At 33.1% G+C, this 72,089-nt stretch overlaps 4 protein-coding genes, 1 long non-coding RNA gene, 1 other non-coding gene and 1 pseudogene across 9 annotated transcripts; 2 read left to right on the forward strand and 5 right to left on the reverse strand.

Moving 5' to 3' along the window:
* The first annotated feature begins 17,740 nt into the window (after nucleotides 1–17,740).
* On the forward strand, nucleotides 17,741–18,507 carry LOC108460003 (uncharacterized). The gene has a single exon (XM_017759388.2). The coding sequence runs from the start codon at nucleotides 17,933–17,935 to the stop codon at nucleotides 18,269–18,271; it is 339 nt and encodes a 112-aa protein (XP_017614877.1). The 5' UTR covers nucleotides 17,741–17,932; the 3' UTR covers nucleotides 18,272–18,507.
* Nucleotides 18,508–21,608: 3,101 nt separating this feature from the next.
* On the reverse strand, nucleotides 21,609–22,082 carry LOC108459259 (uncharacterized). Its single transcript, XM_017758606.1, has 2 exons — nucleotides 21,897–22,082; nucleotides 21,609–21,803 (listed from the first exon to the last, which is right to left on the reverse strand). Exons 1-2 carry the CDS (start codon nucleotides 22,080–22,082, stop codon nucleotides 21,609–21,611), a joined length of 381 nt encoding a protein of 126 aa, XP_017614095.1.
* Nucleotides 22,083–29,648: 7,566 nt separating this feature from the next.
* Nucleotides 29,649–30,237, reverse strand: LOC108460336 (uncharacterized; annotated as a pseudogene).
* Nucleotides 30,238–33,964: 3,727 nt separating this feature from the next.
* Nucleotides 33,965–35,723, reverse strand: LOC108460340 (uncharacterized). Of its 4 annotated transcripts, none has more exons than XR_001867514.2 (4): nucleotides 35,411–35,723; nucleotides 35,165–35,248; nucleotides 34,265–34,412; nucleotides 33,965–34,182 (listed from the first exon to the last, which is right to left on the reverse strand). It is a non-coding gene; the product is annotated as an uncharacterized LOC108460340 (long non-coding RNA). The 4 variants fall into 4 exon arrangements; XR_008281636.1 differs by having other exon boundaries at nucleotides 34,265–34,383; nucleotides 35,411–35,722; XR_008281635.1 differs by having other exon boundaries at nucleotides 34,265–34,387; nucleotides 35,385–35,720.
* A 651-nt stretch (nucleotides 35,724–36,374) lies between these two features.
* LOC108460339 (uncharacterized) lies at nucleotides 36,375–36,989 on the forward strand. The gene has a single exon (XM_017759794.2). It carries the CDS (start codon nucleotides 36,606–36,608, stop codon nucleotides 36,810–36,812), a length of 207 nt encoding a protein of 68 aa, XP_017615283.1. The 5' UTR covers nucleotides 36,375–36,605; the 3' UTR covers nucleotides 36,813–36,989.
* Nucleotides 36,990–37,496: 507 nt separating this feature from the next.
* LOC108460337 (uncharacterized) lies at nucleotides 37,497–38,207 on the reverse strand. The gene has a single exon (XM_017759792.2). The coding sequence runs from the start codon at nucleotides 37,904–37,906 to the stop codon at nucleotides 37,694–37,696; it is 213 nt and encodes a 70-aa protein (XP_017615281.1). The 5' UTR covers nucleotides 37,907–38,207; the 3' UTR covers nucleotides 37,497–37,693.
* Nucleotides 38,208–38,983: 776 nt separating this feature from the next.
* Nucleotides 38,984–39,065, reverse strand: TRNAS-UGA (transfer RNA serine (anticodon UGA)). The gene has a single exon. It is a non-coding gene; the product is annotated as a tRNA-Ser (tRNA).
* Between the last annotated feature and the right edge of the window lie 33,024 nt (nucleotides 39,066–72,089).

Raw genomic sequence — 72,089 nt, forward strand, 5'->3', positions numbered from 1 at the left:
TTGAATTGGAATTCACGAGTCTAAACATCAAAAAGCCATAATTTTTGTGAAATTTTTGAACCTTTTGGGCATCTATTAATCCTTTCATGCTCACTTTTATTATTGCTTTGAGTGCGTCAGTATTGAACTGTTTTTTTAGAACTTGCTTGATTATGCATGTCGAGACCACACCATTTGATTTGGTATATCAAAATGATTAAGGCACTTAGGATTAACCCACTCATGCCATTAAAAGCCTACCTCCACGATTAACCCTTAGTAAACCCATTTGAGCCTAACAAGCTATTCCTTGTATTAACCTCAATATTAACCCTTAACCCATTATTGTTGAAATCCCCTAAATTAATTTGGTTCTTATTTTTGTCGAGATTTGAGTTGAATGGATTGCTTAGCTATATCTTGTTTGTAATAAGTTAGTCTATGATTATTTAACCTGTTCTTAAAAAAAAACTATGTATACATATCTATAATTTCATCTTCTGAGAAGAAGCTCTGTTGTACGCAAGTGAAGATTAACTCTTTTTCTAGTTAGGCAATTTTTTTTCAATTCAATCTTGATTCTAACCCTTTTTTAGCTTGTGACCACACCCCCTAACCAAGCCTCACTACAACCCTCTAAAGACCTTTTGATTGGTGTATCATCTTAAATTATAGTGGTGAAGATTTGATTTTCATGCAAGCCTATGGTAATGACTTTTCATTATTGACTATTGAGTGCTTCATTTATTGTCCTTAAACACCTCGAGTGATTTGAGTGAATCTTTAGTGAGGATGTGAAACTCTGTGATATTCTGAATCAAAAGTAATTACTTAGATGCGGAGAGACACCTATGCTTGCATGATTAAATACTCAACTTGGAATGTTTGAAACTTTTATGGTCTTTTAGTTGAATTCTCAATGTATGATTACCTATGGATTATTCTGAGATATTATCGATAGAAATTATAAGTTGAGAAGAATTTATTTTGATTATGAGTTGAGAATTTTGCTTGAGGACAAGCAAATTCTTAAGTGTGGGGGTATTTGATAAACCGTAAATTATACATATTTTTACCCCATGTTTAATGCATTTTATGGATGATTTCTCATTAGAATTGGTGAATTCGATGCTCCTAATGCTTTAATTTTATGTTTTATACTTAGGAGAGCATAGGAGAGTGAAAGGAACGAGAAACGGGCCAAAAACGGAGAAAATGGGCCAAAGTTCAAAATCAACACAGCCTGGACCTCCTCACACGGGCAAACCATACGGCCGTGTCAATTTGGAAGGCTCGAACACGGCCTGAAGTAATCGAACACGGGCGTGTGCCACAGGCGTGTCCCTGCCAAGCCCAAGTTGAGTCCAATTCGGAAAAGACTAATTTTGAGGGCTCTTAGGCATTCCAAAGCCTATAAATACACCCTAGAGGAGGAAGAAAAGGGAGGCGGAGAAGAGGGGGTAAGGAATTACTCCAAGGAAGCCAATTGATCCATCTCAGAAGCCGGATTCATCATTAAGACTAAAGATCTCTCCTCAATTCCCCTTCAGGAGTTTTGGGTTTTCTTTATGTTTTGTATTCTTTATTATTTTGAGATGTTTTCTTATTTAGTTATGAACTAAAACCCCTAAATACCTAAGGGGAATGAAACCTAAGACGAATCTTGTTATTATTTTCTGAATCGTATGATAAATATTTAACTTGTTCTTAATTTTGTGTTCTTAATTCTTGTTTTAATATCCTAGGATATTGATTCAAGACAAACTCTTATTCAGAGGAGGAATAGACCCTGTCTAAGAGTACATTTGTCATAATTAAGTGGAGCTGATTGCGCGCCTAGACATAGGGTGACAAGATTTTGCCGAATTAGGGTGAAACCTAATAAGAGGATCCATAGATCGAGTTAATGCAACCCTAGAGTGTTAATTTGATAAAAGTCTCAGTTATTCAATCTAGGGATTAGACGTTATTAGTCTTGAATAGGGATAATAACATAACTTATGGATCTCTACGGAACAAGTTGAATGAATAAATCGTCCGGTTCGGAGCCAGAATAACAAGTAAAGTCTAGGTGGATTTTTCCTTAGGTATTGTCTTAAGTCAATCGATTTTTCCCAAAAGTAATTCCCCAATTCTTTTCTCTGTGCGTTCTTAGTTTTGACAATTAGTTAATTAAAACAAAACCTCTTTATTCTTAGGCTAGATAATAAAAAGACAGTCATTACTAGTACTTTTACTTCCTTTGGGTTCGACAATCCAGTCTTGCTAAAACTATACTACTGTTCGATAGGTACACTTGCCTACATCGCGATAATAATTAGTTCAAGAACGAGTAATTATAAATATTTAAAATCTATCACGAAACCACGCGATCACTCCTCTCCTTAACAATTCATCCTTTTCTAGGGCAATTCCTCGCAATAATCTAATGTCTGCCATGCCCCCACTTTACACGCCAAGAGCATCGAGTGTTACAAATATCCAATCATATAGCCATTTTCCTAATCATTCTATAGTGTGTACATATTCATATTTTATCATATATTTTACTTTCTTTTGATGTAATCCATTTGATGTCAACAACAATGTATATACTTAGCAATTCAAGATAGAAAATAATACAAAATAAAAAAATTATATTATGAATTAAAAAAAATAAGTCTCATATGAACTTACTTGGGAAAAACAACAACAAGGAGTTAGGGATTAATCTGTAATTTCTCATTTTCCTCGATTATCTTTTGATTGACTTAACCCTCGATCTATAATAATTCGTCGCAATTTTTCAATTTCAATTCCCTTATACCATCCTAATATAAGCATAAATTAGTTCAATTTCACTTTTAGTTTTTTATTTTATTCAATTTAGTTCCTAAAATCGAAATAGCTATATCTTTCAAATTTGAGCTTTGATTTACAATCGATTTCAATTAACTTCTTCTATAGTCCTCTATTATTCCTATTTATATAAATTTATCCTCAATTTTAAAATATTTATTCAAAATTAACAATTAAACTCTACAAGCTAGTCCTTTTCATATCTAAGCTTAAAATCTAACCAAATAACACTAATAAATTCAAGCATTCATCAATAGAAACATTTTGAAACTTTTACAGTTTCAAAAAATAAAACACAGGTTAGCCAAATTAAGTTACCACGGTCTCAAAAATAGAAAAATCACAAAAAAAAAAAAGACTTGTATACTTACCTATTTTGAAGGACTGAAGTTCAAACTTGAAACCCCAATTTTTCCTTCTTCCTTTCATTGAGAAGAAGAGTGAAAAAGGAAGAAATAATTTGTTTCTTTTCAATTTTTACTTATATACCTATTTTTATACTTAATTAATCTAATTTAATTTAATAAATCTTACTTAGTTAATTATAAACTTAATTAATCAATTAAGTGGGTGACAAACAACATCCACTATTGTTTGACATTATTGGAAGGGTCCAATTGCTCAATTGGTCATTCAATTAATTATAATTTCATAGAGATTAACTTCTACCTCTTTTAAATTTAGTCCTTATACCTTAATTAGTCACTAATTCAATAAAATTACTTATACAAAATTTAATTCACCTATAAAATAACTCCGTAAATATTTAATAAAGATATTTAGGGATCGATTTATGGAAACGATGTCTTGATACCTCAATTTCTGACACCATTGACTTTAGGGTCATTACACTTGCTCCTTAATTAATTATCAATTCAATAAAAATTCTAAACCAAAATTCAATATAATTCAAAATAAACTTGTAAATATTGAATAATGATATTTATGGGCCCACTTGTCGAAAATTGGGTTTCAAAACCATCGTTTTTCAATACCATTGAAAATCAGGTTGTTACATTCTGGATCATGAATGTAGCTTGGACTTTGAATGACTATATGTCATATACATATTTGTGTTTGTTGGAAATTTTGCAAGCGGTGAAAGAAGCATTAACAAGATTGACATTGTTACTCTTGAATACTTGGCAAATGTATTTAGGTCTTATTAGGTATATGTGATCACCTATTCACCTATGACAATATACGAGCTGTGTTTATATGTGAGCCGTGTTTATAAGCAAGTTTTGTTTAGATGTGAGCTATATTTATATGCGGGTGGTTTTATTACGCGAGGTATATTTATATGCGAGTGGTGTTTATATGCAAGCTGTGTTTATATACGAGATTTGTTTATATGCGAGCACTATATATATGCGAGTTTTTTTTATATACTAGTTGTGTTTATAAAAGATCTATGTTTATATGTGAATTGTGTTTATATACGAGTTGTGTCAATGTGTGGACCATGTAAATGTGTGAACTGTCATTGTAACATATGTGTGAACTGATTCTGTAAGTATTCATGTGCTAATTGACTTTGTAATGTATATGCGAGCCAGTTTTGTCAAGTGTGTACGAACTGATTCATTAAAGTTTTTATGTGTGAACTGACTTTGCATAGTGTGTATGTGTATGCTCTCTGTAAAGTAACTAAGTACGAGCTGGTCTCTAAAGTAAGAATATGCATGCTATGGAAATCTGTGATTTGTATTGATGTGTGAACTATTTCAATACACGAGCTGCGTCAACATGTGTGTTGTAACAAAAGTGCAAGTGGTACTGTTGTAGTATCCTATAGCTAAGGTCTGGCGACTAGACCGGGTGAGGGGTTATCCTTATAACAACCTATTTTCAGTGTGTTGGAAACAGTGGTTTCGGGACCACAAGTCCGACTTGTGAGTTAGAAAATATTATTTATTTAATATTTACAAGGTTAGTAGAGTGTTGTATTAAAATTTGCTTTAGTATTTGTAACAGTATGGTTTTAGCTAAATCAAAATAGTGGTTTCGGGACCACAAATTTGAGATCAAAAAATTATTTTAATATTATTTGTGTTCACAGTATGTGAATATGTCTGTGTGGAAATTTCGTGAGCTAATTTTATCGTTTAATATTTGAGAAAAAGGACTTAATTGCATAAAATGAAAAAGTAGCATGCTATAAAGTTAAAAGTACCAAATTACCATGGATTATTAAATGGGAAGTCCTTATGTTGTAATTAGACCATTAATAGCTTGAGTGGACCATTATGGACATGTATTATTTAGTTTTCATGTTATATAACTAAGGTTAAATGTGTAATTTAGTAAATTAACATATAATAAGTAAAAGCAAAAATCAAAATCATGTTTTAATCATCATCTTTGTCAAATAAAAATTAGAAAGGAAGATAAGTTTTGAATCTTTTGAATTTTGGCACTTCTCTAGCTTGATTGAGCAATGGTTTTAGCTCGATTTTTGATGATTTCTATGTTTTTGCGATCGTTGCTTTGAGTACTAGCTAGCCCATGCCTCAATTTTTTAAAATGTTGATGATTTTGAAAGTTTCTATTGATAAATTCATGTGTTTTTGGATGTTTGATGATGAAATATGAAAGTTTGGTGTTCAATATACATGTTTTGTAAAGTGATTTTGAGTAAAAATGCATATTAGGGATTTAATTGTGAAAAGTGTAAATTGAAGGGTTAGATGTGTGAAATGTTGATAAATATGGAATGTTATGAAGTTATATGAAATTTGGCACACATGGATTTGTAATGAATTGGTGTAATTTTGTGTTTATTGAAATAATGACTAAATTGAATAAATGTGTAACTTTAGGGGCTAAAGTGCAAAAATGCTCAAATAGTTATTTTTGGATGAAATTGAATGAATAAGTGATTAAATGAGTTAATTTTTAATTCATATAGATCCTGAAAGAAAGAAATCAGATTTAGATCAAGGGAAATAGAAAGTTATCGAGTAATCAATCCGATTCGTCTATTCCGACTACGAGGTAAGTTCATATGCAAATAAATATTTTTAAATTGAATTATATGTGTTTATTTGTCATTGAAATGTTATGAATGTTGAATGAGAAATTACAAGAAAGAATTGACAAAGTTACGACATCCGAAAGTCCCGTATGAACCTTAGGAATAGAATAGGATACGAATGTCATGACATTAGATTATCGAGATGTGATTACATGTAAGACCATGTCTGGGACATTGGTATTGCATTGTGAATAGGTGTAAGACCATGTCTGGGACATTGGCATCGTTATTCAATTTCGTGTAAGATCTTTTTTGGGACAATGGCATCGATATGTGATAACATGTAAGACCATATCTGGGATATGCCTTTGTACGAGCTTATGTGATTTTTTTAGTATCCTTAACGATTCCGAAAAGTTCAACGGGAAAACTCAAGTCGAGAATAAATATGTGAATGAATTAATTAACTCAGGACGAGTTTTGTACAAGTATTGAAAAGGAAAGTATTTGATAAATCCAAGTATGATATTGAATATGTGTATAATGAGAAATGTTTGTGAACTTGAATGTGTATTTAAATGAACTTATTCATATCCTTCTAAATTGATGGAAATGATATTGATTCATGAGATGATTTATTTGTGTATGGCTTACTAAGCTTTTAAAGCTTATTGTGTTTATTTTTCACTATTTTATAGATAATCGAAGCTAACTCGGACTCGGGGATCGTCGGGAAACATCATCACACTATTGATCATCTCGTTGGTACTTTTGAGAGCTTCGTATATATGGTATATGGCATGTATAGGCTAGTGTCATCTTGGTATGTTTATGATGTTAGCCATGAGATTTGGCTTGTAAGTGTTGGTGTGTATAGCCATTTAAGTTGGCTTGAATTATATGTTTGATAAGTGATATATGTGATGTATATAATGCCTTATATGTTGGCTTGTTTTGGTATGTTTGCCATAGTTGTTGATATAGCTAAATGGTTGTTCATTTGGTTAATTATTAGATGATGTATTAATGCTTGGAAGATTGGAATATTGTGGTTTGATTTTTGAGATGATAAGATGGTGAAATTTGTGTCATGATATAGATAATAATTTGATGAGGAAATGCATTTAGAACTTAAGTAAGTCTTGATGATTTTGGCATATTAATTTGGTATGTTTTTTAATATGGAATTGAGTAGTTGAAATGGTTGTGGATAGATGGCATGCTATGTGAATAGAATAGCATGTTTTGGTTGCTAAAATATGTATTGAAATGGTACCATATAGGTTGCTTTGAGGGTGGCAAATTGGCTTTACAAATGGCCCATTTTTGTCCACACGGGTAGAGACACAGTCGTGTGTCTCAGTCCTGTGTGACAAACGGTCATGCTACATGACCGTGTGTCCCCTGGGTAACAATTCGAATTAAAGTCAGTATATCCTACAGGTTTGGCACGGCCTAGACACACGAGCATGTCTATTGGTCGTGTGTGGCACACAGGCTGGCACATGGGCTGCGGTCAGCCGTATGACCCAAGTCAGTAACCTCTCCAATTTTCCCATGGCCATGGCACATGGGCGTATCATCGGCTGTGTGGTACAAGTCAGTATGTATGCCCTGTTTTCACACGGCCTGTGACACGGGCATGTTTTGTGACTGTGTGAGGCACACAGCCTGTTCAAACGGGCGTGTGACCTTTATATGTTTGAAAAATTTTTAAGTTTTTCAAAGTTTGCAAATGTCATCGGTTTAGTCCTGAACCACTTCTAAGCATGTTTTAAGGTCTCGTAAAGCCTTACAAGGGACATTGTGAATGTTTTGAATGGATTTTGAGTAGGAATGTATAAATGTATGTGAATGAGGTGTGTTATCCGGTAATGCCTCGTAACCCTATTCTGGTGACAGAAATGAATTAGGGGTGTTACAATAGTTTTATCGTTTGGATTATTAATTAAGGAAACATACTAAATCGTAAAAATTAAAAAAGTTAATCATTATTAGTTTATATGTATTAAATGGATATAACAACATGAATTGAGGGTTTTAAAATGTAATTAAACCCTAAATTTTATAATGGGCGGTTTAGTATAGTCTTTTAAGATTTTTATGTTAATCTTTAAAGGGTAAAAATGTAATTAGATAATTATTAATCATAAATAAAAGATTAATCAAGTTGTTTTCTTCATCTTTTTCTCTTGGAAAAACCTGATTCTCCATAAGGCAGCTAGGTGAAAGTATGTTTCTTTGGCAACTGAGGTTATCAAGAAATGACCCATCCCCTTCAATACGGAATTCATGAATTTGGCTAAGGCTTTTGTCATGTTTTGGGGAAATCATAGTAGGAGCTTTGTAACAAACCAGTGAACTAACCACACAACTGCGTCGTAGGACCTTCTGCTTCAACTTCGGTTCCAACATTAGCCATAACAATGGTTGAAGATAGACCAACTCCATCAGCCTCGGCAACTCGACATAAAACTCCATTACAGCATTTCGGCTTAAGCAGTGGATGATATGATCGCCTCCAGCCCGAGCTCACCTTTCACATCAAATAACTCATACTTAAAGGGTCAAGCGATGCCAGATATCTAAATTGCAAGCTCAAAATTTTTCCTTGGCTTGAACCCCTAAGTTTTCTTCTGATTCTAGCCTGTAGCTTATGCAATTAAACGGTACGATTGAAAACCAATCCCACGGGCTGGGCTATTGCAAATATGACCCTGACTTTCGTATTACAAAGTTGACGATCATAGTAAATGACGGATTTCACTCGTTGACACATTTCAATTTAAAACAAATTGGATATTTAGAACAAAAAAATTTCTTCGAACGATTAGCCAAAGAAATGCAAATGATTCTCGCAACTCAACTCTTTGATGTTTGATATGAATTTGTTATGTGCTTAAGTTTTGAATATTTTGGTACTTTGATAGAAAAAAAAAATAAGGAGAGAGGGAATGCATGCTTCAAAATCCATTTTTGATTACGCGTTTTCATCAAATAATGATAATGAAACTCTCTTCGATGCTCGAAAATGCATTTTACAGATCAAATAATTTCATCATATACATGATTCAGAAGGTATCCAGTGCCTCAAAACATGCTTCAAATTTTACTTGGGATTCCCGAGGTTACGTACTTTTTTACCAAACTTTATGAAAATGTTAGTAAAAACTCATCCAACTGAGCGAGCTTCCCTACTGACATGGTAGGAAAGCACGCCTAATTGGACACGCTTTCCACTGTATTACTAGAAAGTGTGTCTAGCTAGGTGTGATTTCCTACCATGTCAGTAGGGAAGCTCACCCAGCTGGACGAGTTTTCACTAGCATTTTCATAAAGTCTGCAAAAAAAAAAAAAAGAAGTATCTGATCTTGGGAATTTTTTTATAGATTTGACACACGTTTTGAAGATATTCGATGAAAACACTGGTCCTACAATGCGCTTTTGAACACAAAGATTATTTTCCTTTGCAATCTCAACTTTCCCCGCGCTTATAAAAAGGAAACACTAAACCCTTTCCATAATCCATTATCCTTAAAACATCATCTCTCTCGGCCTCCATCCCTCCATTTTACAATATTTCTCTCTCTGTTTTGCTCCCTACTTTAGTGTTAAAAATTTCTGAGTCAAGGTGTTGAGTCGTCGGTGATGCGATCTTGCTTCGAAACACACATATTTCATATATCTTGCCAAGATAGGACCATTACCTCCGAAACCTATCCTGTAGACGTCGAGTTTTAAGGTTATTTTGCTTTGTATGGTCATGCTTTGTATGGTCACTGGTGAAAGTCTATGTAGAGGTCTCAATTGATAACCATTATTCGGTCATGGATCAAAATATAATGGGGGAGCCAATTGATGGTCGTTACACAAGCACGAGCTCAAACTTTTTGGATACTCGAAAATGTTACCTTATAAATGCCATACAGAAGTTTGAGGGCATAATCATAGGGAAAAATTGTAGGGCTTCTCACTATAATTAGCATAAATTTTTTCTCTATATCCTCGCAGTTGATATCTTTAACCTTCCTTCTTATCCGAAGGTCGACAACACTATGTATGCAAAAAGGCTCTCAAGTAGGTAGCGACTATTTCGGCGGAGTAAAGGTGATGCTCCTTTTGGGTTGGCAATGATTTTTGTTATTAAATAACTCATTAATAAGTACAACCACTATCACGCAGATCGGAGATTGACCTCTATTTCTGCCAAAACATCCACTCTCCTCCTAAGAGCCCTTTTTTGTCCACTTCAGTGTCAGCCTTTAGATAAGAATAAAAGGTTAAAGATATTGGCTGCCTGGAAATAGAGAAAACAATTACGTTGATAACACCAGAAACCCTTTGTTTTGCCTTATGATTATGACCTCAATCTTATGTATGGTATATATAAGGAATCATTTACGGGAATCCAAAAAGCTTGAACTCGTGACCGTATTACAATTGCCAGCTAGCCCCTGGTTGTACTTGAACTCGTGACCGCATCACAGCCGCTAACTAGGACCTACACTTAAATTTGACTCATGACAGTATCAAGCACTATCACCCTAAAACCTAACTTCCATAGGATGGGTTTCTAAGGTAATGGTCCTATCCTGACATGACATATGAAATGTATGTGTCCTGAGGCGTATTAACGCATCATTGACCCCTCAAATCTACCTATAAACTTTTTTTGTTTCACCCTTAAAACCCTAAACCTAATTCCTAAAAAAACCTAACCCTAACCCTAACAAAATTTAAAAACCCTAACTCTAACCCTTAGAATATCTGAGGAGAGAGAGTCTGTGAAAGCACACCCAACTAGACGCACTTTCACACACTCTCTAAAAACGGCTTATTTCCCCTAATTTAAAAAAATAGGCTAATAAAAAATGCCATATAAGCCTTATTTAGCCATTTATATGGATTGGTAAAATAAAGGCTTTTTTTACGTATATAATATAAAAAATTAATAAATATCTAAAATGGTATACCATCTCAATTAAATACGAAAATGGTATAGTAGAAGTGGTGGAGGGTGTCAAAAAGACGGCACCACCCCTCTTTTCTGAGACATGTCATCCACCGTTAAACAAAAAAAATATATATTGGGTGAAGGTTTGTTGATTGGCAGCACCAAAATGGGTCTTTTATATGGGTTAAATATGGGTCTAGGTCAAATACGTAATATGTTTGGTGGTGCCAATATCGTAGGTGGCACCAGTAGTGCCCATGTCATAGGTGGCACTAGTGGTACCCATGTCATAAGCTGTACTAATTGCATGAAGCCCTTCTTAGAGATGGCACCAGTTAAGCCATACCAGAATTTAACCAGTGTTTTGTGCAAAACTTTTTTGAAAATTCAAGAATAGCAAAAAAAAAATTGTAGAAGAATAGTAAATAGACAGAGAAGAAGTCACAAGGTTAGTAGATATGAAATTCACTTTTTTTACAATAATTTTTTTGCTTGAAATTATATTGAGAATTTTTATTTCTTTTTTAACAGATTTAGTATTGAAGATGGATAATCAATTTTCTGTATGCGTTTATTTCGATAGACTAATTTTGGCAATAACAATTGGACATATATTTGAATGCCGCCAACAAATAGGAATAAGATTTAATAGAAATGTCTCAATTGATGATATGAAAGAAGTTATTAATGTAAAAATTGTTAGACGTTGTGGGAGAAAGATCTCAAAACTTTTTTACAAGTTTCCACTTTTGACAGATCCCATCAAATTCACCGAGATGGATATTGTAGACGACGAAGATGTGGAGACAATCATTGCTCTTTATTGTGGGAATCAAAGCCACTAAAATACACTGATTTAGTTATTTGTTGAGTTAGATGATGTGGAGCCAGCTGAAGATCCCACTCCATTAGGTGAAGAACATGGAGTCCAAGATCCGTGTATGGTGGTTTCGATATCGCACATTGATAGTCAATCGATTGTCCGCAGGGTTGACATCGATCTGAATGTTACACCTACAACTGAGAACCAGAACCTGGGCCCCCGTTTACAAATACATCCAGTGGTGTTTGAGACTGATGAGGATGGTGATGATGGATATGATAATAGTGATCCTTCTAATCACGAGGTCTATAATGATCCCGATCTGGATGAGGTCCCGGATGATATCGATGACAAAGACGCGAATGATGACAAAAATGTTAAAGCGTCTTTAGTCGAGAACCCGATTCGATGCATTGTGATACACAATGATCCTAGGGCACACATGTCGCTTATAGACCCTGATGCAACGCATGTAGCCGAGTTCCCGAACTACCCTAATATACTACCTTCTCATCGGCTGGTCGTAGATTCCGAACCTGAGGACTTGTTCGTGGGCCAAAAATTCACAACCAAGAAAGAGTGTGTATTTTCCATTAAGTGGCATAGCATAAATGTGTCAATGGACTACAAAGTCACCCAATCTAAACCAACATTACATATTGGGGAGTGTCAGAGGTCGACAGAAGGTTGCAATTGGCAGGTATGAGCCGCATTTATCCAAAAGTCGCAAATATGTGAGATACGAAAATTTGTTAGGCCTCACACATGCACTTCAATACATATGATAGAAGATCATCGGAAACTTAATTCCAAAACTATCTGCACATGCATCATGCTAATGGTCAAAGACATGCCAACAATTAAAGTTTCAGTACTAATTGCTGAAATGCAAGCATGATTCTAATACCAAGTATCATACTAGAAAGCATGGATAGCAAAATAGATGGTAATGGAGTAGTTGTATAAATATTTGGATGTGTCGTTCAATGAACTATATAGGTGGATGGCAGCTATGCGGGAGAACATGTTGGAGACTGTAATTGAGTTGAACACACTAATTTATTACGGCCCAGATGACCAACTACAACCAGGAAGAAGAATCTTTCATCGGGTGTTCTAGACGTTTGATCCATGCGTTCATGCATTTCCCCACTGCAAGCCGCTTGTGCAGGTAGATAGGACCTAGCTTGGACGAGGGCTCAGGCTCGAGTTTGGGTGTATGAGGTGGATGTAGGAAGGAATGGGAGGGTTGCCCAAGTCATGACATGTGCGAGGGGACTACCACCGATTGCCCATCAAATAAATACAGTTTTCCCATCTTGAAGTACTATTATATATACTCTAATGAGGACTCCAAATTGAAAGAAAGATTCATATGAGGTCTCCACCCCATTCAGTTGTTCCACACTACAATATATTGTTGATGTGCTATTGCCCAGTTCAATCCTTGTTTCCCCTCTTATTAACTTCGTAGATATTCCCCAATTCCACTAACGATTTTGGGATGTACTATATGTACCCAAATTTTCGCATTACTCGAACCCCAAAATACCACTCCACTATCTGAAAATTGATAATGAATGCATTAATCCACCACAGGTGTGAGTGGATGTGAGCAGACACGGGAATAACAGTCACAATGTCTGAGAAGGAATAGGGTATCCAAATGAATTGCACAATTAGTAACATGGTTATAGTAACATAAGTTAAATAAGATAAACAAAGTGCATGTCACAAATAACTTACCCCCTCCCCGGTGTGTGTCTTAATCATCTAATGGTATATCAGAACCGTGTATGACCTCTCAATACCCGGATTGGTACTCTATCTACGAAAGAAGAAAACTTGTTAGAACAAATTTACACAAAAAATGTCAAATTATTATTATAATGCTTAAATTTTATCACCTACTCACAAGTGGAAATACATATGTTTGGTGACTAACTGATGCCAAGAAAGACATCCGATAAAGCGCCCAAGACTATAACAATATGAGGTACTCGCCTATGTCCACAGCACAAGGCTTTGTCATCTGACAAAGCTAGCAATACAACATAGCTAGTACTACTAAACCCCAACTATGCGAACGGACGTTACGCAAACCAGTCAACAGGGAAAATACATCAAGTGGACCTTGTTGTTGTTTGCATCTGGCATGAGTACACCCCCTATAATGTGCATAATGTATGCTTGAGTGGCGCATATCATCTTCCACTCAGTGTTAGTACTCGGTAAATGCTCGAAATTAGCCTTCAGCCATGAAAACCTTAAACCTGTAAATTTTGACTCAACATCACCGGACGAGACTCCTAGTAAGTTATAGCAAAGGACGGCCGGATCAGAGATCGTACTTACTCCTGTAACCACACTTCCATCGATTGGGAGCCCAAGTTGCAGTGCAACATCCTCTAGTGTAATGGTGCACTCCCCACACAACAAATGAAATGTGTGGGTCTCTGAGTTCTATCGCTCGACAAAAGCAAATATTAAGTTGTACCACAAATCAAACGTCCGGATCAATGTCAGTGATCCAAATTCGGTTAACTCAAAGTATGGAATAAGGTGTTGAACTGATAGATAGCCTACACTATTCACACGACCCCTTAATGCGCGATACGGGCCCTAACAATATTAAATTACCGAAATAGGTAATATAACCTAATTTAATTCCGTAAATGACGTGGAACTTTTTATAAGGTACCCGTGAGTAACAAATAACAATTTTATTACCATCACATTAACAATTTTTTATAAGAGATTATCATCATTAATCAAAGACCCCATTTAGATATATGCAATTTTTTAAAAAAAAATTGAGTTCAATTAGTTTGTTGCAAATGACACAATTCAGTAGGTAAATAATTTCTATTTGGGCCTTTTTATCCCAATAATAGGATAAGCAATATTAAAATAAAGAAATGGAAGACCCTAACAATTTGTTCAGAATAACACATTTTGATAATTAATTTCTAAGTGGTCCATTTTAAATAATTATCAAAGCATATTAATATTATTTCAAAGATACAATAAATATAGTACACTAATAATATAATTACGTAACTACTAAACAGTTTGGTTCATTTACTATTTCAAGATATAATAAACTTATTTTTTAAAAAACCCTAAATGAATCCTCTTTTGATTTTTTAAGCCCCTTTTTTTTGTTTATAACCCTAAAGAAAAACCTTTTAATCCTTTTTTTTCAAACCCTAAACAAAACCATAAATCTTTTCTCTTTTTGTTAAAACCCTAAAATAAACATAGCCTAGATGTTTTTTTTTCCCTTTCTCCTTTCCTTCTCCTTTCTTTCTCTTCTATATTCTCTACTATTCTCTTTTTTTTTCCCCTTCTCCTTCTCCTTCTCTTCTCTTCTCTATTCTGCTAGTCTCTTTTTCTTTCTTTTTTACCTTCTTGTTCTCTTCTCTTCTCTTCCTCTATTTTTTTTTTCACATTAGGGGACAATTGTTATAAGGTCCCAAACAACTAAATTTCACGAGACCCTTAAGGGTCTCATCGCATCATTGAGCAGCAACAGTAGGAGTAGCCTTCCAGGAAGCTAGTGCTGCCTGTCAAGAAGGCTTAACAAATTCTGGTGCCGCATGTCAAGTAGGCTTCACCAGCTAGCCTTCCTTGGGTTTCATTTATATATCTATATTCGGGTCAGGGGTTTTGTTCGGTGCCGCCTACCAACTACCCTCCTTCAATAAAAAATCATTTTTTAACTTACTGCTGACATGTCGGAAAAAGGTGGTGGTGTTGCCTCTCTACCACCCTCCACCACCTTTAGTATATCATTTTAGTAATTAATTGAGATGGTATACTATTTTAGATATTTATTTTTTATATTAAATACTTAAAAGACCTAAAATAAAAGAAACTATATAATTCTTTTAAAATAGGATAAGTTATTTTAGATGATAAATATTGTATATGTTAGGTGAAAATTTAAATTTTAAAAGTGAAGATAAATTTAATGGATAATTCAAGTAAAAGTATGCTTAATTTTAATATTAATATATATACTGTGCTTATGTTTCAATTATAGTATGTTTCAATTATAAAGGATTTCCATACAAATTTTTACCTCAATATTTATATGTAAGTGAGTATTATGTTTTATGTTCTTTTTTGAAATTAAGGTGTCTATTATTGATAGTGGTGACTAATCTTTTAGTCATGGGTGCTTTTCAAATGGCTAAACGGTACATAAGATAAAATTGAAAAAGTTCAAGAATCTAAGCCACAATAACCACTTGTTGAGATGCCATGACCGAACAGTCAATAAGGTAAAAGAAGCCAGAATATTTATCTCTTATCCATGAACATCCAAAACATGGAAATTTTATCACTTTATTGTTCATCGAAGAGTAAAGCAGACAAGCCAAGTTGCAAAGGTCACTATTGTATACTCAAACCGTAACTTGCCCTACCGTGCAAAAAGCGGAGACGGATAGTACCGGAATATGTCTTTAACATAGAGGAAATAAGGTGGCATCAAAAGCTGATTGAGGCTGCAGCTTAGGGATAGATAAAGGGTTGTAGATGTTCGGGTTTAAATTTAGATATGTTGGAAGTAAAATTTTTAAGAGTGATCGCATGAAATGAACCGATTGGACTAATGTTTGAGTTTGCTTGTTGGTGTAAAGTTTCTTTAGTTTCAAGTTGAAAACCTCTACTATAATAATCAATCAATGACAATAAGAAATGTAATAATTGACAGGCAGAGATCGAAATTGCATTAATTACAGAAAAAAATTGCAGTAACATACAAGGGTCATCTTAAATGAAGATGCATTTTCGATCTTACAGATTAATAGATTAATGTTGTTAAATTCATAACTATTTTATAATTTACATACTTTGTGGTACCATCCATCATCCTATTATGGAGGTGTAATTTTTGAAAATTATTATCATCTTCGTGCAAGATATTGAATACAATCAGCCCCAATTTGATTTTTTTTATTTAAAAAATTATAGAATACTCAATTTTATTATACAACAAACTGTAATTTTATCCTTTTAAAAATTAGAAGAATTTAGAGTTTATTCTACTATACATTTTTATATTTTGTTTATCTTTTAATAGTTATAAGTAAGAGTGAAATAGTAATTTTATATACTTGGGTAGAATGATTCAAGCAATTACCAAAACTGTTATATCCTTGCAAAGAAAAATCTCACTTTTTTAAATTTTAAAAATAATAATATTGGTCGATTAAATATTAGTTGAATTGATATGGGTATTATTGCCAATGTAAGAGGATGTAGGTTCAAGTGCGTTGAAGCACGTTATCCTTCTATTTATGGGTTAGAAAAGACTATGGGTAGTTTTAAGTATTATGTCACATGCATAACGAACCCATCATTTGACATGATAGCATATATTTTAGAGAAAGAAAATTTATCATTTTTTTTAAATAATCTAAAATCGCTATATTTTTCTTAAAAAATAATAAAATATTTTATAATAAATTGAACATCCACGCTATTTTTATTTTGGGAACATAATTATGAGATGCAATGAATCAAAATGAAAAATATCTTGCAAACCATTATTGTCGAGCATATTAGGCATGTAGCAGCCTCAGCCGGGAAGTCTTGCCTCTGCCAAAATTGGGCAATGCTGGTGCCTTTCGAGCTGAGGCAAGAAGATTGGTAGCTAGCTGGATGCAAATGAGCTCTCTAAAAGTCGTAACAATTGCAAATCAGAGAGAAGAAACAGATTGTATTTGGTAGGATCTACTGCTTTGCCTAACTGATAAAGGCATTCTGTAGCCAATTTGGCACTGATTCCCCTAATAATAATAAAATATATCTGTAGGCTAGCGGTTTTCATAAAATATAGAAAGCATCCCTAATAACTTAATATCTTTGAAGGCATATAAATTTGTGTTGATTTGATAATTAGTGTTCACCACTTTAAATGTGGCCTGATTTTAATCGCGTTAATTGCGTTGTTGTTAAAATTTTTTCCTCCTCTTATAATTCATAAAAAAAAAACATCTATAAGGCATATATAATTATTTATAAATATATGCCCCGGAAAGAAAAAACATAATCTGCTTTACAAGTTTCCGTATCCAACAAAGTCTTTAGAACTGTTAAGAAATGATTGGAATATATAGGTAAAATTATGCAAAATTATTCTTCTAGATATATATATATATATATATATATACATTTAAGGGACCACATTGCATTAAAAATTTCCATGTTTATCTGAAACTGGTTTTTCAGGCAATGAAACAGTGCACAAGCAACTACTATATGAGGCCACCCTACCCGTGTCTTCCGATACTACTCAGTAATTATCATTTCATCAACTGATCTCAAGTCAAATAGCTAGACAGGTATTAACATGGAGTCCAACAGCAAGCGTCGAGGGTTCTTCAAGGGGAAACTGACGCCATTCTACCGAGCAGTTAAAGGGGTACCGACTAGGCAGTACAGCAGCAAGGTGAAGCCAAACCAAGGTTCTTCGACATCAGCTTCGATCAGCTTTCGAGTTCACCAGGATTACATGATTTCCCAACCAAAACAGATCTCATACATTGTACCAGGTGACAAGAACCGAGAAAATTTGAGCCAAATCGACAACTTCTTCGGCGTTACTGGTGATGAAAGTGTTGATATTAAGGCTGCTACTTACATCTCTTCTGTTCAAGAACGTTTCAAGCTTGAAACACAAAATTCTTAATTACTAGGTGCTGCATTAAGTAATAAAATTTCCTTTTGCCAGTTGCCGTATGCAAGAAGTTTTTCATTTTGTGCACACAATATGAAGACTTTACATATTGGTCTGTGATTGTCTTATTATGCATAATTAAGCATGGTTAGTCTTGTTTTTAGGTTGAGGCGCATTTGACTTTTTAGTTTGTACTGCAGTGCATGAGTTTGTAATAACAGTGAAAGTAAGTTAATTTGATGTAGAAACTGGCGTCACCCTTTTTCATCATATTTCGATTTCGACGCAATTTGGTCACAGGCATTTCAAACTACAGTTTATTTGATTAACCATTTGCCTTCTCCATACTTTTAAATCACTAGTATAAGTCTTCAATAAGGACCATTTTCGGTAGGCTAAAGATTTTTGTTGTCTATGTTACTCATGACTACGTCTAACTTTAGTCTGAAAAATCGCGTGACTTTAGGCAATTCTTTTACTTTAAATTTGTCTAAGTCAACCTATCACTCGAGAATGCAAGCATTTTCAAATAAATTCTTTAAGACACCGAACTAAAACGAAAATAAACTCTCAAACGAAGAAGTAAAAAGTGAACAGAAAAGCCACAAGAAAACTAAGAACACCAAGTGTTTTAGTAAACTCTCAAAAGTGTTATATTACTTTGAAGAAATACAATTAAGTAATTACAAATGAAGAATAAGGTCTCTATTTATGATTGAACTCCCCCAATCAAACAGTACAATTTAAATTACATCGATGGTCGAGATCAAAGTCTATCTACAATCAAGGTTAGATGGAGTAAGGATTGGAAGAGGGTGATTATGTTAGATACCGCAATACGGTGTTGTTGTGTGCACCTGTGATGTGCGAAGCTCAAGGCCTTGTAAAGGTGACACTGCGGTGTTCAAGCATCAAGGTTAGGATGATGAATGGAGGAATAGGAAAAAGGAAAATTGGAATTCCGTTAAGATTCCGCCATCCAAGATTGCTGGGAACAAACCGCGATGTGCGAAGCTTCGAGCCTTACAGGAGGGTCACTTTGGTGTTTGAGCACCAAGGTGAAATGTGAAACATGTCCTTCGGGATGACACCATGACGACAATATTTACGTTTCATAGAGTATCATCGTGACGTCGGTCAATAGGCTCTATGGGGTGATACCACAACAACGATAAGGGCTTTCAGGATGACACATCTAAGAGTTTAAAGGTGTAAGACCATAGTCGGGCTATGAAAACCAGTATAGTCCACTAGGACAATAAAAATAATGAAGCCCACCAGGATCGTAAACATAGGGATTATGAGGTGTAAGGTCATAGCTCAACTATGGCAACCAATGGAGTCTACAAGGACATTAAACATAGGGGTTGACAAGTAAAACCATAGCTCTACTACTAAAGCTTGTGGAGTTCGCCAGGACACTATACATGGGGTAGTTTGCCGAAACAATAAACAAGGGTAGTCAATCATGATGGTCATCGTGGGAAGCGTTGCAAACAAGGAAAAATAGGTAAAAGGAAAGTGGAAGTATAAGGCAAAATAATTCTCCAATGGGTTAAAGGAATCCCCAACGAATGGAAAATGCAATAAAAGTGGGAAAAGACTGTTAGAATAGCAATTGTGAAAGCTAGTAAGGCATATGTGTGGTAATCCAGCAAGAAATTATCAAGGGATTTTATACACCAGTGGTGCCTGGGGTATAGGTGAATGAAAGATAGCCTAACCGGGGATCGCAGTTAAAAATCCGCCATTAAGAACCACCAAAGGGTGCTTAAAGAAGCCTTGTAAACTAGAAATTCAACCTAAAGTACGCCGGTTAATCTACAATGAAAGAAGAGATAGTTAGAACTCGTCGTATATGAGGAATTAAAAATAATAGACCGAGTGATAGATATTTTTGTCAAGACTATTCCTTAGTAAAGGAAAACTAATGAGGAAGAATTAGCCAAATGGCTTGTTTGAGTAAGGAACCAGCATGTTAGAAAAATTGTGAACTCCAATGATAATATGTTGGGTACAATAGGTCAAAGTGACCCACGGCAGATGGATATGTTAGACTTATAAGCATGGTGTCTCGAATAAGAATGATTACAAGGAAATAATCCAACCACTAAGCATCCCAAATGGAACCTAGTCCGCCAGAGTGGCGGGGGACCTCAATAGCTATCTCAACAGTTGGGACATCAGCAAGTCCTTCTGGACTATGGTAAGATAAGGAATCCACCATAGACTAAACAAAGTCAAAATGTTCGCTAAAGGGAAACATATCCAAAGACTTTTAGGAGGGCAAACCTAAGAGATTACCTTATAAGAATATGTTGGAAAGAAAAATCCACACTAGGAATAAATAGAAGAATGAATACAAGTAAAGGAAATAATGGAGTCCACGGAAATGGTGAGACATCCGAGGAATGCGCCAAGACTAATTGTGGGTCGATAGGATTAATAAGGTAATTCGCTTAGTGATCTATCTGTAAATGGATGGGATTTGGAATAACTCAGAGCCTACAACCATGAGTTTAAGAGGCTTTACTCATATAAGTAGAGAGTTAGTTGTATTGTAGTTTCTTTCTATTTAACCCCTCGAAGATGGGTCTAATTTCAAGTAATTTAGAGACTCACTAAGTAATTCAGAGCCTACAACCATGTTTTGCAAGATTTGCGGAATAAGAGACTCGATGAAGGATCAAGCTAGGCAGTGTTGGATCAATGAGCTCTATCAGTGGAGTGTCATGCACATATGAAATGGGTACCTTTAGAGACTTCGACATGGTATTAAATATATATATATATATATATATATATTGTAAATATGTAATGCCCTTAGAGTTTGGGGTTCAGACAGTAAACCTTATTTAAAAATATTTGTCTCTAATGTAAGTTCTATAAATAGGTAAAACAGTTTGATTTTTAAATAATGAATTCTAATATTGTACGTGAACCCAATCTAGTTGTGACACCCCAAACATAGATTCGATGAACGATTCGGGTAAGGTTGTTATAGTTTTGGAACAAACTTGAATGTACGAAATCTTAATTATGTTTGAAAGTCATTTTGATCCATGGTAATGACCTTGATGTTGGAAAAATCCGATTTGAAAATGATTTTCTTGCACTCTTGACAGTTTGTCTTGAAGTACCCTTTCTTGCTGTAGAAGAAGTATTTAGGCTTAAATAAGTATTTAGGCTTTTCGGTTTTCTTCCTTTCCACTTTTGGTGGTAGAGAGATATTAGCATTACCTTTCTTAGCGTGCTTTCCCTTCCCTTTTGAGGAAGAAGCAACGACTATATTCACTTTTTCTATTCTAACCGACTGATTGTCGTTCAACATCAACTCATAGGATTGAAACTACTTCATAAGTTGTTTAAGCATCAGGTTTTTGTTTCCAAGATTATATGCAGCCCTAAAACTAGCAAAATCCTTTGACAAGCTTTTGAACACCATCTCAATTTGACTGTTCTGGTCCAAATTTTCCTCATTGTCCGCAGCTTCAGCAAAGTAGCCCATAAGAGTGGTCACATGGTCTTTAACCAAAGTAATGGGCTTTTTTTTGGCATTCATCAAGATAGTTATGGCAAACTATCGAGCCAAGGTAGCTTGGCCTCCCAACATGTATTCTAGCTTATCTACAATCACTTTAGTAGTCTTATAGCTCTCCAGTTGCTTATACAGAGTACTGGTCATGCTTGCCAGCATGTAGCAACGAGTTATCTCATCAGAAACTTCCCAGCGTTTTCTAGCCTCAGCTTGAATGGTCAGTGGGAACTTATTATCAATAACTATTTTAAGTTTCTCACAGATCAAGACAATTATCAAGTTCATTTTTCATTCCTTATAGTTATTTTCGTTCAAATTGTTTTTAGTGAGTATGTACAATAAGGGAGTTTGTGTCATTTTTGAACTGAAAATAAAACATTCATATGTTAATATCTTTTTATTAAGCAAATGTTTGAAAACGTTTTGCAACATTACGATATGCATTAAGATGATACATATATCTTACATTAAACCTTGAAAACATTTGTAAGTCGTTGCAACAATAATTCTTACACCTATTAAATCAAGTCACATTGGGATGAACAACTAGTAAGAACATGAATATTTCTATCCAATTAGTACATGAACCTAATTCCTTAGGATTCATACGTACTAATAATCATGTAACGCTAAGCATAGCTCCATGGGGAGTTACTTAATTAGAATATCTTGAGTGTATAACCATCAACTCAACACTTATCACATCATGCACCACAAATGAGTCATCATGGGACAATATCACCCAATATCATGCTTTAACTAATTGCCCTCTTTTGAAGATAGAAAATCTTGGCCTATCACATGATAATGCCTACCACAAGGATCAGTCCAATTATCATTCAATCATAAGATAATTCTTCTTACCTTCAAGAAATCTCCTCAGTGAAATCCACATAGAAATCCTATCGTGGGGTAGTGCACTTGTCATGTCATCACAAAAGAACATTGATGGAGGTCGTAGATCTTGTTTAAGAACCTTCTCCCACTCAATATGTTAAAAAACATGCAAGGCTTTCATAATTTCTAGTTTCAATCATGTATGATCAATATATACATGACAAGTACATGTGGCATTCTTGCCTAAACTATATGGCAAGCTTATCTCATGTATGCATGACATGCTATGGTAATTTTATAATATTCACATTCAATTATTCACAAGATTCAATCAAACAATTTTAATTCACCACAATTTTTCTTTTAAGGGAAAAACTGAAAAAGTGAATGTAAACTATGCACCAAGTAGGTTCCCAGGAAAGGGAGGTGAGTTGTATTTGACCACTTAAAAACCAAGTTTACCTTACCAGATCCAATCCTAGACATGCACCTTCTTATTATCACACTTCTCACAATAATTGAATAACCTAAAGAAGTGAATGGAACAATACAAGACATGTATTTTCTCATTACCACACTTCTTATCTTTGATAGATCACTGTGGATCATCTCATACATATATATCACAATTATATCATAAATAATTATTAAACAAATATAAAGAGATGGGTAATTAAATAAAATTGTCAACCAAGGTTTCCATGGTTCTATTTCTAGAAAAATAAATGAAAAACAAAAATTACATAGTTTTTCATCACAAGGCATTCATTGTGTCTTCAACTACCATCACTCCATCTTCTCCTCATCATAGACTCCTTTTTGGAAAAATTACATTTATGCCTTATCTTCATTTCCAACTCACAAGAATTCTATAAATAAAAATAATCCTATGTGGAGACTAGTCAATGGTCTATTAACTAAGAACCACAACCTTGGCAAAAAATAATAATTATATAACAAATATACAATATTGTATTCATTCACATACATTTCTCTAAACATGCGAATAATTACAATAATGTCATATCTTATCAAATATTAATAACACAAGATGAAGAGAGATTCAGTCTTGGCTTACACTAGAGGTGAGCAAAATTCAATTCAATTCGATTCGAAAAACTCAATAAAAAATTCAAATTTTGAATTAAATAGTTTGAGTTATTTGAGTAATCAAGTTATTTGGATCAACTCGAATAAAAAACAAAGTTTTTCTGTTCAACTCGAATATGAATTACACAATTCGAGTTATCCGAAAATCCAAATAAGAAAAGAAAAAACTACGTCGTTTTGATAAATATTTACCTTTTCTAAAGTTAAAATTCAAAATCATTAAGTTAAAAGACAAAATTTCGTCGTTTTGATAAATATTTACTCATTAAGTTAAAAGGTAAAACAATTATATTGTTTATGTAGTTAAATAATCTTATACTTCATCTACTAATTAAATAATCGGTCCATGTAAACACAACATTAAGTATAAATAATATGATCCGTTAACTCAACTCGAAATTTTTTTACTTGATTCGATTTGATTCAAAAAAAAATCAAATAGGGTTCGGTTGCTAAAATGGGATTTGTCAACTCGACTAACTTGAATTTTTTTTACTCGATTCAACTCGACTCAATCGAATACTCACCCTTAGCTTACACCATAAACATAGCACAACCTGGCTCTTGATTCCAATTGTTGGAAAATATCCGGTTTGAAAACAGTTTTCTTGCACAGCAAAAAATTAAAATTTTGAAAACTGATCTGATTTGTGATATTTATAGAAATAAACTTTAACCGAATATGTATATGTGTTTTTAGATAAACGGATCCTTGATGTTTTCCAACATTCAACCAAACGATCTTCTCTGCTACTCTCGTATCACGAATTGCTTTGAGTGTAGGCTCGAACCAATTGAATTGAAAAACAAAACTAGAAAAGGTTTTCTCTCTTTTTGGGGTGAAAACGAAAATTCCTTCTTTAATAGAAAACAGTAAAATTGTTATTCTAGAAAATATGTTTATAAGTTGAGAATAAATTCTCTCTATTTTTTGGCAGAATAATAATCTCTCAAAAGTTGTATTAATAGCTCTATTGGTCCATGTATTTATAGAAAGAGAAGGTATAACCCTTGTAGAGTTGTAGAGGTTTATTTTAAATGGAAAAACAACATCCTACTTAGAGTAGGAGAGGAGTGAATGAATCACCCTTGTATTTCTACTAGGGTTGCCTCCCCTACATGTCATATAAGGGGTTTTGGGTATCTCTCATATCGGGTCCAATTACGAGTACTTCTTAGGCCTTTTTGACCTAGTATTCTGTAATATGATCCAACCCAATTCAATTTTTTTTATTTTCCAAAATAAACTTTAATATCTACATATTAAATAATTTTCTCACCCCAATTTTACCTCTAGTAAAATTTTGACAATCTTACCCTTTATAAAATTTTGATGATTTTACCCCTAGTAAAATTTCGAGAAATTCATTCAATATATCACAACTCAACATGTTCACTATAACCGAATAATTTTTTTTCACTATAACCGAATAATTTTTTTTTCCATTTTCGAGCTTCAAAAGAGTCAAAAAATATAAACTTATTCTTCCATTATTTTTTAAGTAATCTTATATAGGATTGCAAATTTCAATTTCCATTTCCATTTTCATTTTCATTTCTAATTTTGCAAACCTACATTCATTTACAAATGATTTCATTTCTCCATTTCAAAGAAAACCATAATCATTCTTGAATGTTTCTCATTTCTCTTTTTCTATTCATTCCGTTCATTTCTATTCAAACACGCAATCCAATTCCGGTTTCAATGAACTAGTGAAAGGACAGATTGAACATACTTAATTGAGGCTCAAATGATTTATAATTACATTTTAGCTTTCTACCTATTAATTATAAATTCATTTAATCACAAATTCATTCCATTAGAGTATCGTGATTAAGCTTTGATCTATCGTAATTCGGTGTAGCGGATTAAACTAGTTTTCACACCTTAAGAGCTTGAACATGAGCATTTTAGTTAAGTTTTAATTAAATTTCTATAAGTTTAGTTAAGTTTAATAAAAATGTGTAATTTAAGTCTTTTATTAATCTTAGGGGGCCGAATGAGGCCTAAGGGTGAGCTAATATACTTTATAAGTGTGCAGAATACCATTAGAAGACGTACTAACTCAATACTGGTCGCTAAGTTGCAACATGGAGCATTAGATGTCGCAACATAAGGAGTAGAATAGAAGAATTCTAAGACTGCCTTCAATGTCGAGACATAGCCTGAGGATGTCGTGACATACCCCTGAAAACACCCTAAAGATGAGCATACTACCCTCGATGCCGTGACATAGAACCTGGTATGTCGCGACATCACCTCTGTACGAGAAATAATTATGAGCCATGGGCGTTTTGGTCCGCACAATCAAATGTTAAACACGAAGACGGCAACTGACCTAGGGTTAAGGACGACGACCACCCTAAAGTCTATAAATAGGCTCATTTAGCACATGTTATGGACACCTTTGATATTATATAAATTTTCCCTTGAGATTTAGTTTTTCTCTTTTATTAGGTTTTATATTTTATTTTTGTTCTTGTTATTTTCTTTTGTGGAGAAATCAATTTTGAGAAATACCATCAAACTCTGTAAGGATTCTGCACTTAATTTCAATGCAAACCAGGCTTCTTCTAATATTATAAAGTTTATTAGATCCATTAGAAACTAATCCACCTGTGGGGAATTAGCTAGTGGATATATGAATAATTAACTATTTTGTAGGGAATTATTAACGAATCAATTGTTTCGGAAAAAAAAAAATCTAAACCCTAGGCCTGACAACCCTAGGAAGTCATCAAGGTGAGAATTAACCCAAAATTGGTATGACCTATCTATGAACACCTTAACCCTGAACTAGTTTGGACTGTAAGGTCGAAAGATAAGTACTTCTTGCCGACTCAATATTTCAGTGGAAGATCAGAAGATCCTGTTAGGGTATTGACTAGTTGATTGAATAAGAAAACCCGAGACAACAATTGATTATGACTACCTATGCCCAGATTTGATACATATTTGATTATTTGATTTCTCGTGTTTCATTTATTTACTTTCTTTTATTTCTTTTATTATTATTTTCAGTAGTCTATCAAACATGTTCTATTAATTCTTCGTACTATAATTTAATTAAAGTACTAATTAAATCTATTTATGTTTAAAATAGAATTAATTTAGTGCTCGTCTCATTTAAGTACGATCATCGAAGTACTTACCTACTCTATTGTAACTATATTACAACCTGACCCGTATACTTGCGAATGTCGCTTTTCACATCTTTTGTGCAGGATTTCTGCTCTAGACGTTGGTACGTTTGGAGGCAGTCAAGCTCTCCCCAATGACATACCATTACAAAAGCAAGTACTCAATGCCCGTCCAATAATTTTGTCATAAGTGTGTTATCCTCATAGAATATCCTTGATCTCTTTGGGATAATACTTGGTTCTCCAAATATGATTCTATTTTATCTCATGGTAACCATTACATATTCCTTCATGAAAAGTCAATCACTATCAAATAGTGATCAAGTCATCCATCACAAAGACAGAAAACCCGTGGCCACATTTACTTTTCATCAACCATGTAATGCTAACAAGAGGATATAGTTTACCTATGTTTTGGGCTATGAATTCCACTATTTTGAATGACACTAAACAAAAGTCGTACACCCAACACACCAGCTTCTAGTTCCTTGTCTATTTGAACTTAGGTTTTTACTTACATCAAAGTGTACGTGTCACGCATACATAGTCGACCATCCACTTAGGATTTAGGTATGTCACACTATAAACATCACAAGTAAATAAATACATAAACGAATTCAAGATCTATTCTACTTAGGTCCTTCCGATGTACTGTTGGTCACATCTATGTCTCTATCTTTTGGGAGTCATCTGCTCCAATGCCCAAGACAAGGCATCTCTCCAATTGGACTTGATAGACGACATATTAGCCTTTCGATTAGACTAAGGACATGTTTAAGTTTGTCTACTAATACAAGTTGTCTTTTCCTATTACGATCCAACCACGTAATACCGCTTAGTATTAGTTAAACATTAGACGACCAATGAGCCACATTTGCTTCCATTTTTCTTTGTGTGCAAAAATCATTTGAGGATAATAATACAAAGTATATTACGATCTGACCATGTAATACCTCTTAGTATCAGTTAAACATTAGACAACCAATAAGCCACATTTGCTTCCATTTTGCTTTGTGTGCAAAAATCATTTGAGGACAATAATACAAAGTATATTAGTTATAATCAATAAATTTTTTTATTAACCAGTATATTCAAAAAATTACAAGTGTTTATTGACGAAAATACTACTCTTAGGACACCAGATCCAACACTTGATATGTATATATATGATCTAAATGTTGGTATTCATGTATGTCTTGAAAATGGTTTGTTTTGGCAAAATGTATTAAGTCATGTTTGACGATTTAAATTAGCATGTTTTGAGTCATGTCACGACATGGAAGTGATGGCGTTGCGACATCGGCCCTGAAGTTTTAAAACTTTGTAATCTCGTCCTATTTCGTGCTTAGGTAATCGAAAGAGCTTTCGTAAGCTCGAATGAGACTCGAATTAGGTTGTTTAACATAATTTAAAGGTAATTGACTCATATTAGAATATATAAATTACTTTTTTTACTTTGAATTTGACGGTAATTGCTTTCGCATTGAATGTGACATCTTATAACTTGGACACGACGGTTGAGTCGGACAAGGGATGTTACATTTTTTGCTTGCAATCCCTTTTCGCTTTTGCAGAATTGAGTATCATTGATCTATGCCTTAATACCATTTCCTTATCAAGCTCCTTTTCATCTTCAACTTCTTTCACCATCTTACTTGACACCTTCAAACCTTGGCTTGGACACCAACTGTCACGAGGTTAGAATTTTAGTTTGGCAAACTGCACGATCTTAGGCGATTCTTTTGCTTCAAATTCACCTAAGTCGGTATATCCCTCGAGAAGACAAGAATTCTTCAAGAAATTCTCTAAGACATTGAAATAAAGTGAAAGAAAACTATCGAGCGAAGAAGCATAAAGCAAATAGAAAAGCTACAAGAAAACTAAGCACACCTAGTGTTTGAGTAAATGCACTCAAAAGTGTTATATTACTTTGAAGAAATACAACTGAGTGATTACAATGAGGGGGAAAGGCCTCTATTTATAGTTGAGTTACCCCAAATCCAACCGTATAGTTTAAATTCTATTGACGGTCAATATCAAAGCCTATCTACAAGATGAGAATGTCTCACTAAGCCACCAAGGCTTCAAGTAGATGGGCTTTTTTATATGTTCACGAATCGGGTCAATTCAAGTGAGTCGAACAAGCCTCATTTAATCAGTTAACCTCCATAAGACATTCTATATGGATTTATCATGAACTTCGATTCGTGACCTGTGACACTTACAGCAAAGACAAACTTGAGCTAAGCTCTAAACCATATATCTTTAATTCACAACACTTGCTTATAAGTGTAGCAAGGACGTGGTTTAATGGTAAAATGAAAGCACTGGGTATATTGAGGGTCTCAAGTTTAATCTAATTGTATATAGATGTTTTTATTCAGAAACTAAGAAGACATACTGTTTTGGATCATATACACTGTTGTCATTCCTTTTTATAATGTTTTTGTTTTATGACTTTTTTTTTTTTTGGGGGGTGTAATGGAAATAAATAACCTATTTTGTAGCAGCTACCAGCCTCTCTGAAGCTAATACATATTATTGATATTATTAACATTAGATTATGTTATATTTACGATCTCAATGAATAATTATTTGTATAAAAAATATACATTGTTACTTGAATAAAAAATTTTCAACGTTGTCAACACAATCAAAAGATCATCAGGGAGCTGAAAGTTTATTGTAGCTCAAATTCTTTTCAAATTAGTACTAAGCTAAAGTTACAAGAAACTGGTGGATTTAAAATTTGGGGGCTCGAAATTTTCCACTAACAACCCGTTGCTTTCTTTTATTAAAGGTAATTGGCGTCAAACTATAAACTATGAACTTGTCTTAAGAACGAAGAAACTGGATTAATTAAAACAGTAATATATAATGCAAGCATTGCTTGATATCTCTTGAAAGAAAAATTATGTAGGCGGTTTCGAAGACTAATAAGAATCCCTCTATGAAAGTGTTAAAATGGAACAAGCAGCATGGAAATGGAAGAAGAGGGGATAGTTTATTATTCGACCCTGAATAAATGTGAATGCCAATAGCAATCACAAAGATAGTGACTAGCCCAAGGAATATGATGGTATGAACAAAAATGGAGATTGGACTCGTCTAGAAGTTAGCAAATTCCACTGCTCTTTTGTTTCCAGGCAGCTGAAACAGCAACCCTGGTGAACACAACACAAACAGCACCACTGCCACCACTACAGGCCCCCAATCTCCCGACATCCCTCTTCCTTTGTTTCCTGCACAATATTTCTTCTAGGACATATATGGGATGGGGTTGAGTGAACCTCTCAATAAAATAGTAGCCATTTAAAGACAAAGGGAGAAGAAAGAGAGAACCAAAAGACAAAGGAAAAGGTTCAAAACCGGAAGAGGAACCTTGGGTACCACGTTATCTTGACAGTAACAAGCCTCAGGACGGCCTAATATGGCAATGGAATGGCCATGTGTGGACGGCTGTTGCTTGATTTAGCACACACTCCAAATAAATAAAAATCAATGTGTTGTTTTTACTTGTTTGATTTGTTTATTCAAGTATGTTCATGTTCATTAGTTCAAAACTAGGAGAAATTTATTTTAAATTTGTTCAAAACTAAGACAAGCGACTACAAAGATTAACCTAGTAAAATAACCCAATAGAGGTCTTGAAAAGAGAGACAAATACCAAGACTCTCACCGGCGGGGGAGTAGCATCAGGGTCAGATTCAGCCAGTATAGATATGGATGTGAAGGGCCACAATAAAAACAGCATAGATGGCAAAGAAAAGAAGAGTGTGGATAGCAATGGCCTTGCCATTGGTTTTCATGCTCCCAAACTCCAGCTGCTTGCTGTTCCCTGGAAATGAAAACAAAAGCCCTGGTGATAGCAACACAAATAGCACCACCCCAATAAGAACTGGAGCCCAATCTGCCATTAAAAATAGTTCCTTGACTCCAACTGTACTCAGAAGAGCTTCAGAAATCAGTTATAAAAGTTCCCTTTTTTTCCAGGTGAGGAAAGTGAAATTACTAGATTGTTTCTGGGCAGGATTAGGAGGAAGATGGGATTATGGCCAGGAGGACTAAAAGATGAAACTTGAAAGAGACAGCTGGGGAGTGGGAACGTGTAATTGGGGCCTGGCTTTGTCGGGGATAGGTGCTTACTTGCCACAGCTAAGTGTCGACTCCTCGTGAATCTAATTGTAGCCATTAGATTTAAATTTGTCAAGTTTTGATTAGTGGAAATGGGATTAGGATAAGGATTAGGATGGATTAAGGGTAATAAAGGTTTGAATGTACCTAAACTTATGCCCTTCGATATTGATTTTAAAGATGAAATATTTTATTTTAATTACTTTTTATATTTTGTTGATAATGGCAACAACTTTAATTTTGATCATGGCATAACTTTTATATAAAGAAATCTATAAAAGTTCAACAAAATTGCTGATGGATAAGGATAAATAAATTTTAGATTTTTAAATAAATTATTTAATTAGTCATTAAACTTTTCACCTACTTCGATTTTAGTCATCGAATTATGAAAATCTTCAAAGTAATCACTAAATTATTTGAATTCATATTTTTAGCTACTTTGTTGTTAAGTTTGACACAGTTAGATGATGTGGTCATTATAAATTACATGAAAGGTCACTCAACCATGAGAGTGTTTTGTTTCGGTCACTCAACTATAAAAAAATTTTAATTTAGTGTATAAAGTTTTTGAAATTAGATTTTTTTTTAGTCATCATATCATTAAGTTGATAACAGAAGTTAGAAATAGCCTCTTTTTTTTTTGTATAACAACAAATTTAACCCTTTTAATATTTACATATTTTTTCAATTTAGTCACAACTCTAAAAAACCAATATATTTAGTACTCAATATTTATAAAATTTATCAATTTAATTGTAATTATTGGTCTTTTTTCTCTCTACCTATTCTTTTATGCTCTTAAATGGTGGTATTCAGCGTAGAAAAACTCAAAGGATTCCAGTTGCGTATACCAGAAAAATCATAAGTTGTTAGTAAAGTTTTTTTAACATTTTAGATTAAACAATGCTTCTCCAATATTGAAAAATTCAAAGATTTTTAGTTTTCGACACCAAAAGGATCATAAGTTGTCAGAATGTTTTTTTTTTATATAATTTTTATGTTAAAATAGTGTTCTCCTGTGACAAAAAACACTTAAATCTTACTAGCATCAAATAAAAATATTTTAAAAAAAACTTTCTAGCACCAAATATTAGTAAGAATGTTTAGGGCTATTTTTTTTTTTAAGAATTAGGACTAAATTGATAAACACATATAAATATTGAATGAAAAATTTGTTATTAAGCCAGTAAATAAAAGGACACATCAAACTTCCATTATCAACTTAATGACAAGGTGACTAAAAAATATACTTTCAAAAACTTTAATGAGTAAATAAAAAATATTATAGTTAGACGATCAAAACAGAAATATTCTCATAGTTGAGTGACCACTCATGTAGTTTCTAATGGCCACGTCCTCTAGCTATTTCAGACTTATTGGCACAATAACTAAAAAAAATAAATTTGAATAATTTAGTGATCAAATTGAAAACTTTCATAGCTTGGTGACAAAAATAAAAATATACGAAAAAATTAGTGACTAATTAAGTAGTTTATCTTTTAAAAAAAAATCGATGTTTTTGAAATATCATAAGTTTTGATCAATGAAGTGAGCATTGTGCTTGTAAAATATTAAACTATTTAGGATTAAATCACATTTTGGGACTTTAAGTTAGTAACTTTTTTTTACATTGGGATTAAAATATCTTTTTGTCCAAGTTAAGTCTTGAATTTGACAATTGTTCTCATATTGGGATTTAAATATTTTTTTGTCCAAATTAGGCCCTAAACTTGACAAATATTCCTACATTGGAACTTCAACATTTTTTTATATAAACTAATCCTTGAAAACCCTAAAGTTCAAACCTTAATGTGGGTCTAACCTCTTCAATCCAGTCTAGATATTATGGCCAAATTATAGAGGTCACACTAGCCACTAAAATGTCCCTAATAAAACATTCAATTTCGAAAAGAGTCAATAATCCATTTCGTAAAAGAATTCAAGTTTTACAGAGGGTATCAATACCAATTAGAAAAGTATTGATGCTTATTTAAGAATCAATACGGTTTAGGCATTTTTCCAATTTTGAAATTTATAAAACGTTATCAATTGGTATCGATACCAATTAGGCATTCTGCTTATTTTGAAAACTTTTTATTTGATCAAGTATCGATACCTAATGTCATGGTACTGATACTTTTCGCTGAATTTGGTAAAAATCACTTTTTAAAAACTTTCATTCCATGCTCAAACATAACGTTGAATGACCATTAGTCCACTCAATTTCAAAAACACATTTTTATGGAAAACATCAGTTTGTTTTAGTAATTCATTTATTCAATCTCAAATCCAAATTTGTTATAAAAAAAACTTATAAGTAACCGAGTCCATACCACATTCCATTTAACAAATCCAAAATCCAAATAAAGTTTATGAAATAGTTTAGAAATATGTTTTAAGTAAAATCCGACGACAGTGCTCTAAGTGTTGAGTCTAAACCCTAACCTCATAAATTAAAAATGGGAAAAACTAAGGAGTGGGCTATAAAGCTCAGTGTGGTTATAACACTTAGATTTAATTTAGATGGACGGTGTGTTTACCTCCGGTGAAGTTAAAAACAGCGATGGCGGTGAGATTAATTACTGTAACGGTAAGATTAGATACTATAACGGTGAGATTAAAAACAGCAGTGGAGTGTGTGTTTAAATTCAAACGCAACTGTAACGGTGAAGTAAAAATAAAAAATGATTATTAAGGACATCATATTAAAATTGATATATAATAAAATTTTTAAACTATTTTACTTATATAAAATTATTAAAATATGTAAATTTATAAATTTATTTAATAAAATATTAAAATGTATCTTTTAATATTTTATTATAAATATTTTAATGAATTATATAATCAATTTAAATTATTTATTAGATAAAATGATAATAATTTTTAATTTTTAATTTTTTATTATATAACCAATGTTTAAAACGAATGAAATCATCAGATTTTCTTCAATATGCTCTATTCTTCCTTTGCCTTTTAAAAATTCTAAGTTCTGTTCTCCATTCTAGACATTAGCTAAAAGCTTGAACTTCAAGCATTTTTCCTTCATATTTTACCCGGGTATAATACGTTGCTGTTGGTGCTCTGTTTGAAATTCTTACTTTACCCGATTAAAGTGTGTTGAAACTCCAACATAGATAGCAAAATTTGGCCGCCAAATCTGAAAAAAATAATAGATTGATAAAGAAACTTTAAGGATAAAATGGTAAAATAATAAATGAAAGTTCAACCAGTGAACTTACTACTGCTGAAAGCTCCAGTTGATTTTTGGGATAGCAGTGTGGTGAGAATTGATTTTGGTTGCACTGAAACACTCAACCAAACAGCTTCCCAGTGAAGTTGGGAGTCCAAGTGCAACTCACTGACTTTAAACGGTGAACCAAAGGAAGCCTTAAGCGGTGAGTATATAAAGCAGTAAATAAACATAACACAAGGTTGCAATATACAACACATATTAGTATCACAGTATTCATAGAAACACGATAACTACTAGCATGCTTATGAATGTTAGTGCAGTACACTACCCAATCCAACCCAGCACATCACAGTAAAAGTTCCTCAAAACTCGTCCAACTCTACAAACCAAAATAGTATTTTGCAGATGAACAACTCGTAAATTAGTAGGAGCCTTAGCTCATGTGGATGAACCACCAATAGATGATCGATGAACCGATCCAACATTTAATCCTGAACTTCCTCCTTCAACAACCCAAACCCCAATGCATTAGTAGGACATGCTAGCAATGTTAGAAAGCAATAACAGTTTTAACATGCTATCATGCAAACAGTAACAGGTTGTTGGTTAAATAGTAACAGTAATCATGCATCAGTTATATATGCGGGATTAACACTGAATCAACATTATACACATATTCAACATTAACGATTCAGAAAAATGGCAGCATACTACAACTAGATCTACCATACACGGTCCCATTTACTACTAAGTCATTTCATTGGTTTCTCAATACCACGTCAAAGAATATTTTTCAACCAAATCTGGAGTTACTTATCACAACCAAAACCATTAGAATGAAATAACTAACATTAAGTGATAAAATCAACAAGCAAAACGCAAAAATAGGCACTCATACATTCAGCCAAGCCCATACACTCACGGAAACACACGGTTAGACACACACCTTCACCCATACGCTCATGCAGCACTTCACTCCTCCGATGGACTCCAACGATTCAGATCTGCTCTGATCCCATCAGGATTCGATCTTTCAAATGGTATACACATAAATAACAACACATTACAATCGACATAAATGAGATTCAGAAATCGAAGAAACCCGATTAACCAATAAGTGAAATAAATCGTACACACGATTTATTTACTCGAAAACCAAATCTTACCCATGGATTGGAAGGTTTACACTTACCAATCTACCGTTAGGATCATAACCGTGTAAAATAGAATAAAGAGGCATATGCACAAAACTATTGGTGCAAACGAACCGAACGATTAATGATTATTCGGGGAAAAAAAAAGAATCGACAACCCAAGAGGGGTGCAAGAAACGGCAGCTAAGAAGAAAAGAAAGGAAGAAGAAGAAGAGAAAAGAGAAGAGAAGGGGGAAGAGAGGAGAAAACGGCCAAAGGAAAAAGTGAAGAGAGGAAAACAAGTTTAGGGGCGGCAGCAGAAACAAAAAAATGAGAAGAGGGGGCTGGCCAAGCAAAATTACACTTAAATACCTGGGGTCTTAGCACACTAGGGTTTTCTACACTAAAAAATGCGAAGGTATCGGCTCTTGTTAGAAAGGTATCGATACTTATCGTTACAGTTTTCGACATTTTGACAGGCCAAGCCCAAACAGAAGCCTAATTGCACGCTCAAATAGAAAGTTAAAATAAATTCAACAATTATAGATTCAACTTGAAAATTTTAATTTATATTTCGGGGCATGACAGTTGGAACAATGGTTAAGTTTTGACCCTAATATGAGAATAATTGTCAAGTTTAGAATTTAACTTGGATAAAAAAAAATTTAGGTCCTAATGTAAAAAAAGTTGTCAAGTCCATCTCAATGTGAGAACAAATACCAAGTTTAAGACTTAACTTTTGATTAAAAAGAAGTCCAAACTCCAATATAAAAAAAGTTATTACTTTCCGCCGGAAATGGAGATGGAGTAGGTAGTTTCTTGTCAAAAAGCCACTATGTTGTCTCAAATTTTAATAATCAAAAGCATGAAAAAGAAGATGATAAAAAGAAGCAATGAAAAAAAGGTACTTTCAAAACACTAATCTTTGAGTGGACATTGATGATGGAAGCATCAAGAACGAGGACTTGGCTACTCCTCCAATCGAATATAGAAGGCCTGTGGGGTTGACATCAAGACGAAATCTTGCCCAACAAAAAGCAAGAGATTTAAATGATCTCAAGTAGAAAGTGGGAATGATTGACAGTTCTTATTTTTAGCATTATATCATTCCCATGAACAAGCCATAAAAACAAGCATCCACAAAACTTTCTTCTGCTTTTTTTTTATTTGTTTAATGCTTGTTTCGTTCTTGCTTTTTTTCAGTTTAACTCTAGAGGAGATTAGTGTGTGTGAAGGAGCTGCATATATTAGAAAATGAAAGATTGGGCTGCTCCCTTCGTAGCTGCAGCACTGTTTGCATTTATATCACCAGGGGTAATCCTGCAAATCCCAGGGAAGAATCAACCCATCGGTTTTATGAACATGAAAACAAGTGTGGCTGCCATTTTTGTGCATGCTGTTCTCTATGCTTTGTTCCTCATCCTGTTCCTTGTTGTTCTTCATATCCACCTCTATGTCTAACAACAAAGGCACTCTCTCTATCTAACAAGATTAGATTTTCATTTTGTATTATCATGTTTTCTGCTCCCATGAAGAAGAATTTGCTACTGTTATTTAGCTTTTGTTGTTTTTTCACATTGCTTCTATGTTATTCAGACTTGGTTATGATCATTGCAGCTATTTTCTACTAACGGTAAATCTTTGATTCTGATCTTGCTTTGAACGATAAAGATAAATTGCATTTTGAACAGACAAACAGCCATATTATATATATTTTTTGCTCTGCAATCATTAATATAGTTCATTTTGTCTCTAGCTGCATCAATGCCTAATTTCAGATTCTGGCATGAAAAGTTGACATTCTCCATATAATTTTATTATCCACCTGAATGCCAAATTTGGAGCTGGTAAATGGAACTACTGCTGATACAAGTACATATCACCGTTTTGTTGGTTTCCACCATAAATTAATCATAACTAGTAAGCATATGCAAATCTGATAGAGTCAAATATGAGCTCAAGGGTAAATGATTAAGTCAACCTTCAGAATTGTTTGCTCATTTTTAAGGAATCTTCAGGAAAACGACTGTTTCCAGAACAATAATGAAAAAGTAAGCTATATAAAGAAATGATAATAATGCCCTTCCCCACCTCTCAGCCATTAGCAGATGATTCTTGAGTAAGCATGAATAAGACAAAAGTAGATTCAGAAACCAGAATAAAACATTTTATTTATCAAACTCTTTCGCAAGATTAATGTGAAGAACAAAATCAGAAGACAAACAAAAATATCAATGTAGTAACTTTGGTTTAAAAAAGACACATGCAAACAGAAACAGAAAATACATACAAAACCACAAATTTAGAGATTCTAACAGAGTTGGGTAGTTGGTTTTGGTCAGCTATGAGCCAACATACATATGCACACCAATAGCTATGAGGAAGATACAGATGAGTCCAAAATAAATAATGGAATGCACCAGGATGGATACTCCACTAGTCTGAAAGTTTCCAAACTCTACATATCGGGATCTCCCTGGAACCTGAATCAGCAGCCCTGGTGTTAGAAGTATGAAAAGTACCACCGCGATGAAAACCGGCCCCCAATCCGACATCTTTCCTCTCTCAGCAACACTAGAACCCTTTAATATAGATCACTTGGTGTTGGTAATCAGACATGTAATGTATATAAAGAGTGGAGATGGAAATGAGAAAACAAAAGAAAACAAAGCAAAAGATGATTATAAAGTGTTATTTTGCTTTTCGAAGAAGAGACAGTGGGTTTGATGACTAGGAAAAGCCAAGGTTAGCGAATCAAGCTATTCGGATTCACAATTCTTTTTCTCTACTGACGAGTACCACATTCACTTTTGGCTGTTCTTTACAAGAAGCTCTTGAAATAAATTAGTTTAGTTGATTAATGACAGTATGATTGGGTCTGAAATCAGGATTTAAAACCATACAAATGAGAATCTTCAAAGTCTGTAATGCCTTTGGATTGCTTATAGGATAGTATTGTGGGGAAAACTTTTATGCACAAATAGATAACCCCCATCATCACGCCAGAATGAGGATAAAGTGTACAACGGTACATGGTAGCCTTGAGCCTTGTTGAGATTTCAGGATTACTTTTATCAAATATTAGTATTAAGGATGCTTTGGTTAAAGTGGCTCTTGTTAAGCCAAGGATTTTGTTAGAATTTGTCATTTTATTTGGACTGTATTGGCAAAAGGATGTCTTATTTTGGTGCCAGGCAAAATGGAATAATGGACCGAACAAGTTATTTAACCAAATAAAGCAAAATGGAATAAAGCAAAGCAGAATATAGTGCAGAATTGCAAATCAAGTAATGTATAGAGAAGGAGCACCTACCATCACCCTTTATACCAAAAATAGGAATCTATAGAAAGAAGCAACCCAAAATGAATAGCATCGGGGCAAAAAAATAGGACTCCCAAATCCAGTCCACCCACTTGAGCGGGAAATAAACAAAGCGGAGGATGAGTCAGACCCTAAACCCCTTGTTGGTCCCTGAGGGAAGAGGGCTAGGTTGGCCGAAAGATACCATTTCCCGGTTGTCTGTTTCCTCAAAGAGAGAAACACTTTATAAATTAGTTAAAAAGGGCCCAGAAATGTGTTGGATGGGACAAAGCCTGGACTGGTCCATTAAAGAACCAAAAATTGATAAAACCGTCGACAGCAGGGTTCGAACCTGCGCGGGCGTAGCCCAACAGATTTCAAGTCTGTCTCCTTAACCACTCGGACATATCGACATATGATGACAAAGTGTTTCTTTTTAATCATTTTATCTTTTAAAACAAGTTATGAATGCTTTTTCTTTTTTTAAAGAAAATAGTAACTTCTAGAAAACCTTCACCTACACAAGATTTGTGAAGATAAGGGTTGTTTAAGAATAAAAAAAAAGAGAAGTTCAGTCCAAGCTAGATGATGTTAGGGACTCCAATTCAATAAACTTGCAAGCAATTAAAATATAAAAAGAAACAGACATGGGTGAAAGATTTTGTGCACTTCATAGTTTCATAAGTTATACACAGAATTAAGGATGTCATAACCTATAAAATACAATGCATGCTGATATTTTATGTTAAACCCAATCTCTCTTCTAAATTCCTGTTTTTTTCCCCTCTATTTTTATAGGCATATTACAAGTAGAGGTGTGAATGGGTCAAGCCTAATTAAAATTTTAGGCTAGTTTTTTAGATCTAGAATTTTGTCTAAGTTCAGTCCAGATAAAAATACTAAAATTAGAGCCTGGCCCGATCATATTAATTTTTTTATATATTATTTTTTAAAAATATAATACATCAAAATACTAAGAACAATAAAATAAATGTTTCCCAACAAATTGAAAATAAATTAAAAAACAATATATATACTTAAATAACACTAAGATAAGTGCAACTTAACTAGCAAATATCTCTAAAATAGTAACAAAATTAATAGTAAAACAACAATTACACAATATGTAAACAATAATAATAAAATAGTAGCAACATAATAGTAAAATGGTAGCAAAATAGTGAAAAAAAACTAGAAAATAGCAACAAAACAGTAAAAACAACAAGAAAACAATAAAAAATAGAATTTTTTTTTTTTTTTTTTTGCATATTCAAGCCAAGCTCAGAGCCAAAAAAGCCTCACTTGATGCCCAACCTATTTTCTAAACGGGCTTTATTTTTTTACCTAAATTTATTTTGTTAAGCATATATTTTTACTCAAATTCTTTCATTTTTCCGAGTGGCTCGACTCATGGATAGTTATAATTACAAGTTAGAGGAACATGCTTTACAAACTTGTGGAAAACATCATTACCAAATGTAGTTCTCTTTGCCATATATATAAAATGCCCAATTGCATGTCGATATTTTCTAATGTTCAAGAGACAAATACCTTTATTTATTCAACTTTCCCATTTCCCTTTGTATGTTAACCGATCCTACAATGCCAACAGCTTAAAAGTGAACTTTCTTTTTTCAAAATTCATCCTATTGAAGGCCAAAGTTCATTTATACATAAACCAAGTAGAAGTTGGTAGGTTGATTTCTTGTGGTTTTTGGTTTTGACATTTAAAGCAAGCAATGATGGTTTATTAGATTAGAATATGTGTATCCTAGCATTCATCCTAATGTAGTAATTAAATAAATTTTGTTTGATTTGTGTTTGTATTTGTATTTTTTTATTTTTTTTATCTTTTTTGGAAGGGGCATATCTTTCACACACAAAAAAGCAAGACTTGAAAGGGAGATTTCAACCTCCCCAGCCTGAGGGTCAAAATCAAGTGATGTGTACTTAGGAGGCAAATTAAGGCAAGGCTGGCAATGGCTGGTGGTAGGATTATCCCAGCAATATCATTAGATACCCTTTCTTTTGCTATATCTATATAGCAGAGAATATGACTTATGTCACATGGAAAGCATGGCAATAGGAAAAAGCTAAAGTGAGAAGTGAGAATTATGAATCCCAATCATTCAGAAAATATCCTGGTTCTATGGTAAGGGATCAAACAAGAGATATGTTAGATTTCCAAAGTAAATTCGTGATAAGTTTATAAAATTCAATTATTTGTGATATTTTTCTTTTGAATTTTGTGTTTTAAGTGTTTAAACATATTTTATTTTTATAATTAGGTGAAGAATTAGAGGAAAAAGTTTAAAATAATATTTTGATAAATTTTAAATTGAACTCATTTAAATATCTCAATTTGATTTAAATTTAGTACTTAGATCATATATTAAGCTACAAAATTTCCATTTGTGCTCATAATACATTAATTATTTCAAAGAGAATTGAAAGACCAGCACTTGAACCCTAAAAACGTTGGAAAATGTTCAAAAAATGGTTTAATTTATTAGGAACAAATTTGTCATTTCTCCTCTATTCAATTTCTACTTTAAGAGTTTGTGGTAGTACTGTATTATTTCTTGTTTTTCATACTCTTTTTCTAGTGAAAGGGTTTGGAAGTTTTATTCTTTTATTTTAATTACAAAATTCATATTTGTTAAATATAAATATTATATTTTGATAGCTTGAAATATTTATTTTTTATTAATTTTTGGAATTAATAAATTTTAATTATTCTAATAATTGTTGCATATAGTATGCTTGGGAATAAACTAGATATATAACTCAGTTTGTGTGGGCTTGCAATTTATTTTAAATAAATTTCACTTGTGTGTATTTATTAATTTTAATGTTATTAATAAATTGAATTTTATAGGTTTATTTGTTAATAAAAGAAATAATTTTAATAAACTTTCTCTTAGTTAATGAGAAGGTAAAGGAAGATTGATTGTGAAGCGTAATGTTAGCTATTATAATTAATTTGAAATTACATTTTTATTTGCGATTTTTACAGTTTTAGTTTTAATTTTCAATTTCAAACCTTTTCTATTTTTAATTATTTATTTGTATTAATTAAATAAACAAAATTATTATTGACTTTTACGAATTTCACCATGCTCACTATTATTTACAAAATTGAAATTTTTTATTTTTTATTTTATTTAGATACCCACCAATTGAATTTAGATTTTTATTTTTGTCTGTTCATGGGATTAAGGTACATTAGAAAGCAATTAATTTAACACCTAGGCATCAAGTGGAGGTTTGTTTGATGAGTAAAGAGTGAAACAACCTTTTGAAAGTAGTGTATAAATTTCTAATTGCTTTTTTTTAAGTAATATAATGAATTTGACATTTATATTTGAGACAAAGTAGTATTGGGTGTCAAAATTTGGTAATTTTAAATTTAATTCTTTTTTTCACATTAGTTTTATAATTAAGTAACTTTTCCAATTGACATTTCATTTTAAATTTCTACTATGCTATCTTTTAATTTTTAGATGATGACATGATAAAATATTAAAATATCATATAATTAAATCAATAAGAAAAATTGTAAGTTTCAAATTTAATGTGAATAAAAAAGTTACTAAGTTGAGAGATAAAATATTACTTTAGCCCTATATATTTTAATATTTAAATGGATTTCTTCTCCATACAAAAGAAAATGGTCAAATTTTGCTATTAGACTGTGCATTTTTTGTAAATTGTGAATTTAGTACATGTACTTTAATCTTTAATTTGATTAATTTTAGTCCTGTACATTTCAAATTTTAAAATTTTAGTCCTAACCCAATGGTAACAATTAAATTTATTTGGTTAAATTATGTCATTATTCTTGTATTATGTGTAAAGTTATAGATTTAGTCCATATTCACCAATTGGATCATTCTTAATAGCTATATTTTTTGAATTTCAAAATTTTAATCTTAATGCAAATGACATTGTTAAATCTATTAACTGATTTTTTGTAAGTAATATGTGAAAATAACAAACAGACATACAATTACACATGTGATAATATATTTGACACATCAAATTTTAAAAATAACAAAACTTAACTTAATGAATTTAATAATTGTCATTTGATTAAGACTAAAATTTTCAAATTCTAAAAGTACAAGGACTGAAAATGATCAAATTAAAGTACAAGTACTAAATCTACAACTTACGCAAAGTATAAGGCCTAATAGCAGAATGGTTAAATTATGTTATTAGTCTCTATACTTTACAGAAGTTTTGGATTTAGTCATTGTACTTTTATTTGAACAATTATAGTCTCTATACTTTTCAACTTGGTCAATTTTAGTCCCTATACTTTTCAAATTTTGAAATTTTAGTCCTAACCTAAACAATAGTAGTTAAATTCTTTTGGTTAACTCAAGTACAAATTTTGTACTATGCGTACAATTGTAGATTTTTTCCATATTCCCCAATTAGATCTGTAACACCCCTTACCCAGTCCAACCGCCGAATCCAAGTAATAGAATTCTACAGAAAAATACAAAATATTTACATACAAATTAGAGTTCAAAATTTCAATTCAATATCAATTTACCACATATGATCATGTATAACATGCAATTCAACCAATTTCAGGTTTAAATCGAGCTTACAAAAGCTTAAATTAACCCAGTATCAATTAGGGATCAATATGAAACAAATACAAAAAGATAAGAAAATTTTGTAAACAGGGGTCACATGGTCATGTCCTTTGACCGTTGAAAGGTTGAGGCCATGTAAGGATGGGACACACAGTCGTGTGGGCAAACCATGCAATAGACTAAGGCCATGTGGAGCTCGAGTCACATAGCCATGCGAACAAATCGTGTAACTCACTGAAGTCGTATGGGTAAAAAGTGTAATTTCTCAAAGGTTGTCACACGACCATGTCCTCGAGTCGTGTAATAAGTTGTGGCTGTCTGCAATTTATACATGCATAATATCAATAGTTCACACGGGCGTGTGCTAGCCCGTATAATAGCCTAATGTCGTGTCTTGGAACCGTGTGTAGCACACGGTCGTGTGGCACCATATGTGACCTACAAGTCTCAAAAATAAACCTAAACCTTTCTCTATACACAAGCATGATCTAAAGCATAACAAACCTATATAAAAACCTGCATATGATTCAATAATATATCAACCAAGATACCACATTCAAACCATACCAATATGCCTCAAATGGCACCTCAACATAATCAATCCAGCATACATCATTTAATCATTTAAAACATCTTGAAATAACTAAATATCAACCACAAAAACATGCCCCAAAACTTACCAACTTATTTCAAGTTCAACACAAGCATATTAAACCATTTCTTTCACAACCATTTACTAACCAAACTCATTTGATAGCATAATACCTAATTACCATTTAACCATTAAGCATATATTCCAACTACCCAACAAGATATCATTTACGTGACCATTACCGTCACACATATATACATATATACTTATGGTATTCAAATGCCAAACTCATTCAAAATATAACATTAGCACAAACATAAGACTCTTAAGATATATGCCATTAATAACTAGAACATCAGCAACACTTCAAGTTCAGGATCGCCATTGGATGCTGATGCGATGATCAAACCAAAAAGAACCTAACCTGCGCACGAAAAACAAAACCGTACGCTGAGTATAACTCAATAGTATTTCTATAATTTGAACATTATAACATTACATAAGTCATTTAAAATTTCTAAGTTAAAAACAAATGATGACATGAAATTAACATGTCTATTATACCATTTCTTACATTAGTTGTTCAAATCTAACACAATTTACTAATATAAAGGCAAAACAAATCCACATCATATATCATTTGATATCTTAATTCATAAGGTAGCACATTCCATCTCAACTCCCAATTTCATGTATTTAATGAATATAACTATCATTATTTCAACTCATTTCACAAATAGATATTCCATTGTACCTTTTACTTCCATTTCATATCCATTTGGTATCTCAATATCTAATTCCACATCTCATATTATATTTTTTTCAATCTCATGTATTCAAGAAATTATTCATCATCATCATCATTTTAATTATGAATATTTCGTTTTTTACCATTTAGCTCCCTATTAACCTGACTCGGACTTGAACAGATACACGGATCCAACCAACACACCAATTTGGAACCTAGTGCCTCATTAGATAAATTTGAAATAAATAGTTGCGCCCAATGCTTATCAATAAGTTTGACACCCGGTGCCTCATTGGTATAATTGAAGCAATTTTGACACTCAGTGCCTCATCGACCCTTAGTCAAAATAACATTGAACTCTTCCTATCCTATGACAAGCCAACTATATCCAACTTTGCTTGAACAGTTTATAGGGTATTCATAACTCATTTCATTATCAACCAATATCTCAATTCACATGAATTTTCATCATGAATTCATTTATCCATACATATGGCAACATAAATCATCTCAATATGTATTCAATTTCATATTTATATAAACATACACATTTTCCACATATATTCAATTTAGTCATCATGAACATTATTCAATTCAAATTAATCCAATACAACTCATTATAACAAAGTGTTTTACATTATGTTCTTACCATGCACAAACAAGTCAATATGCAACAAATACAAAGTAGTTCAGATTATAGAAACACAAACTGTAAACTTTGAGCTATTCATTGATGACTTTGTCTTTTCCTTCTTTTTTGAGAAATCTAGGTCAACGTTAGTTACAGATTAAGAAAAACATACAAAATTATCAATACACAAACAATTTCACATTCAATTGCTAATTTAAGCAACTTTTTTACTTTATTCAATTTAGCCCCTAAAATAGGAACTAACATAACTTTCAATTCTAGCCTCAATTTTCCATGTCAATTTCACTATAGTCCTTATTGGACCTCCTATTTCTCACATTTACCAAAGTTTTGAAATTTGTGCATTTTAGCCCCCATTGAACAAAATCATCAATTGACTTTACAATTTAGTCTATTTTTCAATTCTAAACTTAAAATCTATCAAATTGGGACCTAAAACTTCAACTATTCAAAAATGGTAACATCCTCAATCTTTAACAGTATCAAAAAATACTACATGGATCAAGTAGCTTAAGCTCTTGAGATTCCACAAATATAAAAATTACAAGAAAATGACTAAATTGAACTAACCAAATTGAAGCTTGAAAACTTTGAACTGTAATCATTCGTCTTCTCCCAACATGTTGTCTTTTTCATTCCACCCAAGTTATCATCTTTTCTTTTATTTAATTAAATTTCATTTTATAATCTAATTAACTAATGTTTTAATATATATTTACATAATTTTAATTCCTCAATGACCATTATATATACTAAGGGTATATTTAGTATATAAGCCCTTACATGAGTTCTACTTATAGATTCATAAGCAAATTACATTTTTATCACTTATGCGATTTAGTCCCTATACCTTAATTAATCCCTAATTCGCCAAAATTACCTAACCAAAATTCAATTTACTTTTAATATAACTCCAAAAATATTTAATAAAAATATTTTAATAAAAATATTTACAAATTTGATTTATGAAAGTGAGATTTTGAAACCACACTTTTTGATACCACTAACTTTTGAGTCGTTACAAGATCATTCTAAGTCCCTATACTTTTCAAATTTTGGAATTCCAGTCTTGATACAAATGATAGTTATTAATCCATCAATTGGACTTATAGTGAGTCATATATGGAAATAATAAGCTGACATAACATTACACATATAGTAATATGGTTAGCGCATTAGATTTTGGAAACAACAAAACTTAACTTTATGAATTTAACAGCACTTAACTTTATGAACTTAACAATTATCATTTGGCGAGGAATAAAATTTCAAATTTTGAAAAATACAGAAACTAAAATTGATCTAATAAAAATACGAAGACTAAATCCACAACTTTTGCAAAGTACAAGGACTAATAGTAGAATTTAACCTAATGGAAATTAAGTTTCGGTTCATAAAGGACATCGATTATGAGTACTTCATGGTAAAAGTACCAAGAAGCCATTTACCTAAGGCAGATTGCATTTTGACCCCTCTACTGAAAAATGGGCTAATTAATTCTTAAACATTTCGAAACGTGCAAATTAGCCCCTTTGTTAAATTTTTATTTGTTAAATGATGACGGGAACATGCTAAAAATTATTTTTATGAGTAAACTATAAAAATGGTCACCCAACTATATCTTTCATTCTATTTTGGTGACCTAACAATTATTTTTTCAATTTAGTCACTAAACATTTCAAAATTAAATATTTTATTCACTCTGAGTTGATGTGGATTTTTTTAATTAATCTAGTAACAAAATTGGCCCTCTAATGTTCACACATTCTATCAATTTGATATTAAATATTAAAAATTCAACAAATTTAGCCCTCAATGTTTATAAAATTTGTCATTTTAGTTCTAATTCTAAAAGATTCAAAAAATTTGCCCCCTAACATTTACAAAATTTGTCAATCTAGTCCTAACTCTAAAACTTTATATATATATATATATATATATAAACAATTCATGTTTAGTCATTTATAACCTTTCAGCTAACCCATATGAGATATTAAAATAAGAAAAAGAGTATTCTCTTTCAAGTCACTCGCAGCAAATTCTTTTACTACAATTTAGGCTTTATACTAGACCAAACCAATTGATTCGGACTTATCTGGAATAATTGGTTGCATTACTACCTGAATAGATAATATTTTTAATGTCTTTATTTTCTTTTGAATATTGTTTTTTTTTTTTGTGTGTGTTTTATCTCAACTTTTTAAAGTTCTTTTGCAAGTGACTTGAAGGAGGGTACTTTTTCTTACTTTAATATCTCACATACTTTTAATGGGTTATATATGGTTAAAATTATTTTTAATTTTAAACTTAAAACTAAATTGATAGATTTTATAAATGTTGAATGACAAATTTATTGATTTTTTAGAATTAGAACTAAAATGAAAAATTTTGTAAACATTTAAGGCTAAATTTGTTGATGTTGGGATAAACCCGATTAAATAACGAGCAAGTAAAATAACAAAAAAATTGAAAAGATCGAACACAAATAGTTTATGTGGAAAAACCCTTTCGAAAAGGATAAAAAATCACGGGTAAAGATAATTTCACTATAACGAAAAAAACGAAGAGTATAAAGATGAAGGTAAAAACTAAACCTCAAAACTTGAAAATAAGAACACTCTAAACGTAAAAACAAAATTCTCTGAAAGCTTGTAGAAGCTAATAACTATATGTGTAATGGAGTTATTTTTCTAGGATCGTAGAAGGTTTACTTATAGGTTAAATTTGCAGGTCAAATAATATTAAAATAACCTATACTAATAAGAGTTTAAGTGGAAATCTAAAACATAGTTTAATTGGGGGAAGAAAGCCGAAAAATTTGCATGACACGTTGCCACATCGTGATGTTGCCAACGACTCGCTGGGACGCCAGGTATCGCGTCGTCGAGATGTCAAACCTATTTCGGACCAAATAGGAGGCATAATTTTACAGTTGAATTTTTTTTATATTTAGGATCAAATTAATTGAATGTGTAAATATTAGAGGGCTAAATTTTTTACTAGACCAATAAAAAACCCACATCAACTAAGAGTGAATAAAATATTTAATGACTAAATCGAAAAAATTAATAATTGAGCTATAAAATAAAAAAGAAAAATATAATTGAGTTACATTTTATATTTACCTATAAAAATTAATTTTGAGCATGTTGATATTATCATTTATCAGCTAAAATTTAAGGGAATAACTAATTTATAAATACGGTTACGGTCTCTTCCTTGCCAAAACTTTTACCGCTACTTCATGTTATAATTAAACAACTACCAACTTAGTACCATTAATGCTTCTGAAAGATAAAAAAAGATGAAAATTATGGCACACCATAACTCCCTATGGTACCTTCTAATCTACTATTAGGCCTTCACATGTTAAATATCAATATGGGAACCAGATTTCAGATTTTCCATCAATATTTTATACTGATGGATCCCATTAATCATCAAGTGTTGAAGATTTTTAATATTATCCAGTCATGAAATTGAAAATGCTGGTATATGCTATAATCTCATTTTCATTACACATTAATAAATTATTAATTCAATCTTAACTTAATACATATTAGTATAAAAAGATTTTTATTTTTATTTTTAAGTTGAAATGGAATTACAAGCATAATATTATAAAATAAAAGAAATTCTATTAACTCAGCTTTCACACAATGTTCTGAAAAGGGTAGATTTAATAATTAATTAGAGGATGAATTGGATAAGAAGGAAATGTATGATTGGACACAGGCGGCTACCTCTCCATCACATATGTTTGAATAACCTTCCAAGCTTGGTGTCCAATTTTGATATTCAAAATTTAAGTTTTATCCCTTAATATATATCCTTAAAATATGTTATTTTTCGTAAATTTATAATTTATAATTTTAAGAATGTAATATATTTATATTTTAGATTTTAAAATTTAGGCTAACGATGAACATGATTAATATTATTCTGTTAAATTCAAATTTATTATAATGTCAATTTTAGTTACATTTGCTATCAATTGATTTTTTTCATTTCAAAATTTCATACCAATAAATTTAATAAAAAGAATTAACAGTATTAATAATTAAATTTAAATTTTAAATATGAAAAGTAAAAGGATTAAATTTCTAAAATAAATATACAATGACTAAACTTTAAATTTTGAAAAGTATAGGAGCCTATGACATATTTTAACCTTTTATTTTATTTTATATATTATGTGATTTAAATCATACGGAAATTAAATACACTAATTAATTTATTATAATATAAAAAGAAAAAAATATACTATACTAATATATTAAAAACACGTCTAAATTTTTAATATTTAAAAATTTAACAAATTAAAATATATTAAATATTAAATAAAAATAAATTCTTTAATAAAATGAAGAAATACAAACAGATTTAAATAATTTAAAGCTTTACAGTATTAATACCCAATTGAAAACCTGTAGCATAGTTGAAATGGATAAGAATGTAGGTTTGGAGACATCCGGCTATTTGATGCTACAAAAGACGTATGTGAAATCACAAAGTGCTCCCACACAGCTTTGTTAGCTACCTGCGCTATTTATGAAAACAGTGAAGTTGCCGCCTTACCAGCCACGACGTTAATAATGATCTATTCGGTGTAGCCCCAATGTCATAATTTCGTTTTCTCCAATTCATTCTTTAATAGTATTTTATTTGAATTCTATTTTTGTTACTTCTACCTATTATCTTTCTGAAGCTTGTCACGAGAGGGTTCTATTAAATTACTATAACTAAATTTCATCCTTATAATTTGGGCTATTTTACCAAAATGATCTAAAAAAATTCATTACTTATATAAATGATTCTAGTTTTAAAAAAATCACTAAATGACCTAAAATGAATAACAAATTTGAGTTTTGAGGAATAGATGGCTAACACCCACAATTTATTTGACACAATTATTAGTGTCAGGTAGTAAAAAATTAATTTTTAGAGTTTTGGACATTAGATGGCCGACATCCTTATATTTTATTTCCAAACAGTATCATATTGACATACATTTATACTAGTATTTAAAAAATTTTTGAGGGGTTGGGATACTGATGGTCGACACCTCTTTTATCTAATGAAATAATTTTTTTTGGGTGTTGGGACATTGATGGTTGACACCCCTTTTATCTGATTTAAAGAGAAATTGAGTGCTGGGATACTGATGGCTAACACTTCCTTTTCTGATAGAAAAAAATTTTGGGGTGCTGGGGCATTGATGGCCGGGACCCTAGTAGTCTATATATATATATGTGAAAGCTTTTTGGGTTGTGGTATTGTAATTAGAGGGAAAATTTGTTGAGAGTATCTTGCTGAAGAAAAGGCTATTATATTTACTCGTCATCTGACAAGCAAACAATTTATCGTCTAAGAAAATTTATGAAAGGTTAATTGTTTGCTTGTGTGATACGAGTAACTTTAATTGCTTGATGTGATCCATCTAAAGACCATCAATTGGAGATACCAATTATAGTCAAATAAAAGGTCATTATAGTTACTCATCATCTGATATGTAGGCAATGTCACTGTAAGGTTAGAAACCTTCTAGGTTGTTAACCATCTGAAGTTGTTTGCGTATTAGATGAGAAATAACTGTAATTAATAGAATTGATGTACTGGATTTCATGATTGTTTGAGGAGTGTACCATCAAATGGAGATACCAAATTTCAGAGTTGAATTATATACTGTCATATGCTAACAGAGCTGAATTATATACTATCACATGAACCGTAAAGGTTATGCCATCAAAAGGCGGAGATACCAATTATAGTTTACAAAAGTTGGTGACAGTTTTTGCCAATAATGACTAATTGTGTAGACCAGTTATAGTTTACAAAATATGGCGGGCAAACATTATCAAAATTACTAAATGCAACGTAGACCTAATTCATGCAGAAGATGACTAACTATGGAGAAACTACTATTCAAAATGTTCATATTATTTTTGTATCTGTAAATCAATGTTGGTCTGTGTTATTTGTTGTTGTATTTTCTTTGTATATCAATTACCTACAATATTCGTATTTCAGTTGGGCTTCTTATATTAATTGTCTATAATATTCGTATTTTTTGTATCTGTAAATTAATTTTGTACATATTATTTGTTGGTCGAATTATATTTTTTTGCACTTCATATTTTATACTCATCTATGCAAACAAATAATTATGTTAAAAATTCATTTTTCATTTTGGAATAATATTTACAAAGTAAATAATGACAAAAAATCAAAACTGCCTAGACCCCGACGACATCCCGGCCACGGAGTGTAAAGGTCAAGCTGCCTCCTTCGACGAGGGGGTGTACCTTCATGTGACGATTGGTAATTGCTCAGACGGGCCTTTTTTGTTTCTACCAGTGTATTGAAGAAAGCGGTATAATTGTATGGCCCATCATCGGGAGTGACGGGGTATTGTGATAACGGAGGTGTTGAGCCAAAAATATCCTAAATGGTAGGTGTATGCCGTTGGAGCTCCAGGTGGTATAAGCAAGCTCCGAAATGGGTCGAATGTTGAGGCTTGGGGTCGTCGCCAATGTAATAACCCAAAATTTATAATTAACGAAAATTATATTTTCGAGTCTCCGTTTCTGAATAATGGATTTGTAAATATTTATTAGAAATATTTACGAAGTTGATTGTAAGGTTAATTAGATTTTGATTAAGTGAGTTAGCTTGAATTAAGATTAAATTAAGTGTGAGGATTAGATTGAATATAGGGTAAAAGTTGAATTAAAGAATAGAAAAAGTCAAAGGACTCAACTAATTAAACCAAAACATGACAAGTGTATGGTGATGGTAGTGACATGTGGATTAATTAAATACATATATGAGTAATTATTATTTACTTATAATATAAGTAAATATATTATATTATATTATTATTATAAACATAAAATAAATAAATCAAATTAATACAATTATATGGTAATAAAAATATACAAGTGTAATAAATACATACATAATGAGTAAATAACAATTATTATGTTATTATAATATTAAATTAATATAATAAACATATAGTAAATACAAGTATATGGTGTAGGCAATGACATGTGTAATATTTATGTACATATACTTGTAAAAATATTATACATATGTAAATAATAATAATTAAGTAATACTTAATATTTAAGTAATATATTATATTATATTATATTATAATACTAACATAAATAAACAAAAGAATAAAAGAAATGAAAGAATAGAAAAGAAATAGAATGTGAAACGAAAACAGAGAAGGAAAGAAGGAAAGAAAGAAAAGAAAGAAAAGAAAGAAAGAAAGGGAAATTAGGGATTTCAAGGTTTCAAGTTCAATTGGTAAGTCAATTTAGTACCTTTTCTTGTAATTTTTGAGTTTTTAGAATCTTAGAACAAAGTACTACTTGATCTAAGTGGAAATTTTGAAAGTTATTAGATTTGTAGATATTGTTCATTTGAACAAATGATTGAATTAGGGATTAAATTGATAGAATTCTTATTTAGAATTGATTAAAGGATTAAATTGTAAAGTAAGTTATAAGTTTTGTGTTTGAAGGACTAAATTGAAAGAAATTTAAAATTAGGGTTTTATCATGAACATTGGATATTTATGTTGAATATGATAAGAAATTGAGTAGAAATAAAGTATGAATTGAGTTAGAAAAGTAAGTGAACTTAGTTAGGATCAAATTGCAAATAAGGTAGAAATTGAATAGAAATTCAATTATTCAATATAAATTAGAATTGTATTAATGACTATAAAAATTATTTTAATTTTCGTAACTAATGTTGTTTCGGAAAACCTTGGCTAAAGAAGGAAAAGGCAAAATCAATGAGGGTTAGCTCAGAAATTACGATTTGTATTTCTATAATCCGAACTTAATATTTAATTGTCTAAATTATTATTTAATATGTATGGTCAGTGTATCGAGATGATTATTTGAATTGGAGTAAATATTGGTTGAAACTGAAAATTGAATTTAATTATTAATTTTGTATTCGATTAAATATTATGGTAAGTAGTTTAGGTGAGAATTATTTGTATTGTGTTTTACAATTGAAATGGATTGATTTGGTATGTGATAAATTTATTGAATTTATATTGATATATGTGATTGATGTGGAAATTGAATATTGAATGTATGTTATATTGAAAATTAAATTGATTGGGAATGTGATGAAATAAATATGAATATGTGATTAATGTGGAATTTGGAATATTTGTTACTGAAAAGTGAATTGAATTGTATTGAATTATGAATTTATGTGATTAATTAAAATGTGTATTGATTGGAAAAATTGAAAGTGAATTGAATACCCTATTAACTGTATCGGGCTAGTCGAATATAGTTGGCATGCCATAGGATTGGAAGTGTTCAGGGATACTTCGACCTTGAGTCGATGAGGCACTATAAGTGTCGTACTGTTACTTCAAATTCGAGTCGATGAGGCACCATGTGTGTCGTACTGCTACTGTTACATCAGTTTAATCCGATGAGGTACTGAGTACTGTACTATTACTGTTTTCTTCGGCAAAGCCGATGAGGTACTGAGTGCCGTATTGGTGTATTGGTTGGATCCGTGTATCCGTCAATGTCCGAGTCATGTTAATAGGGGTAAATAAAAATACTGAATGACTGATTTCTTTAATGATTGATTGTTACTGAATAATAAAGATCAATTGATCGTTACCAAAAAATACTGACTGTTATTGAAATAGATAAGTACAGAATACTGATTGAGAAGTGAATAGTTGAATATTATTTACTGATATTGAACAGTGAACTGAAGTATGAGTGAGACATATGAATTATGTATCTTTAAACTTATTTATGAATGGAAAACATTATTGTTCAAATGATTTGTGAATTTATTTTGAAAAGCTAGTAAGGTTAGTAGATGAGAAAAATTGAGTGAATTATAAAGGATTTATCTTTGTAGTGAACAAATATATATATTTGTGATTGTCATATGATTTTTAAGTGTATGTTATATTATTAAGTGTTCAAATTATAGAAATACCACTGAGTTCTTACTCAACGTACGGTTAGGTTAAAATCAGACCGTTGAATTAGCATCCCAGGTCGATCCCGAACTCAACGTGGTGAAGTATATTAATTATTGGTAATGGCATGTACCTAAAATGTCTATGTGTGTCATTTTGGATTGTCAAGGTAAGGATGAAATAAGTAAATTTGGATTTGGTAATAGTATAGTAGGAATTGGCTTATTTGGTAAGAAATTTGAACTATTTGATAATATATATGAAATACTTAAAATGATTCATCATATAAGCACGTAAAATGTCTAATTTGTCACGTTTTGAGTAGATTTGAATGTGATTTAAAGTGATTGAACCATATTGACTGGTAATGCTCCGTAATCCTGTTCTGGGGACGGATAAGGATTAGGGGGTGTTACAGCCAAATATCTCCTCGAATGAAAGAGGCTATTGTTAGGGATGAGGGGTATGTGATGACGATTCGGATGTTGAATATCAGGGCTCGGTATCGGTGTTTGAGCCAGATTCTATGTTCCCAAATGGTGGAGATTGGTTACGGCGCAGTCGTGTCTCGCTTCGTCGCCATCGAGAAGGTTGCGGTTGTGAGTTTTCTAAGACCACTACGTAACGACCCTGGTATATGAAGGGCATCTCATTGCCACGTGCCAACTTGTGTACTCGGGTGTAGGCATGAATCCTATCTCAGAGACATATAAGGGGGTGGTTTTCATGTCGGGCGTTCCACCGAATGATGTATGAAGCATGTCCGGTTGTCTAATTTTTTGTGTCCTTACCCTTTCTGTCTATCTTGTGAACTTGTTTGAAGTCTTATAAAAAGTCTGGGATATGTTGCATATAACCGAACTGTCTCATTACCTGATCCGCTGCGCGCCACTTGACCATGTTGAAATTAATTGACATGACGTTTGTCACGAACAATATTTGCTACTCATGAACCCATGATGGTATGAGGGTCGCAATTTCTTCCTTGGAATACGACAACCATAGAAACTACACAGTGTAAACAAATTATATATTTATTTTAATTTTTTTTGAAAATGTTAAAATAAAAAAATATATATTTATAGTAGTTAAATATTGTAATGCAAAAAAAAAAAAAAAGGAAATGGATTTTACATTTTCCCTAGAATGAGCCTCTATCATCTAGCAGTAAATGGGCACCGTGTACGATCTTTTGATTCCTGGTATTGTCGCTCATTTGAACAATATAATCAATTTTTAAACATATTTTGCATTCAAAAAGAATGATAGTATTGAAAAAAAAGGGTAAAAGTCAATTTTATTCACCTATTTATGAGTGGCTACATTAGCGGTTGGTGGCTCATAGTTGCTAGAAATGGCATCCAATATAACATCCATGATTGCAAGTAACTATTCAAGTAACCATTTGGGGGGCACTTGTCCAAGTAACCGTAACCGTTCGGGGGGCACTTGTCGCAAGTGGCCCAAAGATCGACCACTTTTCTTGGCCTAGTCTTTGGTAGTCCATCAATAGATAGCCTTAGTTGGACTGCTATGTCTTGCAGTGTTATAATGCATTCTCTACATGGGAGGTGGAATGTGTGGGTTTCTGGGTGCCATCGTTCCACTAGCACTAATACTAAATTGGCCCTAAGGTCTGAAATCTGAATTAATGTGACTATCTCAAACCCGACAGCATTCAAATAAGACACAACCCTCTGATCGAAAAAATATCCCGAATCATATAGTCGAGGCCTCATAACCCGGTACTCTTCTTGCAAGAATAGTAAACATTATATATTTTATTTCTCGAAAAAAATTATATGGATATTATTTAAAGCTCAATTGGATCACATTTACTGTATTGTGTACAAACTTTGCTACGTGGTTTTCATTATCGAGAAGAGGTTGAGGATTCATTTTGATATTTGTATAAAAACCGAATAATTTATCACGAACGATATAAAAGATAAATAAATTTTTGAAAAAATCATTTATATTAAAAACATATTTTATATTAACTTACATTTTTATAAAAGGAAAAAATGAAAAAAAATTCCGATGAACAGTAGTGGTCAGAGGTGATGCTTGTGGTGGGGGATGGGTGGGGGACCAATTGGGGCTTTTATAGTGGGGGACCAATGAGGCTAGTTAGAGATAGAAAGAAAGAAAAAAAAAAAGAAAAAACCTGTCATAAACAGTGACCCATGACTATCAGGTCACATCGGGTCAAGCCGCTGTTGGCATCGGGTGGTCGCGCCGTACTTGCCACTGACCTGATGTGACCCAACAGCCACAGGACATTGTTCACGTCAGAGTTTCTTTTTTCTTTCATTGTAGGGGTTTTTTTTTACTTTCTTTCTTTCATTACAAGGGTTTTAACTTTCCTTTTTTTTTCCATCAACTTGTTTTTTCCTTTCTTTCTTTCTTTCTTTCTTTCTTTCTCACCTAAATATTGTATTAAGCTCTTTCTTTCTTTCTTTCTTACTTAAATAATTTTAAAAAATAATGTAAAGATAATTTATGTGTTTCCCATTTTTATTTTTGTTTATATATATAGCATATATAATATAATGAACTTTTTCAAAAATTAAATTAATTAACTATTTTAAAAGCCATTAAATTAATTTTTAGGATGTTTTTATTCTTTATTAAAGACGGTAAATGTTTTGCTTTTTAAAATGTTTTTTTACAGAATAAAAAATAAAAAAATTGATTTATAGAAACATAAAAATTTACTCATCATCTTCCACTTCGGCATTACGAGAAGATTGATCGGCAAAATAGACATGATGTGGGCAAGTAGATCAATTGTGGCCAGATGTTCGACACACTCCATACTGTTTGGGTTTGCCTGTCTCCCAAACATCCTTGTTATTTTGAATCCTCGTCAAATGTGGTTGACCTTTAAGATGTCTACGGAGACTGCGGTCTGGTAGTATCTCAAAAGTAGGCGGCGTTACTTCCTAGTTCGAGACATCTGACATTACAGGAAACTTGTTTCCCCATATATGCAATGTGTGTTGCAGTATGTAGACATCGTCTATGAATTTTTCGACATTTAGGTTTACTGCCGCACGCGCTACGTGAACATACGCATAAGGATATTGAAGACTTTGGAATTTCCTACACTCCTAATGCTTGTTTCGCAGATCAACAACGTATGACCTGCACTCCCAATGTACTCTTGGACCCAGAAAAACTCCAAGTTGTAGGAATACAGTTCTACATTCATCGTCTGTACCCTTTGAGCGTTTACTGCCATGGCATTTCAGATGGCTTCAATGTGGATGTACCCGACCTCAATCTGCTTTACTTGTCTCAGCCCCATCCTTAGCATCAGTCTGGCAAGCTTATAGAATGTTGCCAAGAAAATGCAGAAATTGGAAAATGACATGTACGCCTCAAGACTGAGTTAACCGCCTCTATGAGGTTGGTCGTCATCTGACCATAATGGAACCCATCATCATAACTTTGAGTCCACTGCTAGTGCTCCATTCTACCCAACCACTGCTAGAGATTTGTTTGTAACCTCTCCATTTGAGCTTGAAGCCTCGTAAACCTTTTCCTGAATCGTCATGGTTCTAGCTTGTACCTTGCGTATGCAAATTTGGAAAAATTGTTAAATATCAAGTTCAAACAAATAATTTTTGTAAAAAAAATTACGCCAAAAACAAACAATATTTTTGTAAAAATATTTTAAAAAATAACCGAAAATTTCCAAATTTCTTTTTAAAATTTTCGAAATTTCTTTTAAAATAATTTTAAAAATGCTATCTAAAAATTTTGAATCAATATTTTTAAAAATTACAGAGTGAAAAATTTTGGAAAACAATTTAAAAAATAGAAACTGATAAATTTTGAAAACATATTTTAAAAAATACGAACAGGTGATTTTTTAAAACAAATTATAAAAAAATATACACTGAAAATTAATTTTTTTTGTAACGCCCTAAGTTTTATATCTCTGTTTCCGTGATAATCTAACAAAAATGTGTATCTGCTTTAGTGGTTAAGTGTTTTGGGTGTGTATGAGGGATAAGATCAAGTCCAACCTTTGGCAAATTTTGATAATTTTTTGATCTAAGCCTTGCGTTTGGGGAGTGGGCTTTATAGTTAATTATTTGCAAAACCACATCAAAATAAGCTTGCTGGTTCAGGTGGTAAGGGAGTCTGTGTGTTGTGTGGGATTCTGAGTTTAAATCCCTATGTAAGCATAAGTATTATTTTTGCTCAGTCGTCCAATAGAATTTCGGTGGATCTGAAATACTGAGGTAGTTGTGAGTTTGTGGGATAGTGGGAGGAAAATTAGGGAGGTTATCAGATTGCTGGGGTTGTTGAGTTTGAATTCTTTTTCCAATTTCCCAAAAACTAACATTTTTCTTTTTCTCTGTTTCTCTCCCCTCTGCATTTCTTCTCTCCTTTGTCTTCCTCTTCGTTTTCTTTTTGCTTTTTGAACTGTAATTGCCAACTAATTAGTAGGCCCTATGGTTATTGTGGCTCTTTCCTGTTCAACACCATTTATGATTCAATTCGGTGAGTTTGGGTAAGGTAATTCGGTTTCGTTTGTTAAAGTTCGTTATTAATTGTTGTCATTATGCCGTCAGGGGAGGATTCAGGAACTAGGAATCGCTCGTCTGGAACTTAGTTTTGTGGGAATTGCTGTTGTCCTATTAAAGGTAAGGGGTTGTTACTTAACGGGTGAATAGCTCATTATAGATTTGATTATAGTTCGATTTTTAACGTCTAATTCAGTGGTTATGACGATCAATCTTAGGTGTTGTGTGGTTCGAGAGTGTCTCTACATCAAAAACGTACCAAGTGTGTACCCGAAACGCAGAAAAATGAGGTTCGACGAAAGTCAAAAAATCCCACTGTTGACGCCACACGGCTGTGTGTGACAACACGGCTATATAATCGACAAAGTCAAGCTGTGCGTAAGACACAGCCGTGTGGTGGCCAGGGTGTGGCCGTGTGGGCCCACACAGGCACGCCACATGGGTGTGTGATATATAGGCCAGGACGTGTAATCCACACGGGCAAGGCCAATCTGGGCGTGTGGACTACACGGGCATGTAGGCCACACAGGCGTGTGGGCTCATTATGCTAAAATTTTTTGTAGGGTCGCACGGATCGTCCTAATCGACTATGGGCCTACCGTAAGGTTGATAAAGGCTTACTAAACCTTAAACCTAAGTATTCTGTTAGACTGATATACTGTTATGAGCATGCCTACATTTGTTTATTTGTTACCTGTATATGAAAGCATGTTAAGCATGATTTATTTGTTAAATTTTGTATGCATGTTCTGTTACTTTGATTGGGGTGGGATGATGTATATTGGAGGAAGGGTTCTAAAAGACAGATTATGCCTAATATCTGGTAATACGGCTGTACTATATCTGTTATGTGCTGCATCAGTATAGTATGGTGTGTAGGGCTGGGTGGGTGTTTTATACCCCGCATGGTGTGTAGGGATGAACGGAGATAGTGTGTAGAGGATGGGGGTAGGATTCTGATTTCTAATTCTCATATGCATATCTGTATCTGTATCTGTGATGGGCTTAAGCCCGAATCTGGATCTGTGTGATTCTGATTTTCTGTTTTGTACATGCTTAATTCTGTGGGGTTACATACTGAGTTTATGTAAACTCACTCCTTTCTGTTTAATCTATATAGGTAATCCACACAGTTAGGCAGATCGGGCATCAGAGGACTCGATGGTGACCACTCCTCATAACTGTTTATTTCATTTTGTTTATAGTTTTTATTTATGCTTGGCATTGACATTTGAGAGTTGTTTTTTTTCTGGGACTCTCTGAACTGTTTAAAATTGTTTGGTTGGGTTTTTGGGTTTGGATTTGACTTACTTTTCACTATGAAAGTTTTTATCTAAAAACATGTTTTCTAAAAATATCGAACGATTTTCCTAACTTAACAATTTTATAAGCTTCTGCTAAGAAACACGTTTTATCTCTAAATGACCATATGAAAGAGAGCTTTTAAATTATTAAGAGTGATAAAGGCTAATGAACTGGTAAGATTGTAACTTAACGACAATGGTTTTCTAACCCTTATCATGTAACATCTTCGGATTCAGCCATAACGTCTAGGCCGAGTTTGTGGTGTTATATTTAGTGGTATCAGAGTAATGTTGCAAAATTCAGCTGTGGATTTTGGGTTCCAAAATTTAGTTTTAAAGAATTGGTTTTCAAATGATTTTAAACACTCTAATTAAGTGAATGGTACAGTTTCCAGAGCCGATCTTGTAAGTATTCTAAAACTTAAATAGATTATTCCAAAATACTGTATATAGTTACTTTAAAAACACTATTAGTTAGTACTCATTGAAACTGTAGTGAAACATTTTGAGACTGAAACATCTAAAACACTTTGAACTTCTAAAACTTTCTGCATAAAATATCTGTTAATAAATATTGAACTGATGCATAAAAATCTTAATATAGATAAACTCGAACTAGACAATGAGCGCACGAGGTACCCGTGGACATGGTACTCGAGGCCGAGGTAGATGCCGTAGGAGGGCTCGAGCTAAGTCCTCATCTCTGGGTAGCATGCCAAATTTGGACACTAGTGAGACACCTGTGTCACCTACTACTGAAACTGGGTCTCAGAGTCGTTCAGCTGGGGTTGACGTACTGTTTCAAGCCATGTTGAGAATATTAGAGCGGGTTGCTGGATCCAAATCTAGATCTGGGGGCCGTGGGTCGGTAACTGAATGACTCTGGTCTAATTGAGCTGAGCTGTTTAGGGGTGTCATTGGAGTCGCCCCTAGTGTGGCTGAGTACTAATTAGAGGCCATAGAGAGGATTATGAATGACTTAGACTATACTCTCGAGCAGAAATTGAAGGGTGTAGTCTCCTTACTTCGCAACGAGGCATATCAGTGGTGGCTGACAATTGATGAGGGTACTCAGCCTGATCATTTGACCTGGAACTTCTTTAAGACCACTTTCCAGAGCAAGTATGTGGGAGTGAGTTATGTTGATGCTCGCAGGCGTGAGTTCATGAATCTCACGCAAAGGGATAGATCAGTGGCCAAGTTTCTGAGATTAAGTGTTATGCTCGAGGCATGGTGGCATCGGAGTATGAGAGGTGTGTCCATTTTGAGGACTGCCTGAGGGACAGCTTGAGAGTATTGATAGCTCCATAGAGAGAGAGTAAGTTTACAGTATTGGTAGAGAAATAAAGATTGCTGAGGATGTTAAGTGCGTGGAGTGCCATAACAGGGACAGAGAGAGGGGTAAGAATAAGAGGGATTCAGAGCCCTCGATTTCTGTGCAAAGGCCGAAAAAAAGGCCAAATCTGATGGGCCAGTTAGAGTTGGGGCTCCTGCTACTTCAGCTGGGTTGCAGCCTTCTGGTGATTGTCGTAGGTGCCATTCGGGAGAGTGTTAGAGAAGGATTGGGGCCTGTTTGAGATGTGGGTCCTTAGAGCACCGTATCAGAGACTGTCCACAGCGGGTAGATCAGACGCAAGATCTGGGTTTTATATCTATGTTTTCGTGATAATCTAACACAAATGTGTATCTGCTTCAATGGTTAAGTGTTTTGGGTGTGTGTGAGGGATCTTAAGATCAAGTCCTACCTTTGTCAAATTTTGATATTTTTTTTATCTAAGTCTTGTATTTGGGGAGTGGGCTTATAGTTAATTATTTGCAAAACCACATTAGAATGAGCCTTTTGGTTCATGTGGTAAAGGAGTTTGTATGTTGTGTGGGGATCTTGAGTTCGAATCCCTGCGTGAACATAGGTATTATTTTTGCTCAATCGTCTAATAAAATTTTGGTGGAGCTGAAATACTGAGGTGGTTGTGAGTTAGTGGGATAGTGGAAGGAAAATTAGGGAGATTATTAGATTGCTGGGGTTGTTGAGTTTGAATTCTTTTTCCAATTTCCCCAAAACAGACATTTTTCTTTTTCTCTGTTGATCTCCCCTCTGCGTTTCTTCTCTCCTTTGTCTTCTTTTTTTTTTTTTTGATTTTCGAACTGTAATTGCCAACTAATTAGTGGGCCTTGCGGTTATTGTGGCTTTTTTCTGTTCAACATCATTTACGATTCTATTCAGCGAGTTTGGGTAAGATAATTCAGTTTCGTTTGTTAAAGTTCTTATTAATGGTTGTCCTTATGCTGTCAGGGAAGGATTCAGGAACTCAGCATCACTCGCCGGGAACTTAGTTTCGTGGGAATTGCCATTGTCCGATCGAAGGTAAGAGGTTGTTACTTAATGGGTGAATAGCTCGTTATAGATTTGATTATAGTTCAATTTTAAATGTCTAAGTCGGTGGTTATGATGATCAATCTTAGGTGTTTTGTGGTTTGAGAGTGTCTTCACATAAAAAATGTACCAGGTGTGTACCCGAAACGCAAAAAAATAAGGTTCGACGAAAGCCAAAAAACCCCACTGTTGATGCCACATGGTTGTGTAGTAGGCTGTGTGTACTACATGAGCTACTCTAAATTGGGCGTGTAGGTCCACATGGGCATGTGGGCTGTAACACCCCTTACCCGTTACCGTCGCCGGAACAGGATATAAGGTATTACCAGAACATAACACATACCATTAAACATAATCGAGATGTAAATATGTCATCCAATTTGATAGTGCATCGTATAACATATGTCTTGAACAATATTAGCCCACTTTAATGGCTTGTACAAAGTATCTGGTCGAGTACTGAAACTAATATTTTAACCTAGACAAATATGACACGTAACAAAATAATTAAGCCTCCTATACATGCCATAATTCAAAACGTTTAGTTCAAATACCCTAAAGTATGATAGTGCGGATAGATCTTCACGATCCTTAACTCCTGAGCAAGTCGAAGAACACTATAAGACAAAGAGAGAAACAAAGTAAGCTTATAGCTTAGTAAGTAAGTATGTAAATACTAATTAAAGAATCTAACATGTTTACACAACAATTCAAGTTTATCTACTTTAACTTCACTATTCATTCCACTTTGATTTAGCTGTCTCTACTGCATCATATTCACTAAATAAATCATAACTCAGGTTACAAAACTCGAAATTCAAATCCGTAAAATTTCCTGAATCTAGACTCATAAAGATTTTTGCTAATTTTTTCTATAATTTTTGGTTCAGCCGATTAGTACAGTTTATTAGTTAAAGTTTCCCCTGTTACACAGCTCGACTGATCTGACCTCTGTTCACTACGAATTGAATATCTCTCAGTACACAATTCAAAAACCCTGAGGTCTGTTTCATTTAAAACTAGTCTCAATAAGGAATTTAGGCATGTAAACTATATTTCTTAATTTTCCTTGTACAATTTTAATGATTTTTCAAAGTTGGAACAGGGGATCACGTATTCATCCTGAGCAAGTCACATACAATTGTAAATATCTCAAAATATAGAATTCCTTTGCTTGCTCTGTTTCTTTTATATGAAAGTAGACTCATTAAACTTTAATTTCACATCTCATTCAACCTCTAATTATATTCCTCCTATTTTGGTGATTTTTCAAAATCACGTCACTGCTACCATCTAAAAACAGTTTTAATGCTAATTTCACTCTTTCACACATTCTTTATGCTAACCTCATTTTATCTTATATATGTATATACCACAAATCATTTTCACCACATTTCATTCACCATAAGTGTAGGTCCAAACCACAATATCACCACAAAACCATCCCGTTGAACAATTCGGATCAATCCTCGATATTTAATGGTTTTGACACAGCTCCACCATCATACTTCGTTTAGTTCGGCTCTCTTGTACACATGGTGAACACTTAGTACCACTCATGCGACCCAACCGATTTGTCTCGTAGCTCTCTTGTCTACATGGTGTCCTTCACTTGGAATCATGCATGCGACCTAGCTACATTTATCTTTCACGTAGCTCTCTTGTCTACATGGTGTCTTTCACTTGGAATCACGCATGCGACCTAGCTACATTTATCTTTCACGTAGCTCTCTTGTCTACATGGGATACATCTCGTATATCACATGTGACCTAGCTACTACAGGGTATCTCGTAGCTTTCTTGTACACATGATGTGCACTCAGCATCATACATGTGACCTAGCTACGCTCCCTCTATTTCATTCGATCTCTCCGAATGTTCAACCGGGATCTTTCTCTATATTTATTTCCATTCTTCCAATAGTCGATTTATATTTTAACATCAGCTAGTATATTTATATAATAGGCTGAAATATAAGAATGTACATGAAATTATTGTAATATTTACATACAAACTTACCTTGGTGCAAAATGTGGAAATTTTGCAATTTAGTCCAAAACTTTTTCCTTCCCCGCTCGAGATCAATTCGCGTCTTTCTTGATTATGGAGCTTGAAAGTTGAAGAAACCCTAGCTATGGAGAGAGGGAGAATTCGCAGCAACTAAGGAGGATGATGACCAATTTTGTGTTATTTTTCCCATTTTATTTCATTTAATATCCAAATGACCAAAATGCCCTCCTTACTAAACTTTCAAAAATTCCTTCCATGTCCTAATTTTGTCCATGAACTTAAAATTGGTCAAATTGCTATTTAAGACCTCCTAATTAATATTCCAAAACAATTTCATACTAAAACTTCGGGATGCAAATTTTGCAACTTATTCGATTTAGTCCCTACTTTCAATTTAAGCACTTTAGGCATAGAATTTCATCACGAAATTTTCACACAATCATGCAATCATATCATAAACCCCAAAATAATTATAAAACAATTATTTCTATCTCGGATTTGTGGTCACGAAACCACTATTCCGATTAGGCCCTAATTCGGGTTGTCACATGGGCCCACATAGGCATGTGATATCTTAGCCAGGGCGTGTGATCCACACGGGCAAGGCCAATCTGGACGTGTGGACCACACGGGTGTGTGGGCCACATGGGTATGTGGGCCCATTATACTGAAATTTTTCATAGGGTCGCACAAGTCGTCCTTATCGATTGTGGACCTATCGTAGGGTCGGCCAAGGCTTACTAAACCCTAAACCTATGTGTTCTGTTAGACTGATGTACTGTTATGAGTATGCCTACATTTGTTTATCTATTATCTGTATATAAAAGCATGTTAAGCATGATTTATTTGTTAAATTCTGTATGCATTTTCTGTTACTTTGATTGGGGTGAGATGATGTATATTGGAGGAAGTGTTCTAAAAGGCAAATTATTCCTAATATCTGGCAGCACGGCTATACTATATCTATTATATGCCGCATCGGTACAGTATGGTGTGTAGCGCTGGGTGGGTGTTTTAAACCCCAAATGGTGTGTAGGGATAGACAGAGATGGTGTGTAGAGGATGGGGATAGGATTCTGATTTTTTATTCTGATATGCATATCTGTATCTGTATCTGTGATCGGTTTAAGCCCGAATCTGTATCTGTCTGATTCTGATTTTCTGTTGTGTATATGCTTAATTCTGTGGGGTTACATACTGAGTTTACGTAAACTCACTCCTTTCTATTTAATCTATACAAGTAATCCACAGAGTTAGGCGGATCGGGCAGTGAAGGACTCGAAGGTGACCACTCACCATAACTGTTTATTTCATTTTGTTTATAGTTTTTATTTAAGCTCAGCGTTGACATTTGAGAGTTGTTTTTTTTCTAGAACTTTTTGGACTGTTTAAAATGGTTTGGTTGGGTTTTTGGGTTTGGATTTGACTTACTTTTTACTATGACGGTTTCTATCTAAAAATATGTTTTCTAAAAATATCGAACGATTTTCCTAAACTTAACGATTTTATAAGCTTCTGCTAAGAAACACATTTTATCTCTAAATGACCATATTAAAGAGAGCTTTGAAATTATTAAGAGTGATAAAGGCTAATGAACTGGTAAGATTTTAACTTAACGACAACGATTTTCAAACCGATTTCATGTGACTTCTCCGAATTCGGCCATAGCGTCTAGGCCGGGTTGTGGTGTTATATTTTTACCCATGTTTACGATTTCTTTACACTATTCTTTATTCTAATAATCCTTGTGGAAGTTTTCCGCTATGTGTCGGATGTAATACATGAACCTCCATGGAACCCATAAACGCTTTATTTCAGCCAGTAGTCCATTCGATCTATCTTAGATAAGGAAAATGTTTGTTTGTATGACAACATGCCTCCGTAGATTTGACAGGAAAAATTCTCAAGACTCAAAGTTCTCATCCTCCATGATGGCGAAAATGGTAGGAAGTACATTCCGGTTACCATGTTGTGCAATCACAATCAGAAGTATTTTTATGTATTTACCGTAGAGCTAGGTACCATCCACCTGCACCAACGACTTGCAGTGAGGTAATGCCTAACACACAGCTCGAACGTCTAAAAAATCAGTGAAAAACTCATTTCCCCAGTTGTATCTCATTGTCTGAGCGTTTATGCTGCAGTATTTGCAAATCAGTCACCGTTCTCGACACATACTCCTACATCGCTACTATCCACCCTTGAAGTTCGCTGTGTGACGCATCCCAGTCACCATACAATTGCTGCATCACTATTTGCTTCACCCACCATGCCTTTCTGTAGGAAACCCTGTACTTGAATTGGGCTTACATGTCTGCAATAAAGACCGATACAAGGATGGTGGGAATGTCTTTCACCAATGGCATGACGTTGTTACATATGGTTTTTGCATCCAATTTTAAATGGTCTTGCGATATACGAGTGATTGTGCATGTGTGAGGACCTTCTATTTTCTTGATTATCACATCTAAATTTGTTGTATTAATACAGCCCAGACACACCAGTTATAGCCACTTGAAGCTTTTCAACATTATTGAATATATAAAGACTGTGTAGATTTTGTGACTTTGTAGTCGACAGAAAACTTCAAGTTGTATTACTTTATTGCATTTACACAGTCTTTATTGTTATCGAATTGTTGTCCCACAAAAAACTCTTCAGTGTCCGATTTTTCATCTAGTAGATGAGCAGGAAATATATCTGAATATTTGAGGAACTCGCATGCATGTGCCGAATCAGGATCTACGTCAGGCATTAAGGCCCTTGGATTATTATGGATAACTATACTGGATCCTGTGTTTTCAGCTGAAGGGGGCTACACATGTTCACCCTCCACTATGCCTTCATCGTTTATGTCTTCAGAGATGTCAGCAAAATCAGGGTCATTGAAATCCTTTTTTTATCATGCTAGGACTGATCTTCATTATTGGACCATTCATCATCATCTTCTTTGATGCCCAACACATCCGAATGATTCTCTAGACGAGAACATGAGATTAAGATATTATACAAACATCCATTGTAGTTTGGATTTTTGGGAGTTTGCAATGACCCTCCACAGCTTGACTGATCTTCCCAACAGACATTAGGATTAAAATCAATTCTAAAACACTGACTTATTGGAATTACAACTTGAACGGGTTCTGGATCAGCTATCTCTACGAACAACTCAACCGGGCTAGGATTATCCATCTCAGGGGGCAATAAATTGCTATCATTATCCATAGATCATCATCATCTCCAAACATTTACTTCCCGCAATGGATAGATATATTTGTACTGATCTTCTGTTTCAAATTCGCCAGTAAAACACGCTTATTGAATCTCATTTTGATTTTTTTGCCAACTCTGAAAGACACAACCTTCTTCAGCTGTATTTATCATTTTTTCCATCAAAATGAAAATACATTAACAAAATTTGAGAACTTATCTTCAACAATTTCTACTTGCCCCTCAAGAAACAAAACACTGATATGCTTAATTTTGATTTTCAACTGATAAAACAAACAAAAAGCTCAAATGGAAGGCAGAAAAACTCTATATATACCTAACTTCAGTACCGAAATTTGGAAGTCTAACACTAAAAAAAAATTGAAATTGATAAAAGGGGTGATGACCTTTAGTGTCACAGCATCCAAATTTTTTTTTATTAAATCAATGTGTGTCAGCCATCAATGTCCCCGCACTTCAAAATTTTTTTTGAAATCGGGTAAAGGGGTGCCGACAATCAGTGTCCTAGCTTCTCAAAAAAATATTTTTTAATCAAATAAAGGGGTGTCGACCATCTGTGTCCCAGTACCCCCCAAAAAATTTTATCAGATAAAGGGAATGCCGACCATCAGTGTCCTCGCACCCAAAAAATTGTTTTATTAGATAAAAAGGTGTTTGCCATGAGTGTCCCAGCACTCAATTTTTTTAAAAGTACTAGTATAAATGTATACCAATATGATACGATTTGAAAAAAATACATGGATGCCAGTCATCTAGTGTCCAAAACTGAAATAATTAATTTTTTTCTCCCTAACACAATCATTAGGCAATGATTATGTCAGATAAATTGTGGATGTCGACCATCTACTCCCCAAAACTCAAATTTAATGTTCATTTCAGTTTATTTAGGTTATTGTTTTTTAACCAGTGTCATTTACGTAAATAATAAAAATTTTTGAGTCATTTAAGTAGAATAACCTATAATTTGACTTTTCACTTTTATTATTTTTATTTGATATTTAAAAAAGCACATTTTTATTGGACACAGATAAATTTTGAATAAAATGGGATGAAAGTACTAATACTAAAATGGGAAAAACACTTGAATACTAAGGTTGAAAAAGAGCATAATTCAGGACTAAAGTATGACTTAAGCTTATTATTAAATATTTGATTAATATTTACATTTTTTATAAACTTATTCAAGAGATCATTATACTATAAGGTCGGAAGTAATCTAGTTTACATAAAGAGAGAAGCAATTTAATCTATTTACTATTAAAAGTGAGCACAACAAGAAAGTTAATACTTGCATTAGTTATTTTCATTAATAAACAATTAAGGTCTGTTTGGGTAACGGAGAGTAATTGAATGAAAGTGTAATTATTACATTACACTAGTACTCTCTAGTAATTATAAAGAATTATAATTTTCTAAGCTTGTTTGGTGACGGAATGTAATTACATCGTAATTCTTTATTGCATGTTTGATAGGATAAATTGTAATTACACAATTACATAATTTATATTTTTAAAAATATTAATTACTATAAAAAATTAGTATGATAAAAAATAATTTCTAAACTAGTAACAAATATTAAAATCAAATCATCATATATATTATGTTAGTCTAAAAAGTAGTTGATAATACGAATACTAATAAAAACAACAAGAAAAATAAACATCATATGAAATTTTATCTAATTGTTCTAGTGCATATTTGTTGAGTTATTCCCTTTTTAATATTTAACATATGCTCATTAGCATCATCTATTGGTCATTTATCGAGTTCATTATCATCTGAATTTGAATATGCATCATTAAGATTATCAAGACCTCTTTCTTCCATTTTTTTTTCGAAGTATGGACCATCTTAATTCCACTTGGTTGAAGTTATGAAATATGCAACATGCTAGTAAGATTCAACATTATTTGTTTTATATTATACTAAGGTGATTTTATTAATATGAGAAACTGTTAGAATTTCGACCTGATTAAGCAACGAACAAGAAAATAGCGGAATAAATTAAGAAATTGAACACACAAATTTAATGTGGAAAAACCCCTCCAAAGAGGATAAAAAACCACGGGCAAAGATAATTTTACTATAATGGCAAAAGAACGAAGAGTACAAAAGATGGAGATAAAAACTAAACCCCGAAAACCCGAAAACAAAGAACCCACAAAACGTAAACACAAAATTCCTAAATGTGTTACGAGTTCTAACCTCTAATGGGTATATTTTCTAAGGTTGTAAAAGAGCCTATTTATAGGCTAAATACATAAGTTAAATAATAGTAAAATAATCTAAACTAATCAGTATTTGATTGAAATAAGTAAACAAAGTTTAACTAAAATATTATTTCTCAAATTTGACTGAAAATAGGAGTCATATTTAACAAATCTCCACCTTTACTCATATTTCCACAACGTCATCTTTGCCAAAGCCCGCCACGAGCTTATCTTGAACTATGCAGGGAATTAACTGAGTCGAATTTATGTTTAGAAACTGGAAGACTTCTAGCCTTCGATTTGTACACTGCCAAATCAAAACTAACCCGGGTCTGATTTTCACGAACACAGTGCCCTAACTTTTCAAAACCTGCATAAAAAAGAGAACCTCTCTTCAACGAAATAGTCATACCTTTTTCCCTCCTATGACCAAGTTGACTTCAACTCTGTAACAGACGAGGGACGTCTGATTTCACCGGTCACTGTATAACCTTCCAGAATATAAAGACTATCGGTTCTTTTACCTTTTAACAAAACGAGAGCTCCACGAGATACTTTAATGTCGCTCGACTCGATATTGATTTTGCATCCTTTCAAGTCTAAAATAATTAAGGAGATGAGATTCTTTCATAAATCAGGTACATACCTGACATCTGAGAGTGTTCTAATCGTCCTATCGTGCATCTTAATTTTAACAGTACTAATACCAATTACCTTACTAGATGAATCGTTTCCCATGCGCACAACTCCAACTTCAATCGAACTGTATGTGGAGAACCATTCTCTATTGGGACACATGTGGAAAGAACATCCTGAATCTAGGATCCACTCGGAAGTGAGCTTGGTGTTATCGCTTGTTGACACTAACAAGAAATCATCACCATTTTCATCGGCCAAATTAGCACCAGCTACATCTTCCTCGTTACTCTTAGCAGTTTTTTTATTTCGCAATTTATAACAATCTGCTTTGACGTGACCTAACTTTTTACAATAGCGACTCCTTTTATCTCGTTTCTTTGATGCTACCAAAACGGAAGCTTGCCTATCTATCTTGCTATCCAAATGAAGCTCATTGTCGAGTTTGTCTCTACTCAACAAATGACCCTTCACATCTTTGAACGAGAGTTTGTCTCTGCCATAAATCAGGGTCTCCTTGAAAGACTTGTATGAAGGGGGTAAAGAGCACAATAATAGTATAGCCTGATCTTCATCGTAAATATGAACCTCAACATTCTTTAAATCATTTAAAAGAGTAATAAATTAACTGATGTGATCTCTAAGAAGCTCACCTTTGTTCATGTGAAACGTAAATAGACGTTATTCCAATACTAAACGATTAACTAGAGACTTAGTGGCATAAAGAGTTTCTAACCTTTTCCACAAGGCGGATGAGGTCTTCTCCATCAATACCTCCTGCAATACCGTATTAGCGAGGCACAACTGGATTGCAGACAAAGCCTTTTCATCAAGCTCTTCCCATTCTGTTTTAGTTAGATTCTCAGGCCTTTTCCCAGTAACAACCTTTTTCAAACCGGATTGAACTAGAATTGCCATCATCCGAACTTGCCACAGATTGAAATTTGTCTCACCATCGAACTTCTCAATTTCAAATCTTGTTGCTGTCATCTCTGAACGGGCTGATCTATAAAAATTGAACTAGCTCTGATACCACTTGTTAGAGTTTCGACCTGATTAAGCAACAAACAAGAAAATAGCGGAATAAATTAAGAAATTGAACACACAAATTTAACGTGGAAAAACCCCTCCAAAGAGGATAAAAAACCATGGGCAAAGATAATTTTACTATAATGGCAAAAGAACGAAGAGTATAAAAGATGGAGATAAAAACTAAACCCCGAAAACCCGAAAACAAATAACCCACAAAACGAAAACACAAAATTCTCTAAATATGTTATGAGTTCTAATCTCCAATGGGTATATTTTCTAAGGTTGTAAAAGAGCCTATTTATAGGCTAAATTCATAAGTCAAATAATAGTCAAATAATCTAAACTAATCAATATTTGATTGAAACAAGTAAACAGAGTTTAACTGAAATATTATTTCTCAAATTTGACTGAAAATAGGAGTCATATTTAACAGAAACATTTTTTTAAAACAAAAAAATGTATTCTCAACCACATTTTGAAGCCTTCAATGTCTAAAATTAAAGAGTTCACGAGTTATTTA

Source organism: Gossypium arboreum, chromosome 4 (assembly GCF_025698485.1).
Source record: "Gossypium arboreum isolate Shixiya-1 chromosome 4, ASM2569848v2, whole genome shotgun sequence".
Lineage (NCBI taxonomy): Eukaryota > Viridiplantae > Streptophyta > Magnoliopsida > Malvales > Malvaceae > Gossypium > Gossypium arboreum.

What these genes read in the sequence shown, in the direction of transcription:
- LOC108460003 (XM_017759388.2), top strand. Translation starts at nt 17,933, where the DNA reads ATGGAGTCCAACAGCAAGCGTCGAGGGTTCTTCAAGGGGAAACTGACG.
- LOC108459259 (XM_017758606.1), bottom strand. Translation starts at nt 22,082, where the DNA reads ATGAACTTGATAATTGTCTTGATCTGTGAGAAACTTAAAATAGTTATT. An exon ending in AGAGCTATAAGACTACTAAA is followed by an intron (nt 21,804 to 21,896) that starts GTGATTGTAGAT and finishes GCCAAAAAAAAG; the next exon opens with CCCATTACTTTGGTTAAAGA.
- LOC108460339 (XM_017759794.2), top strand. Translation starts at nt 36,606, where the DNA reads ATGAAAGATTGGGCTGCTCCCTTCGTAGCTGCAGCACTGTTTGCATTT.
- LOC108460337 (XM_017759792.2), bottom strand. Translation starts at nt 37,906, where the DNA reads ATGTCGGATTGGGGGCCGGTTTTCATCGCGGTGGTACTTTTCATACTT.